This window comes from Convolutriloba macropyga, chromosome 1 (genome assembly GCF_964194025.1).
Source record: "Convolutriloba macropyga chromosome 1, txConMacr16.3, whole genome shotgun sequence".
Taxonomy (NCBI): Eukaryota; Metazoa; Xenacoelomorpha; order Acoela; family Convolutidae; genus Convolutriloba; species Convolutriloba macropyga.
The window spans coordinates 14,743,901-14,815,989 of NC_134468.1; the positions used below are offsets into that span (position 1 = coordinate 14,743,901).

At 34.4% G+C, this 72,089-nt stretch overlaps 1 protein-coding gene across 3 annotated transcripts; it reads left to right on the plus strand.

Moving 5' to 3' along the window:
• Window positions 1-5,211: 5,211 nt before the first annotated feature.
• On the plus strand, window positions 5,212-40,153 carry LOC142335348 (paladin-like). Of its 3 annotated transcripts, none has more exons than XM_075383823.1 (9): window positions 5,212-5,844; window positions 13,735-13,878; window positions 18,658-18,852; window positions 19,524-19,645; window positions 24,179-24,342; window positions 27,427-27,578; window positions 27,862-28,049; window positions 38,358-38,452; window positions 39,851-40,153. In XM_075383823.1, the coding sequence occupies exons 1-9, from the start codon at window positions 5,826-5,828 to the stop codon at window positions 40,005-40,007; spliced, it is 1,236 nt and encodes a 411-aa protein (XP_075239938.1). In that variant the 5' UTR covers window positions 5,212-5,825; the 3' UTR covers window positions 40,008-40,153. The 3 variants fall into 3 exon arrangements, with proteins under 3 accessions (XP_075239938.1, XP_075239929.1, XP_075239923.1); XM_075383814.1 differs by lacking the exon at window positions 5,212-5,844 and adding an exon at window positions 13,179-13,259 and having other exon boundaries at window positions 13,621-13,878; XM_075383808.1 differs by lacking the exon at window positions 5,212-5,844 and adding an exon at window positions 13,246-13,395.
• The last annotated feature ends 31,936 nt before the right edge of the window (window positions 40,154-72,089 follow it).

Below are 72,089 nucleotides of genomic sequence, written 5' to 3' on the forward strand. Positions count from 1 at the left end.
TCCTCGATTTCTTTGAATACCTTAACCAAAATTTGTTATATCGCATGAAGATGAAAAATGCACAGAAAAATTGTGTGAGCAGCATAATTGCTTCGGACTAACTGCATGTTTTATGTCATCAAAATCTTTAAGAAATGCGGCCCGATTTTTTTTGTATTATGCGGGCTATCCCATGAAATGGTAAAGTGTTGAAAGTTGAAAAATTTATGGTGTGTACGATTGTATGACATTAGAGGTGCAAATGATTTCAAAACGTTTACAAAAGCAGGATTTGTGGATAATAACCGGTGTGTGATATCTCCTTGTTAAATATTAGAGTGTTGGATGCAGGGACTCTGAGGACTGGATTCATTCCCGCAATCGCGTTAAGACAACAACAATGACCTCCCCGAAGAGTGGGTCCTTTTAACAGTGTGCGCAGAATAAAACGTCATTGACAAGAAGCTGACCATTGTGTTGATTTTGTCTGATGACCAGAAACCAATATATACAAGCTGATTAAACAAAATCATAAAACTCAACGAGGCTTTATCTCACAATCTCTACTTTTTTCAGTTTTTTTAAAGAGTTAAGAATCAGCGCACAGGAACAAAAACTGATCTTCAGTTTTGTTATTCAAAACACATTTTCTTAACGTTGTACTTTGGGATTTGTTTTTTGTTTAAAACTAAAATAGCTAAAATTAAGTTGAAATTTCATGAGCTAATTCTTCATTAAAAACACAATGGCGAAGAGAAATTACAATACAATACATTTGGTCAAAGTTGAAGCTGTTTGATACCACATCTTAAGTTAACCAAGATTTGGAAAGTAGAGTTCTACCATTAGGATGGTTAGTACATATTGATAAAATTTTAAATAAGTGCTAGTAGCCAAATTGCACAACACCCATAAACATGATTTCTCAAGTGAGAAAGAACTTGTTTAGCATATATTTAATCGATGCAAGTTATTCTGGTTATGACCAAACTGTCATTTTATTGTTCTTTTAATTGCGCTCACAAACCTGATGCCAATTTTAGGTGTGAAATTATGTGACGGCTAATTTTCTCCCATAAGTACAAAGGCTATAAGTACATCAACAAAAGATTTTCCGAATGTTCAAACCAGCATAGCAGGCTGAACTTGATCCGTGTTTTTATCTATGAAGACCCCTTTTTCACTTGTCTTTTTTATGAACGCTTTATTCAGATGACAAAGTTCCCAGAGCACACACACTGCAATTTGAAAAAAAATGTAGTCGACACAATTTAGAACAAACGCGCGAAGTTGATAAAAGCACTCTTGAAATTGCACAAAACATTGTTTTCTCCTTAGGCAAGCAATTACATTACAGTTAGTTTGAAACAGTGTTGACGCCAACTTTACTCAATCTACTCCAAGATGCAAATCGAAAAATGTTCAAATTATAAAACAAGAATGCATTTGCGCATGTGTATTATGTGAATAATCTTATGACTAGTGTACGTCCAGTCCATTTAAAAAATGAAGGAACGTCGACACAATTCAAAATATTAACAACTAGAAGCTTACTCGTCCAACTATTTTTGACTTTCGAAGACCTCAGTTTTTCTAAAAATTTTTCTTTGAAATAAATGTTGAGCTATCAACTGGTTCTCATATTGAACTATTGTTTACTTTTATTGTTTAATTCTAAGGACTGGAGAAAAACTTTTTAATTTCTTTGTTTAATTTTAGTTATGCAGAAGTTAACCAATTAATTTTTCTTCTGTTTTTTAATTCAATGTTCTTGGTTGGAAAGTGTAATTTAAAAACTCTTGCATTTTCCCACAAAACATGCTTGTAAGATAATAAAATGATCTCTGTATAATTTTTTGTTCATTAAGTTTTTTCATGTAAACACTCCCGGATATTTGCTTTTCGTTGTTTAACACAACGCGAAATTTTTCAATTGAATTAGTCCATTAACCAAAATTTCAAAGTCGTTATATTGGAGGAAGAACAAAAATCAAAGTAAAATAGAGTGAGCAGCATAATTGCTTGGGTTTAACTGCATATATATGTCACGAAAATTGAAAAAAGTGACCCGAGTTTTTTGTAGTTTGTGGGATGTCCCTTGAATTGTTACAGTGATGAAAGGTGACAATTTTGTGTTGTATACGATTGTTAAAGTTCTAATGATTTCAAACGTTTACTAACGTTTACAGAAATAAGAATTTTGGATAATAACCGTGTTTGATGTCTCCTGGTTAAGGACTAGAGTGGTGGATACAGGGAATCTGAAGACTGGAATGGTTCTTCAAATCGTGTTTACATAACAACTATGACCACCGCCAAGAATGGGTCTTTTTTTATCAGTGTGTTAGGAAGAAAAGGTTATTGATAGGAAGCTAACCGTAGAGTTGATATCGTCTCATTACCAGAAACCAAACTATGAAACCTGTCGAACCAAATCATAAAACCCAACGAGGCTTTACTGAAAAATTCAAAATTTTTCTGTTTTTTTTTAAAAATGCTAGGAATCAGCGCTCAGAAACGCGAACTGACCTTCAGTTTTCTTATTCAGAGCAAATTTTGTCAAAGTATTAGTCAGAATTTTGTTTTTTTTTTCCTTTAGAAACTAAAACAGCTAGAAATTCGTTGAAATTTCATAAGCTATCTCGTTTGTGTTGACCTGAATGTTGTCCATAAATTGATGTGTTCCCACGGAGAGTTTTACAATTCAGTTAGTTACCTTTAAGCATTCTATAATTTAAGGTTGTTTTGCTCATCGGCTCAAATTGGACTACTTTTCCCTTTTTGTGCTTGAATCTCAATCTCAGAACTTAGCAATATTGTGCCTGTCGCAAGAACAAACTTAACATTCAATTCTACATCTAATAAAGTCCAATAAATTTTAGTCTCCAATTCCCTTGGATATTTACTATGTTTGTTCCTGCAATAGCGTGAACGGAAAGCGGGAAAAAAAGCCAATTGGTATTATTAGTAGTAAGGAGGGTCTACATTTCCTGTTTGGGAATAAAAAGACAATTCCAATTAGACAAGTTGAACTGAATTGGAGAGATTCGCCTCTAGTCCTTTCTATTATTCCACACCACAGTTTCTATTGCACAAAGTACGGAACTCAATTTATCTTGAAAGATTTATTTTATTACGTAGCTTCACTTCTTGCTCTAATTGGGTAAACAAATTTTAAGAAACGACTTTCAGTTTGTACTTTTTTACTAATGATTTCATACGAGCATACAAGCGAGTGATGCGTTTTTTTTGCGCAAGTTCTACCACAGTAGTTGGAAGATATCACAGGTTTTCTTCACTAGCTCAACAAATTATCAGACCTTCCAAATGCGTTTTGATATGAAATAACCGATCAAGACTAAAAACCATCTGTTAAAGCAACTATCTTAAGTGAAAACGAACAAAAACTTTTACAGTTGTATGGTTTCCCGATAAGTTCGATGGTAATTGAAGGAAAAACTTAATTCTCAAAAATGCTGCTTCTCAAAAAACTTGCAAACAAATGTTGTCTGGGTTCTCTAGACGATTGTTGACCGATTATGAATCGATTTTGACGTCAATAACATCAAACAAAAACCGCTAAAAGAGCATAGAAAAAACCTTGCCGTCTAAGTTTCACTGGTTACTTTGGACGTTAATGCTTACGTGGCTTAGATACTATGCTTATTCGTTTGATAACATTTTGTTTTAATTGGAATACAAAAATATAGCTTTACGAACTTCTGTTTTACCAGAATTTTTAATTGCCTAGTGTAGACGCAGTTTTTCTAAAACGTTTTTAAACTCGACACATATTCCTTAACTTTGAACCTGGTAGGAGATATTTTAGTAGCATATGCATGCATGAAGATAACCTTGCAGGATTTTATTGACCTCTTTTATTTACGTGTACCAGTTTTTATAATGATACCTCACTCCCCAGGTTGAGGTTCAGACCGAAATCTTCTCTGATCAGACCGTCCCAGGCAATAGTGATCTGATCCGAAAGTCCCAGGCCGAATTCCGCCCGAGGCCATCTTTGATCATTGAAGTTGCAGACCGAAGTTACCTCTGATCACACAGCTATCATACCATTGTCCAGAATAAAATGCGCCCGAAGCTTTTTCCAGACCATGTAATTCCAGTGCACCGTACACATGTGTGCGCTCGTAGATGGTCTGATTAGAGTTTGTGGACTATTTTAGGTTGCAAAATATTTAATTTGAAAGAGTTTTGCAGTTTAGAAATTTTTGAAATTTGCGCATGTTAAAAAATTGCCTCAAAGCATGTAAATACAGTGCAAGTATGTCTGATCCAGGGACGCGCAAAAGTTTTTTTAATCAATGAAAAAATATTTGGCAGAACATGTTTTGGCGTATAATAGTCTAATCAAAGCTACTAGATTATTGTACTTTAAAAGGCTGGACAATGATTTTTTTCCGCCTGAAGTTTTATAGATATATCATCTTTTGAGCTGGGTTTGGAGGCTGCGTCAGTTATAAACTAATAAGAGAGTTTTGAAAGAATTTAGATCTGACCATAAGTAATTTTTTGCTTGGAGTTGTGTGGACGAAAACTTTTTGATCAGGCAAATTGACCTTTCTGTGTCATTTTTGTTGAGCTTCTGCTTCAAAACACAGAAAGAAACAATAAATATTTCAATTACAATATATCAACTGAAAAAAAAGATCATGCAAAGATATCAACTTGTAATCGAAGGCGTTGTCATTTTCCTTCCTCAATTCAGATCGGACCATTTGCTTGAGAACAAATAGCCATTGTTGATACACAGCATAAACTGAATGCAAATGGAAATTTCAAACCATTCGACCAGCCTTCCAATAAAAATTGTAATATATATGAAAGCCTCCTGGACTTCATAGACCTCAAGCTGTCTTTCGTCTTAACTATGAAGTAAATCTAAATAATAACAGTTTACTGCTCGAACGGTTTACAAAACGAAAATAGTTCTACAGCCTTGCGGTCAATTAAAACGACCTATACACACAAGAAATTTCAGATTTATTTATTGGAAAACATATTGTTTTTCGTAGCTTTCAAAACAGAAATTACCCGAAGAAATATGCAATTTCATGCGGAAGTGTTTCAAGGGAATTATTACTGCGTTAACCCATTTTCACTCTCCCCTTAACGAAAGACTAAATGCTGCCTTTCGAATCAAACGGGTTACTCAAAATTGAAGTTTCTACGAAATTTGCAAGGTTCACTCGTACTTTACAACAGTAAGTTTAGTTGCACAAAATTACAACACAATTCGACTTCAAGTGCGTTTTATATACTTATACAAAACGCTATTTGATAGGTGAAGTTTGAAGCGATATAACTGAACTTCAAATTTATAGTCCAGCTATCAAACCCTGACCTTATTTCTTCGAGCTACTTACTTGATTACTGTTTAATTTGCAAAGTTCTCAACAGCATTTTGCAACAGCGACCACTTTCTATATTTTACTATTTTGTACTTTTTGATTTAGCTCTATAATAAAGCTCCAAAAAGCTACAATACAACATCACAATAGAAAATTAACATTTTAACAAAAACCATTTTTGATTTTTGTGTGAACTGCAGTTCATTTGAAAATCTAAAACGCAAATACAAAATACTCTTCAAATTTTTAATACGTGCTTTTATTGTTTTCTCTTTTAACCATTCAAAAACATCGCTAGCTTAGGTAGATTAAATTGCGTGTAAAACACATACATGTGATTTACCGAGTGTATTAAAAAATTGTTTATCCTCTCAGCATTTTTTTTTACCGTTTTGCGCGTTTTTACCTTTCGTTCATTGCTTGATTGAATTTTGAACGTATTTAGAACACAAATTCTTCCTACTTTATTGCTTTATTATGGCAGATGACATTAAAAGTAAGTAATGTAATATTTCCTGTTCTACCTGTGAATCGATTCACATTAAGGTCTCTTACGTCAGAATGGGGTGGGTGGAACTTTGGGAATGTTCATTACTGGGTGGGGGGGGGGGGGGGGGGAGTGGAAATTTTGGGTTAAATGGCTGACCATAATTTTGATGCACAATCATCACCCGAGTCCAGTCTCAGTGAGTTATCAGCGCATGATTGTATGAAATGGACTGATTGAGCTAAATTTTCCAAAATTTCAGCGCTCTCCAGCTCGTTACATTCAATAAATTTCAGCTCGTTATCGGCGCGGTTATTGATTGCTCTTCTGCGTATTTTAGCGCAACTAGTTAACCTAAAAGTTATGCTGGTTAAATCACTTTTCAAAAAAAGAAAAATTATTGTCGACGGTTGTAAACCAACCAATTGGTATTTTGTAAAGTTGCGATTCAATTTCTTAATAAATGGCAAAGCGCTATGTAATTAACCCATATACCTAAATTGGCCAAGTAAATGAAAAAAAAATAAGAACAATGATAAGCTAAAATTCGCCACAAATTATTATTCTGCACAAAATTTACACTGATGATTTCTTGAATTAATTTTTAGGCTTAGCTCAATTGCAAAGAATTGTCCCATCTATATAAATGCTCCACAAACCGCTATAAGAGCAAAGTTGTGCATTTTTGTTCACACATGCTACTGAAAGCAAAAACTTTTTTCCAGTGAGAACAGAGTTCCACATTTTCAGGTCTATTCAAACGTGCATAGAGTTGCATTATATGACGGAGGGAAATGGTAGAAGACGGTAAAATTACTTTTTAGATATAGTTGGATTTTAAAAACATTTTTGTGAAGCTCTGATGAAGTTGGAGAATTTGAAACACGTTTTTTGGAGCAGTAAAACAGAGAGGTAAAAATTGGCGAAAATTGCATAAAATTAACAATGTTTGCATGTACTCTAGAGACTAGTTAAAATCATTTCCTGAGAGTGAGAAAGAGGCCACTTAAATTTCCCCGGGGAAGACTGAAATTCCTTTTCTCTGAGAGATCAATCTAACCACACCAGCAAGCAGTTGGAATTATTCGCCCCCCCCCCCCCAATAAATCGCACTTTTTTAGTTTTTTTCACTTTTCCGCAATAAATTTTAAAAATTCACAGAATTTGCTCATTTTTCTGTCGACATTTTGTTTCCGGATGAAAATTTAAATGAATAATTCAAAAAAGAAAAAATTATCGAAGCAATTTAAATTTTGAAACAATTAAAACTGAACTTTTTCTACGAAAGATACAGAAAATTTGTTTTTTTTTTCCGAATATGCACATTTTTTATAGTGCTTTCAGTGCATTCCGTTGTTTTGTTGGGCTCCCTAGTCGAGAATGAATGGTTATCTTGTAGGAATCTGGCAGATTCTGGCAGATCCCTACAAGACGATGCATCTTCTGCCAGAAATTTCTGGCAGATTCCTACAACATAACCACTTTTCTGCCAGATTCCTACAAGATAACCATTTTCTGCCAGATTCCTACAAGATAACCATTTTTCTGCCCAATTCCTACAAGATACCCATTTTTTTCTACCAGACTCCTACAAGATAACACTTTTTCTGCCAGATTCCTACAAGATACACATTTTTTTCTGCCAGATTCCTACAAGATACCCATTTTTTTCTGCCAGATTCCTACAAGATAACCATTTTTCTGCCAGATTTCTACAGGATAAACCTTCTTTTGCAATTAATTTCAGGGCCAAAAATGCGCGCTAAACGTTATTATTTCGTGCTAACTAAAGAAAACAAGCCGAGACGGTTCGAAAATATAAATATACACATATTCTGCGCATCGACAAAAGGAAAGCAGAAAACATCAGTAAATTATTAATATAAGGCATCAGAAAGTTCTTCATCGTCGATCTTCTTTCTTGTTTTTCATTTCGAAAACTATTCAACTTTTTTCTTGATTTTTTCCTGATAGGGTAGCAGATGGGTTGAAGCTGGGTTGAATCGTTGCTGCATCAGAGGGAAACATAGGATCTCAGCTATAACAGAAGGAAAACTCAATATTCAACAATTATAAAAAGAAACGAGCACGGCGAGCTCAAAACAGCAAAAGACAGGGAAAACGTAGTGCCATAAAAGCAGGACACGAAGTGCCAAAAAACAATAACAATGAAAAAACAAAAACAAAGAAAAACAAAATTAAAACAAAACTGAAAAAAAGCAGAACAGAAGCAGCAGAGATGCGGGAAAAGAACACGTAAAAAAGTCAAAAGTACGGTGTGCTCAAATACTGAAAAAAGAAAACAACGAACGCAAAAATCAGCAGAACAGTAGCAGAAAAAAGCGAAAAAATGTGAAAAACGTCAAAAAATACATTAAATAAGTTGAAAATAACCTTAAAATACGTCAAAAATACGCTCAAAAAAGCTCAGAAAAACAACGGAAAAATATCAGAAGCACAATCAGTTGAAAACATCAAAAAATGAGCACACGGAAAGCCAAAAAACAAGAAAGAAAAATCAAGAAAACTGAAAAAACAAGGAAACCAGTGACAAACAGAGAACAAAAATGAAAAAACAAAACGATGAAGAAATAAGGAAAAACATGGAAAAATAAAATCAGCAGAAACTCTGACGCAAAAAAAACGGGAAATAACAAGTGAAACACCGCTTCTACCTCCATTATCATGCCACATCAAGGCCTCCTGCTGCTCCCCACTTCATGCAACTGCTAGATTCTCGAAAATTTTTGCTAAAAATTTTGACCAATTTTTAAGTGAGAAGCTACACGAAATTTGTTTTACAGGGTGGGATGGATAACAAAATCTTTCAGCTGACCTTGCCAGTGCAGCCGACTAGATTTACAAAATTTTCATAACATTCAGGCAAAAAGCTTTGAAAGGGTTGGTTTTTAGAAAGAAAAAATGTTTTTTTTCCTTTTCCATTTTTACCTCAGGTTCTGAACAAATAGGCCCAAGCTCTCAAGTTTTTTGAAACTCGGATTAATTACTTTGAAAAATTTAACTTCACGAAAACTAAATTGCAAAAATTTTACTTTCCATCACTCAAAATCAAGGCTTTACAAGTTGACCCTGTCAGTGCAACTTGCAATAATGCAATGAAACATCAAAGGGAATTAATCAGACATATGAACGCGTACAGTTTAATACAAGCTTAATATAAGAAACACAAGAAACACGTTCAACAATTTCAACGAATCATTGACTTAAATGAAAAGCGCAATATAACAAGAAAAAGTTAAAATCGGTTGCTGAGTGGTTTCCAAAGTTTCCTCCACTCCTGTTTGAAGCCTTTAATTTACTTTTTCATCGATGGTATTGTAATACAAGACTACAAGCATAGCGCTCTTTCGGAACAAAAATATTCTGCAGTAGAAACCATTTCCTTAGACAAAGTGAGTCCTAGAAAACGACCGGAAATCACTTTTGTTTTTTCTAAAGGCTTGGTTTCCAGTTAGTAGGGAAAACAGTGACAATGACTCATTCTGGCTGAATTGCAAAATGACAGGAAAAATTGCTATTCGTCGCAATTTTGGTGAAGTTTACATCCAATTCAAAACTTCACCAAAAAATCACACAAGCTGTTCGCTTTCTTGAGATAAAGTTACTGATTGAATAGTTGCTGACGTTTAACTGGTAGCAAAGATGCTTGTTAATGCCAATTTTCGGCACCTCGCAGAGGGGACAGAAGAAAAATGTTCTTTTAAAAAAAATCTTCTGGTAATTTTTTGTTCGAACAAGATCGTCTTAGAAGAAAAACAGAGTATTGAAATGCTCCGTCGAGCTTTACATTTGCCAATTTGAGATAAAGAAAGGATGCATAGAGTATGTTTGCTCATAAGACTTCCAAAAGCTTCTGTTTTTGTGGACGTAGTGAAAACCAGCCTGAATTTACTTTCTTTGAGTTTGCGATAGAAAGAAAAGTACTCGACAAAAGGTAGGACGTAGTGTGTTGCACAGCTTCGAGATGCTCCGGAGAATTTCTGCTGAGTTTACTAACAGTTGTCAGTATTGAATTGGCTGGAAAACGTAAGGAATTCAAAATAATGTGTTTTAAAGTTGACAAGCACACCTCAGTTACAAAAATGAACTACTACAATCAAATATTGTTTTTTAAGATTAAATCTTTCCTGCAACGTTCTGATTATAATAGGATGGTGAGAAACTGAATTAAAAATTCGTTTTGATTGAGATGTTTTTTTCTTTCATTGGACAAAGGTGCTAACAAATCGAAATTTGCAAGCAAGAGGACTTTTCTGACTGTTTTGTTTTGAAAATTCTTTTGTACAAATGTAAAAGCAACCACGATAAAGTACACATTGTATTGACCATAGAAATAAAATAATAGCAAATTAGTGGTTCTGGTTTGTCTCATTAGTGCCAGCCAAAACTATCTTTTTTGCACTTTTTATCCAAAGATATCCAAAATTTCTATTTGCTTATTCGAGAATTGAGTCCAAATGACCCAGAGAAAAAGTTGAAATCGGTTGTTGATTTGCTTTGAAAGGTTTCGCAACGCTTGTATAAAGCAAATGAGGCTAGTAGCTAAGCAGTTAAAAACCCCAGAGAAATTTTTATTTTCCAATTTCTTGAAAACAATTTCTTTCTATGTTTTTTTCAAAACTTTTGCAAGATAAACCACCTTGCAAAATTATTTAACTATCTTGATGTCGCACGATTAATGCTCATGATCTCCACATTTGCGTGTGAAGATTCTTGCTCCTAAAAGTACGCCAGATACTCCTTCTTCGGTGAAAACAGCACTATTTTATTTGTCATCTTGAGAAAAAAACTTTGCGTTTTCTTGGAAAAACTTTGTAGTGAACTAAAACAAATTTTCAGATTTGATTTGCTCGTAATCCAGCAATTTTGAACATTTTTTGTCATCAATCGGTTTTTCTTATTCTGTCAGATAAACCACTGTTCTGACAGATTCTGCCAGATAATCAGCTTTCTGGCAGAATCTTACAAGATTACCAACTTTCTGCCAGAACTTGGAAGATAACCAGTTTTATGCCAGATTCTGCCAGATTCCTACAAGATAACCATCCATTCTCGACTAGGGCTTACACGTCTCCAAAACTTTGCCACTAATTTGTGCCGCCTCCGTGTTTACTCAGCTTTATTTTTCATATATCAATGCAACATGTAACACAAGGTAACCTCCTGAGAAATTGTTTTTTTTTGCAGCATAAGTATTTATCTCTATGGTATCGTGGGTTTCGAAATTAAAGAAGAATTTAGTATTACCTATTTAATTATTATTGCCAAATTCGTTAATACTGTTAAATTGAGAATTGACTACTAAATGATTAATTTGTGAACAAGTGAAATGCATCAATTGTTTTTAGAGAATTGAGATTGAAAAATAGTCGAGCAATAAAGGCAGCCCAATTTATTAAAAAGATTAAGTCTTAAAAACCCACGTGACAGAAATATGTTTATAGCTTAAATTTGTTTTAATGTTTATTGCACATTTATTTGTTTTCTTCTTTGGTCGCCCTATTTATTTGCCCTACTTGGTCGCCCTCTCACATTAACAAAACCTCATTTTTGATTTTTTTTCAAGTGTTGATAAAAACGCTTTTTATTCTTCAAATACTCTAGAATATAAATGTTGGTCCCCTCTTGCCTTGTAACCAGCACTCCTGCCCAAGCGCCCTCGTGCCAGGGTACTATGTCAAAAAGGCTCCAGATTTGTGTTCTAAGTATTTTGCATGAAAAAATTGACTGTTGTACCGCGCAGAATTAAGACGAGGAGGAGCCGACCAGAAAAGAAGCCGGTTAATAATCGATAACGCTTCAAAAGCAGTTTTCCGATTGTTTTAGTCCTCCTATCCAGATAGGCAAAACAAAGTAACTTCTGAAAAGTTCTTTATTTTTCTGTTAACTTCAGAGGAAAATAGTTCAAAAAACGTGCTTTGATAAGCCAAGAATGAATTTTTCACAACCAAAAAATCAATAGAGCAGTTGAAATCAGTTGATTTTTAAAACATTTTTTAATCAAAGGAGTGGAAATTAAAAAATGAAAAAAAAAACATTTATCATATAAAAAGATAGGGAAGAGACAAACATTTTTATATGTAGAGAATTGTCTCAATTCTGCTTTCGAAAGTTCTATAACTTCATTTGTTTCCAAAAAATCTGGCTCCCAAAACGCAGAAATTGGCTGCCTGATTTGAATGTCGTCACATCTATACTAACCACTAAAATCATGGCCACTGAAGACTGGAATATACATTTTTGTTGCTTTTATTTTTTTAGCAAGCCATTTACTCCGTCAAAAAATACTAAATTCAATGAAGTGTTTCCTGCTTGCTAAACTGACCTAAATTTTAATTTCAGGTTCTGTTAACTCAATCTGCTTTGATATACAAATTGTATATTAAAAAAAATTTCAATCGTCCTTCAGCTATACAGCTCTAAACCATTATTAATTTTCACTGGAAGAAAAGATTGGGAGCTCAAAACCCAAGAAAAGGCAATATAAACTGCGTATGTTAACGATATCAATCAACAATGTCAAAGTTGACACAGTCAAGAAATTCTTTCTAACTAAAGTAAACAAGTGTCTATGCAAAAGTTTTCTATCTTATTTGTACTTTTCTTAGAGTACTCGTCTTAGACGACGGAAAAACCCTTTGAGTATCGTTTGAGCTATGAACTGTTTTGTTTAAGTACTAATAAATTTTGTCTAAAATATAATTAGAGAACCATTAAAAGATATTTTATCATGGTATTGATTGATTATTCGAAGTGCCAGAGAACTAAAATAGAGCGTTCAAATGTGAGAAATTAGCATATACTGAACGTCAAATGAATGTCCGCACCCCCTAGATTCACAAAGAAATTTGATTGCACTATTGATCTCCAAATTGAGAAAGTAATAAACTGTGATAACTTAAAAGATGCCCCTATGTAGAGTTGTTGAACTCCATCTTGGTTTCACAATAAAAAATTTGTCTCAAAATGTGATAGATCTTCACGTTTGTTCAACTATGATTGAATATAGCGGAATATGTGTACGGAATCGATGGTATAAAAATTCTTTTCGAAATTGTAACAAATCAGTGTGTTAAAAATTTGAATTTTTATTTTGTAAGACTTCGGGGTGCTATATTAATTCTTCCGTTGAGTATAGAAACAGAAATTTAAAGTCCCATCAAATTCGTTGGGTCTTTCCCATTTTAGCCCCCCATGAAATTATAGCCCCCCATTATGGCATAATTACCACGATTGGGGGCTATACGTTATCTGACCACTAAGTTGGGGGGGGGGGGGGGTTAATGGGAAAGACCCAATTCGTTTATTACAGCCTGAAAATGAAACGGAATGGTCTCTAAAACTGGTGATTTTTGACTCTTAAAAGAAAAATGCAATTATTAAAAACACAGCTGACCACACAAGTAAAAACTCCTCTGATAATGATCCCCTAACTATAGAGATAGTTTACGTTTTCTAAACAAGCCATGGAAACTGGCAAGAACAATACTCATGCAGATGCATCTAAGTTAGACTCTGCTTTTGAGGTCAAAATCGAAGGTAAAAAAACTAATCTGGATATTATCAGTTTAAGAACCCCCCCCCCCCCACCCGCCCATGAAATTATAGCCCCCCCCCGTATGGCAATTCGTTATATGATCATGATCACTAAGGGGGGGGGGAGGGGGAGGTCGAAAAGCACAATTGCATTTTTCGATTCGAAAAAACCAAACATCATACTCTATTAATGTTATATACTTTTACTTGTGTGCAATTTCCGAGTAGCAGCTCAACTGTGTGGTACTAAATTTGTATTAACCTGACAATCATAACAAACAATATCTATCAGCGAGTAGTAATCCATGTCGAGTAAGCTGTTGATGTGGATGCGCTGTTCAGAATACACCCCGGATGGGCCAGTCTGGGTTTTCGAGGAGGCTTCTAACCTCATTGGGGAGGGAGTAGTCAAGGTGGATCACTTTGAGAACATCTACCGACTGCCCAAAAAATTCGAGGGAAGTCCAAACTGGCGACAGGCTAGGGGTGAGTTGCTCTTCATGTACATATTGACTACATGAAATGAAGCAGCTGAAGTCTGGCTAATATCCCATTTGGTCTGGATTAGTTTTTTCCTACTGATTTTTGAACCAGATAATGAAAGCACCAAACTTTTGAAGGAGCTGCCCGGGTCGAGGAGAAATCAGAAAAAATATGTAAGATAAGCGGTGAAAAGTTGTTTTTTTTTCGCCGCAAGTTTCGTACATAATTTTGCGGTGAATGGCGGTGAATGCGGTGAAAATCTGTAAGTTCACCGCTAGAGGAAGCGGTGAACTTACAAAACTTCACCACATTTCAGCCATTACTACAGATTACCGTCCTTACACGGGTTCGAACCTCTCGCCCCCTGCATGGCATCCACGTCTTCTTCCAGTTCGCGAACTCTTAATAAGTTCCGGGATATTTGTTATGAATTTAAATCAGTTTCACTCTACTTTCTGTAAAACATGTGTATTGAATTTTTGTAAGATTTGCAATTTTATCGGTAAAATGTGGTGATTTTTTGTAAGTTCAGCGCTTACTCTAGTTGTGAAATTACATAAATTCACCACTTAAAAAAAGTGTCAAAAACATGTTAGATTAAGGGGTAGTTTTAGGTGGGGTAAAATCTAACAATTTTTCCCTTACTCCCCATTATCCCCCTATCTTCCATCGTTTTACCCCCCTAAAGTTACCCCCTAATCTTACACCTTTTTGAAACTTTTCTCTGAGCAGTGAATTTATGTAAGTTCGCCACTAAGTTAAGCGGTGAATATATGTAATTTCACCGCATTCACCGCTTATCTCACATAAATTGGAAACTTTTTTTCAGAGCGGTGAATTTATGTAACTTCACCGAGGAGCCTACAATAACAGAAAGATATAAAGCGAGAAAACAATATAAACTGAAGGCCAAATTTTTATAAAGGTGTAGGAAAAAAATCTCTTCGTTTTCTAAGTACCGTCAATAATTTCCCTCTATTTTGAATTCATTGTCCAGTTCGCCTATTAATGATTTGTCTATAATTGAACTCTTGGTTATTGGAAACCAGAACAACAGAAATAAAACAAGACGAAAAATAACTGATACAAAACAGGATAAAACTATTTACTATTTCTTTCATCTTGTGATACTTGAATATCAATTAACTCTCTTGATACTTGAACTGACTTCAAAACCAACGCTTTGGAATTGCATTCCCATTGATAAGTAGTTGGAATTAACAGAAATCCGATCGAAGCTTCTCGATTTTGTAGCCTTAAGAAATGAAAAGATTTCGATTTTTTTCTGAATAATTTTTGTACTTTTTTTTTTCAAAAACTTCTGAATTAAACAAGGCGAATCGTGATAATGTGCACAGCACATTATGTTCCGACCCCCCCAACCACTTCGAACGCCCTCCACGCATACATGATTGTGTGTGTGTGTGTGTTTGGGTATGTGTGTGTTTTTGTGTATGTATGTTTTTTTTGGGGGGGGGATGATATTTAGTACTTTGGGGACACCGACTTTTTTCCCAACAATATAACTTCTGTTGACTTCTATAGATTGAGATGAGCAAAAAATTCTTTGTCGCTGCAATTTTTGACTTGGCGCGAAATCATCAGCAGCAAAACAACTCTGCCAAAAATCACAACTTTTTTGATGATTTGAACGCACGTTTGATTTCTGCAAACACAATACAATTTACTCCCATTTTAATTATCACCATCAGAATGAGGTCAAAGCTATTATTGCAACCATCAGTTTTGGAACCAATCTATCCCCCCCCAGCAAAGTGGGTATGTAACTTTGGGTCTTTCCCAATATAGCCCCCACCAGCTTAGTTGTCAGATAACCTATAGCCCCCATCATGGTAATTATACCATAATGGGGGCTAAAATTTCATGGGGGGTCTATAATGGGAACGACCCGTAACTTTTACGCCACCCCACGCCTACATGCTAATGTTTTCCACAGTAATACTCTGCATCACAACACATGAATTGTAAAACGTAGTAATAAGAAACAAGGTACGGAGGGCGGGGGAAATAGATCCCATAATTCTCCCCCCATATCTAAAAGATAGACCGACACATTTTTTTTATAAATTTTTAGTTGAAACAGGCTCAATAATGGGGTCTTACCCATTATAACCCCCCCCCCCAGTTTAGTGGTTATATAACTTATAACCCCCAGTCATGGTAAACATACCATAATGGGGAGCTATAATTGCAGGGGGTTATAATGTGAAAGACCATTTATTGAATAGGTTTCAACTACATATGAACTAAAGTTGTGCAGATCTATATTTCGGTCTTTCCCATTATATCCCCCATGAAATTTTAGCCCCCATTATTGTATAATTACTATGACTGGGGGGGGGCTATAGGTTATCTGACCACTAAGTTGAGGTGGGGGGGGGTCCTATAATTGGAAGACCCCTGTTTTTTAGACAAGGGGAAAAAATTATGGGATCTGTTCTGCTCCGCCGCCCCCTATCTTTTTTTCATTACTACCATTTACAATTCAAGAGTCCTGATGCAGCGTATCACTGTGCAAAACAACAGCACGTAGGCGTGGGGCGGCGTAAAAATAGATACCCACTTTGGTGGGGGATAGACTAGATCCAAATCTGCTAGTTCTTGAAATTTAAATTTAGAAAGGTTTTGTCAATCTGATTTGGTGTTTTCGAACTTTATTGTTCAAAAACCCCAAATCAGGGTGACATAATTTTTTTAAATTTAACTTTCTAAAGCCTTTTAATAATTTTTTAATAACCTTAACTGGCAAAAACCAAAAATTTTGTTTTTGCCTTTTCCAGACAGAAATTAGAAATTTTTGAATCTATTCTGTTTCGAAGGTTTTACGAAATTGGTATCATTCTACCCTAGGCGCAGTGGATATTTTTACACGGTAATTTGCTATCCAAAAACCGAAAATCTAAAACGGCAAGGCATATAAGCGTTGAGTTGTGCGAATGCCAAACAGAATAGATTCAAAAAGTTTCCTTTAAAACTGTTCTCCAAAATTGGACAAATTTAGCTGAAAGACGCTGGATTCCAAACGGCTCGACTCGCAAATGATTGCCTCAAAAATGCTAAACTCAAAAACGCTCGACTTGCAACTTCTCGACTCAAAAACACTCAAAGAAAAAAGGTTGGACTCAAAAAAGCTCGACTCAAAAATGCTTGAATTAAAAACGGTAGAAACACACAAATGCTCGACTCAGAAACACTCGATTGAAGTAGGCTAGACTCAAAACGCTCGACTCAAATGTCCTTCCCAATTGGAATATTAACAATAAAAGCTTTCAGACAAATTAAAAAAATTCTTTCTTAAGTGGTCACTTTGACACCACGAAAATGTCAATATGATAACTAAAAAAATATATTACCTGATCAGGGATTTTTCAAAAAAAACTTATATAATCTATTTCAAAGGGCTTTTCAATGATATGACACATGCTTTTATCGGAAAAGTGAAAAAAAACTGTAAAAGTGAACAAAAACGCCAGAATGATCACAAAATTTTGGAGCTCGATAACTCCCTGTAAAAAATGAATTTCGAAAAAATCTTTTTAATTCTATAATCTACGCTGGACGGGCTTTTTAATGATACCACTCATAAGTTTCTACGATGTATATATCGATCGGCGAAAATTCACTGAACAAAAAAAAAACCCATTTGAGTATATAGTTCCTCCCCCCCATATGATGGGGTCGGAACAATTACACTTTAGCTAACAATTCACCTGCGGTTAATTGGAGATGACTAAAATGGCTAAATATGAACTGGATGGATCATTCAATCATATTTTTAACAACCAGAGCAAAACGTCATTTTGAGAGAAAGACCGGAGGCATGTAATGTTTCTTTGCTCCAGCTGGCCTTTTTTCTTGATTCTTGTTTGACTCATAAAATTTTTACAATTGATTTTTAATACGCTCACTGCATATCAAACAGAACTCAACAGAATTCATAAATAAATGAATTGATTTACAGAAATCATACATTTGGTGTTTGTACCAATCAGAACAAAAAAGTTATTTTGAGACTAAGCATGTTATGTTGTTTCGACTCTAGTTGGACTTTTTTCTTGATTCTTCTTTGACTCCAAAACTTACCTTTTATAATTAATTCTAAATATTTTTACTGCGTAACATACAACACAAAAGAATAATAAGAGATTGGTTAGAAAAATTTGAAACCAAATTTTTGAGTTTTTCGCTTAAACTCGGAAAAGAATATCGCAAAAGTTCGTCGATATCTGTTTCGAGTGAAACCTAATCAATTGATTGAAGTTCGTATACAACAAATGAAGCCCATTTTTTGAAATAAAATTTTTTTGGAAAAAAGTTATAACTTTAACTGTTCCTTCATATGATTTCTCTTTGTTCTTTAATTTTTTATTCAGGAAATTTAATCTCAGTAGCTGCTAATTTGATTCTTAATAAATTCACAGTTTTTGTCAGTGAAAAAGTTCCTCCTCCTACGACGACATCTTCTGGGGATTCAAGTAATCTTGCGACGTATGTTGTGGAACATTCGGTGCTATGCACAGATTCGCATGAGCCGCCGTTTTGAGAAAATGCACAAGAATTACACTCCCGTTATGAAATTTTCCGCAGTGACGTATGCTACGGTCATCACTAATGTCAATAAAACTACTTAAGAAACGTTTATTTCAGGTCAAATAATTCGAAATAGAGTTTGGCCCCATCGAAAAAGTCCTCATATGTTTTAGCCAAAAAACTTTAAATTTAATTAGCTTGTAAAACTAGCTAGTTGACTTAATGTTGCAGGCGGATACAAAGTGGTGGGTTCTGGCCAGTCCACATTGGCGGGTCTGAGATCAATTCTAAAGTATTACGTTGAAGAGATGGGACTGAAGAAGGTAATCTTCATCAACATGAGGAGTGAGCCAGTGGTGTATGCAAACAACTTCTCATACGGACCCAGGAATCCACACAATCTCAACGAGAACATAGAAATAAACGGTCAGTATGAAGTACCACGAAGTACTATGAACAACTTTTATGGACACTATTATATAAATGATTACTCTAGTAATCGAAGATTTCAAAACCTTGCTTCAATTTTGCAAAAGATTTGGCAAGAATAATTTATACCTAGTCGACCTTACACGCCTATCTTGTAAGATCTTGTAATACTCTTGTACCAAATTGTATAATCTTACAAGAGTCTTGCAAGATTCGTACAAGATCTTACAAGATAGGCGTGTAAATGCAAGATTCACTTATAGTTAACTATAGTCTTAACTATAGTTCTTCCATATTTCTTTCAAATTTTTTTGCAAGAGGTGAATTCTTATCGCGAGATTGTGGTTTCTAGCAATATGTGACTTTAGATATGTACATGAACGTGTAATTTTGGGTTGATATCTTGACTAGGGCTTGCAATATTTTGAGTTCTTTTCACATGACAGGATGAGGATGCCAGTCGTGCTCAAAACGCTATCAATGGTAAAGAAAAAATAGCCAATAGTCTGTCGCAAAATTTTCTCAAAGCATCTTGAAAACAGATTTTTTGAACTATTTGCAATATGATATTAGTTGTTTTACCTCCTTTTCGTGGAAAACACTATATTTCATAGATTTCGAGACATGACTTTAAAATGCCTAAGAAGAGGGTTTGTAAAATGTTTTAGGTCTTAGCACTACAGACGTTGAGTGTCTGCAGCATCGGTTAGTTGATGTACTGCGCAAACACACAAGAGAGTCCTCCAATGGATTCACATACCACAAGGACACCTACGCTCTAGTCCCAGAGGTGATAACACCTTTCTATATCACAGATCCAATAGGCCAGATTCAACCCTGCTCACAAATTATTTCCCTCTTATGTTAATCAGTAATCGGGATCTATCCTGTCCCCCCTCCAGCTTAGTGGGCATATTACTTTCAACCCCCCCCCCCCGGTGAACGTGCAATTTTTGTACAGAATAACGTGTCATATAACAACACAGAAATTGTGAGTGGTGGAGATAAAAACACTGGGGGGGGGGGGGGGTGAATAGGTCTTTTATGCGTCAAATGTCTGGAACCCAGGACCACAGTATCTTCAACGCTTGGAAAGACTGCAGAGATCATGTTTAAAATGGATAACTTGCCGTTCTGTTCTGGGTGACAAAGAATACGCTGAGAGCCTAATTCGAAATCGCCTATTGCCAGTCAGTTATTTTCTAGTTCTTAACGACCTAATTCTGCTTAACAAGATTTTAGTGGGCTTAACTTCTATGAATGCGTCAGACCACTGGTCAATAACTTTTGGTTGTCCAAAGACCAGATCAAGTGAAGAGTTTTTCATTGAAGCGAGAAAAACATTTCGGAAACATTCTGAAGATAATTAATTTAATAGAGTAGCCCCATTCAAGAATTCTTCGTCTCAACTTAACAGTTTTGCTAAATATTCACCACACAAAAATCCATGTCAGTTTCGAAGAGAAGTGAAGAATTTTTTGGAAGGGGAGGCATTGAAAAGATTCAAATATAAAAGTTACCCTTCAGGATGGAAAGTTTTCGGGAAATTTTAATTATTGAAACTTGATTTCTCCTCTAATCTGGGGACTATCAAGCTGGTTGTAACCATGTTTGGATGAATCCAATATTATTATTATTATTATTTTTATTATTATTACTATTATTATTATTATTATTATTATTATTATTATTATTATTATTATTTTTATTATTATTATTATTATTACTATTATTATTATTAATATTATTATTATTATTATTATTATTATTTTTATTATTATTATTATTACTATTATTATTATTATTATTATTATTATTATTATTATTATTATTATTATTATTATTATTATTATTATTATTATTATTATTATTATCACTATTATTATTATTATTACTATTATTATTATTATTATTATTATTATTATTATTATTATTAATATTATAGATTCAGAAATTGTGCAAAATGTGCGACACTTTAAATTCTGTTTTATTAGGCATTATCGAGGGCCATCGGGCCGTCGATTGTATTTCATCAAGCAGTTTAAAACAATTTTGAGTTGAGATCTGAACACATTTTAGACACATTATCAATGTCCATTAACTTGACCGAAAGGTAGTAGTTTGGCCTGACTTGCCGTTCTGTTCTGGGTGACAAAGAATACGCTGAGAGCCTAATTCGAAATCGCCTATTGCCAGTCAGTTATTTTCTAGTTCTTAACGACCTAATTCTGCTTAACAAGATTTTAGTGGGCTTAACTTCTATGAATGCGTCAGACCACTGGTCAATAACTTTTGGTTGTCCAAAGACCAGATCAAGTGAAAAGTTTTTCATTGAAGCGAGAAAAACATTTCGGAAACATTCTGAAGATAATTAATTTAATAGAGTAGCCCCATTCAAGAATTCTTCGTCTCAACTTAACAGTTTTGCTAAATATTCACCACACAAAAATCCATGTCAGTTTCGAAGAGAAGTGAAGAATTTTTTGGAAGGGGAGGCATTGAAAAGATTCAAATATAAAAGTTACCCTTCAGGATGGAAAGTTTTCGGGAAATTTTAATTATTGAAACTTGATTTCTCCTCTAATCTGGGGACTATCAAGCTGGTTGTAACCATGTTTGGATGAATTCAATATTATTATTATTATTATTTTTATTATTATTACTATTATTATTATTATTATTATTATTATTATTATTATTTTTATTATTATTATTATTATTACTATTATTATTATTAATATTATTATTATTATTATTATTATTATTTTTATTATTATTATTATTACTATTATTATTATTATTATTATTATTATTATTATTATTATTATTATTATTATTATTATTATTATTATTATTATTATTATTATTATTATTATTATTATTATTATTATTATTATTATTATTATTATTATCACTATTATTATTATTATTATTATTATTATTATTATTATTATTATTATTATTATTATTATTATTATTATTATTATTATTTTTATTATTATTATTATTATTATTATTATTATTATTATTATTATTATTATTAATATTATAGATTCAGAAATTGTGCAAAATGTGCGACACTTTAAATTCTGTTTTATTAGGCATTATCGAGGGCCATCGGGCCGTCGATTGTATTTCATCAAGCAGTTTAAAACAATTTTGAGTTGAGATCTGAACACATTTTAGACACATTATCAATGTCCATTAACTTGACCGAAAGGTAGTAGTTTGGCCTGACTCTTAAGCATTTATTAGCGCTGGTACTAAAGCAGAGTCAAATCGTTTTGGCGTACAGCATCCGACAAAATATCTTTGATTTTCTTCTGCATTAAGCTGAATAATGAAAGCTGAATTTCTTGCTTTAACAATGCATGAGACTTCTGAACATATTAACTCCTTCAACTGGAGCCATGTCTCCATTGAGTTGAATTGCCATTGAGTAGATTGTATCATTAATGAGATGGAGAGCGATAGTTGAACATAGTTTACTGCTCTCAACAATTTTAGTTTTCATTATCCACCAACTGTTCAATCTGATGGGTTATATACTGAAACAACATCATTATCTCAATCTTCACGGAACTGTAGAATATATTCTGAAGGTCATAAGTAAGTTAGCAGCCCTACTTTTACAAAGCAAAAATACATTTTTTGACGAAATAGTACCATCTTGCAATCAAAAATCGTACAAAATTTTTTAAACCATTGATGGCTAGTGGTATTGCATACTTATGAAAATCAGGTAATATGTAACGGTTATTTAGTAGATACCCCAATGTAAAGATGATGAACAAAAGTGGTATTTGCTTAAATTTCATCGATAATTTGTCATCTTTTCAAATTCTGATATTGAAATTTCGGATTTTTTTAAAATCACCACAAAAATAAGCCTAATTAGCCCTATAGCCTAAATAGAAAAATTTATGTCTTTCTAGCCTCAAAAAAGAGCAAAACGAAGTATCTGTGGTAAAAATCGGACAAAAAGGAATATAAAATATAATTGCTTATGTAGAAATTACATAGCTTTCTAAGACGCCCTGCACAGATAGTGATCAATTGAGAAATTGATACCAATTTTCGAACCACTTTTTTCAAACCATTGAACCAAAAACCATTTTTTCCCAAAAAAATAGTGATTGGAAAGCGCTTTTAACGTAATTGCGGTGTTGAAGCACAAAAATAGAGAAAGTTCAATGTATAATTATGCAGCCACTGAAGACAAAGAATTGCCAACTAAACATCTCATCTGCATTTCTTTTTAATAATATTGTATTCTCCGAATTCAATGAGTTCAGCTTGTGAATATTCAGTTTTTAATTGCTCTCAATCGAAATTTGCAGCAATTATATTAGTCCTGTGTTCTTCCTAATAAATTTTTTTGCCTGACCGATTTTTTGTCTGACCCTTTAAAGTTTTCGTTCTCCAAAACGGTAAGCACAGATAAAACCCATAGGGTACTAATTGGCTTAGCAGCTGTCTTAGAGCCTTCCTTCAACCATCCTCCACATTGTTGCTGGGATCACTCTCTCGTCCAGCCCTCCCAACCCTAACTACTACTCTCCCAAAGCTTGACTCCCCCACTCCGTTCAGCCTCCCTCCCCTCTAACTCCAGCATCCCTGAGCCCCAGCTGGTTATTCCCGAAGCAAACCTCTCGCCGGTTGTTTGAGAGCAATTTGCCCGACGTTAATTGATTATGTTAATATTTTGTGAGAAAAATTTAAATGCTGGAACTAAGGTAAAACTATAGTTGTAGCGTTTTAGTCACAAGTATGTGTAATAGAACTAGCCATCTTTTATGTATGTCTCAATGTGGTCAAATAACTGGGTTAACTTTTTACTCTTGAAGCAAAAGAGCCAATTATTGGCCTTCCCGTTGAACGCAGCTAGCTGGAACCGTGCCTCTGCTGCTGGGCTTGAAATGTCATCGAGTATATTGTATTTTATAGAGAGATGGAGATTGATAGTAGAACTCAGTTTACTGCTCTCCCTAATTTTAGTTTTTGATTATCCACCACTTGAGTCAATCTGATGGCTTAGATACTGAAGCAAAGCACAAAAACATTGCCTTAACCATCCTTAAACTGTCGAATATATAGAGGCGCGTTCACAACTATGCCCTTTTCTTATCATTCACCACATTGAAACTGATTTTTTTCATGAGCTTCATTGCTGTTTTTTTGTGAACAGGGTCCCTTGTTTTGCGTTTGAAGCTTTCACGTTAACCATCATTCCAATCAGTGTTGGGTATTGGGATGTACTAAAAAAATTGGCATTATAATTAAATCCATTTTGAATTATTCCTAACATATAAAATGCTAACAGGACCGAGAGGACTACGTGTGCTCAGAGCCATGTGATTCAAAGAACATCCTAAGTGTGAACGAAGCATACGACAAGGTGAAGTCAGAGTTCTCAACTCTAGAGGTTAAGTTCTTCCGGCTGCCAGTGAACGACGAGAGAGTCCCCAATCTAGAGGACTTTGACAGGTATTAACTCGATAGTCTCTCTTGCTGTTTTTCCACTCTTCTTGTATTTTTCCTCCTTTCAAGCAAAAAAAAATGGAACAAACTCAGTGAAACAAAGCATGGTACTTCTAAAAAACCGTCCGATGTTATAAAAGATTGTGTTTGGTTTGATTATTTTTCTAGAAAATAAATTTAAGAAAACATTTTTGCCAAGCCTGAATAAAAGAATTGTAAAAGACCTAATTTTTTGCTAAACTGAAGGCTTTCCACATAAAAGTACTCCGCTTCCACAGTGATGTTTAATGTCACATGCATGCCAAACACCATCTCGGTATCATTATAAAAAATACTGTATAAGGATATCAAAAATCAGGAGGACGCCGGTAGCGCGAAACGGACGTAGAGCAGAATGCCATTAAATGAGATTTGAAGCCGAAAATTTGCCATGCTGGTTGGTCTTAAACGCATTACTTTAAAAGAATTGTTTGTGAAAATTTCTTACAAAATAAGGAAGGTCTATTCGTGCTTGCAACCTCACCCATCAAGGGGGATGCGGCAAAGGAGAGGAAGAGTGGAGCGCAACGCGATTGCACTCCATAGATAATCAAGAGACAACAACTGAATAACTTACCATTTCTGATTTTTGTTGCACATTAATTGAAAGCAACCAGTTTATTGCCAATAAAGTTTAAGCATTCGGCTCTTATTCTATTTTTTTCTGATTTGGCTCTGCAACCGTTCAGTTGTAATTTTTAGCTCCCAAAACTATGTCTCCGTTGCAGTTGGACTGCTCCATTCAGCAAATCGTTCTAAAACGTGAACAAAGCAACTTTCTGGATTTTTTCGTTACAAAAATTTCAGTCATTCTGCACCCTCATTTTTGACCTTTTTCCCCATTTTCTGAAGTTTTTTTTAAACAAGATTGGTATCATTCTCTATGCTTGGCTATAAGAAATGACACAAGAATTTTTAAAGCGAGGATTTTTAAGGGCAACTAAATCCCCAAGAATAGTAAATAAATTGTAAAACATTCGTCCAAATCTTCAGAATTTGAATTGCTCCCTAAATGACACATTTTACCATGCACACTTTAATAATGAAATTGGACTAAAAAAATCATTTTCAAAAACTCTTTCAAAAAGATTTCCAACTCTTCCAAAATTCGCAAAAGCTTGAGCAGTGAGCGGATTGCTCTTTATATCAATGATGTCAGTGAATGCAAAAAAACTTTTTTGAGTGATTGCCAAACATTTCATCAAACTTTGTGGCAATTAAATTAACTTTTTTGTTTTCATACTAAAGCGTCTTCTTGTTTGATCCATTCAACGCTTTTAACTTTTCCACCTCAAAAACAATATAAACAGGTAACTAAAATTTACCCAACTTGTTTGAAAGTAATTTCGCCGCCTTTAGTCGGTTATGTTTCAAATGGTCGCCTTCAGTTTGAGATCTTTCTTTTTGGTCTAATTGATTGATTGAAGAAATCATTTTTTAACACAGGTAAATTCAGAAAATAACCAAATAGGTTAAAAGTTGTAACGAAAGAAAGTAGATCAGACTTTTCCGACATAAATTTGTCACATAAATATAACTGAATTCTGATTCTGATGTATATTGGAATTAAACGTGTTTGAAGCATCATTTTTTACGTTTTTGAATTAAAAATTTCATTTATCATCCTTTTTGTTTGTTAGAGCTCTAGAGAATTTTGGATGTTTTATATTAATGGAAAAATTGAGATAGAACATAAAAAATAGTTTTAATGACAAACGGGAAGCAGTTAACGTCATATAAATTTTAATCGCCGCCGTCAGCTACTTCAACGGCTATAATCTCAGCTATAAATTATGTTTCAGCGCTCTTTTTTCTTTTTTCAATTGTTTTACCATTTGTTCACGTTTTCGTTTCCCAAAAATTCGAATTCAAGGTTTCCCCGCTCGACTTCTCACTTACATCTTCTACTAATTGAAAGAAACTGATTCGGTCTCTAAGTTGCATTAGGTTTCAAATTCCATAAGAGCGGCTTCCAATCAATATTATTATTGAGCTGTTTAGCCTTCAATTTAGAGGCAGAGTTCAGGAGAATGATCTGATCTTATTACAACTGAACACCCAATCAGGAAAAAGGCTGTCAATGTGTATCTTTTTGTCTTTGTGTTATCGGTTTCAATCCATATGGGTTTCACATGCCTTCTCCTTTTTTCCGACGAACAGCTGACTTTTTACTAAAAGGATTTGCATGTGTCCATATCTCATTGCCAGAGATCCTAAGTTGTTATTGATCTGAGTGAGCCATGAAATCCGAAATCTCCAAATTCCACGCTTCAATTGAACTAAGTTTTTTTTCGCCAATTCATTATTGCTTTTCTGCTTTAACGTCAGTTCAATGTGCTAGTTTTTGTTTCAGTGCCAAAATTTTTTCTTGCATGAATTCAATGCAAGAAATTTCTTGCATGAAATCACTTCTATGAATTCAAAGAAAGTATTGAATTCTCTTATAACTGAGAGTTGAAAAATATTAAGCATATTAATAAAACAATTTAGAAATGCACAATTTAGAAAATGCTCAGTTTTTTCTTTGGTTGTGAGTTATATTTACAATCTGTTGTCATGCAAAATTTAATTTTTATAGAAAATTCGAAAGTTCTGGCAAACAATATTGAGGCACCCGATTTATTCTGAATACGAATACATTGTGAACATTAATTTGCCTATTTTTGCGTACGTTTAAGATAACGTAACTCTGCTGGACGTCACTGAGAATTTTTAGAGTTTACCATGAACAGCAAACTGGTTCGATATTCTAAGTCATAATTTCGAAGTAGCTTGCTTCTACGAGTCACGTAACCTTGCTTAAAACACGAAACGTGCACGTTTTAAAACGATGAAAGTTTGTGGAATTCAAATTTCCGGCTAACTATATAGGAACATATGGCATCTTAACTTCTGACACTGCAGACTTTCGGCATTTCAAATTGTGCACGTGTGTGTTTAGCTCGTCGAGTCATTTTGAATAGCGTGTTAAAACACTCATGTGTTTATTTTAAAATGCCGAAAGTCTGCAGTGCCAGTTAACAAGCTATCAATTTTTCTTTTTAACTGCAGGTTAGTTCAGTATCTGAAAGCGGAGCTAGACAACAGCACAGGTGTGCACTTCAACTGCCAGATGGGAAAGGGGAGGACCACAACTGGCATGGTGCTGGCCTGTCTCATTACTGCCAAACTCATGCAACAGCCTATTGGCCTCGAAAGCAGCGGTAAATCAAATTGATCATTCGAACCACTCAAGTTATGATGTGAATGTTTGTCCGAATCAAACTTCTTAAAAGTCCAATTTTGGCGATCGGAGTCGCCTCGCAGAAAGCGCAAGAGGTCTGTGATCAGATGATCATAAAATAATATAATTTCCGGATTATTGAAAGAGTTCTGTACATGTTGAATTCTATAGACAACAAGGAACCTATGAAGATCGTGAATGGTTTTGCACAAATTTGTTAAGATACGAAAGACATAGATGAGATAAGCTTCATTTACATGTAGGAAGCAATGGCGACTCGTCTACGGAGTCCTCTGCAAACAAACCAGGCACCTTGGAGAACGGAGAATTCCAGATCATAAACAACTTATGCTCTGCCCTCTCTTCTAAAACCATGAAGGCAGAAATGGACTTTGTCTTAGATGCGTGTGACCATATGCAGAACCTCAGGAAATGTATTTGGGAGACAAAGGTTCATTTCATCAAATCTGAATTTAGCTGTCTTGAAAAATAAAGTTGGCTCTTGCTATCTTTAATCACTGAGGTTTCATTTAGAATTGGTTAGCCGAATCAATTACTTTTGCGCTGTGGGTCGATTTCATTCGAGTTTTATTCTGACCCAATTCAAAAATAATTTTTCACAATTGAGATCTCTCATTCAGATTTTTAAGTGATTCAACTCAATTGGCGTCTTCTAGTATACTAATAGTCAATCTGAAAGTGCAGAAATAATTGGTTTTACATTTTCGAATTACACCACTTCAGCGGTTTTCGTATAACAGTTGTTCCCACCCCATTATGTGGGAGGAGGTTACATCATTGAGTGGTATTATGAGTGGTTGTGAGTGGTATTATTAGAAAGCCCGTCAAGCGTAGAATATTCATTTATAGAGTTTTTCGAATTTGATTTTTTTTAAAGATTTATCGGGTTTTAAAATTTAGGTGAATATTGCCTTTTGTTCAACCTTTAATTTACTTTGCTGAATGATGATTTTGTTTGTTGGATTTTTGCCAAGTCTTTCCGATTAACTGCTCTCGGACGAAAGTCGAAGCAATTATTGTAAAAGTGTGTGTCTTTCATTTTATTTAAAGTTTTGCCTCACCATTTTTCTGAGTTTGTACGAAAACATTTTGTGAGTTCTAAAGTGACATTTTCACGTTTCCCTTCTTCATGCTTGAGCGATCTCAAATGCTCCTACATCGTAGTAAAGTTGGTTGCTAAAATGAAATCGATTGTAACATAGGAAATCACAAGTGCCCAATAGCCGTAGTTTACAAATAAAAGCGAGCAGCAAATCTGATGTTTTACCTAGAACTGCTCACAAATCTCAAAAGGACTGCAATAAATCTGCCCAGAGAACCCCCATAAAAAATGAGGGCTAGTTGTAACTCTATTATCTAACAAAACTATTTGAAACAAAACTTTTGAGTTTTTTGTTAATAAAACTCGATTTAAATCAAATTTGTTCCTTTTCGGCGTCAATTTCGATCTTTGTAGATTTTTAAATGATCTGGAGCGAAATTTGGTATTATATTTTTAGGAATATATTTCTTTTATTGCAAAGTTTTCGTTTTCCAATTTGAATTTTAAAGAGGCTTTTATGCCCTTGAAATTTTCGTTTTGCGTCGTCTAAATTTTTCTATAATTAATCAGTTTAAACAGTTGAATTCAAGTGCTGGCAGTTTCAAGCCAAAAATTAGGTGGAAGTTGCTGTAAATTGTAATTTTGCTTTGAAATTTATTAGTTGTTATAGTTTGGTATGTAATTATCTGTCTTGACGTCATTTGAAGCCACTTTAGTGAATAAAGTTAATCCCAATCCCGGAAGCAGGCTGCAATAAGTTTGAGCTCCTAATATTGTTTCGAGGGTAATTCTTCCCACAAAAGCAAGTTATTTTAATAGCCGCGATACGATAGCAGCTATTATTGGGGAAATCGTGGTGAGTTCTGCTTTGCAGTTAAAGTTTGTGTGCGTGTCGTCGTTTGTTCTACTTTTAGGTCAATTGCGTGGATTAATTACCTCACTCAAAAAACTGACTTCTGAACTCACTTAATGAATTTTAAATTTTATGAAATTTTTTACTTCACTAGATCAATAGTGTGCATCTAAGTAGTGCCAAACGTATAAGCCCTAATTCTTGAGTTTTAAAGTCTTGAGTTTTTGTTTTTGAATATTAAACTTGAAAAAGCTCTGTTAGGACTTTTTCCTTATAGAGCGTATCTGTCTCATCAAATTGACAGTCTGATCTAACCTAAAAAGTCTAGTGGTCTTTTAATGGAGTAGTGGTCAATCTGTCTATTTAGGTTGGATAACATTGTTTCGAACTCTCTCTAGCAAAAATTTTTAGGTTTTTTGCGTGATTAGATTTCGATAGTACGTGACTTAACTCAATCAACAAATGATCTTTTCACTTTAAAAATTACGTTTGGTTGCTCTGAAACGAAGTTTGTATCAATTATATTAATACTGTTGGTCTTTTTTCTATGCAAATTTTCCGGTTTTCTCCATTCGAATTTTCCGATTTGACCGATTTTTTGTCTGACCCATTTGACTTTTCGTCCTTAAAACGGAATAAACAGGTAGCGCCCAGCAGGCATTAAGTTTCATTAGAGGCACTCAGCTGCGTATAGTAGTCCTTTAAGTGCTTAGTGTGATAAAGCTACCGGGAGGGCCGTAGATCAAGGTTAAAAGGTAATTTTTAGGAGTTTTTTTGAGCCCAAAATGTTGCAGTTGCAGTTCTTCCTGTTTTTTTGTCAATTTTCGACATTTTTGTTGAAACAGTCTAAAAATGAGGCTAGTTAAAATTAATAAAGGCCTTTTTTAAGAAATGATAACTTTTTATGGCCCTTTTAAGAGCTATATCTTTTGGTAATCCAAACAAAAACACACAAATTTATAGTAATATACACAATTTTTTTTCAATTTTTATAATTAATTTTTGTGGTTTTTTGTGTTTTCTCAGCCCTAGTTATCAATAGAAATCCTCAGTTTTAATAATAGGTTGCAGCACAGTTTTGTATGGTAATCGAATGGTTTTCAACTTCTTAAAATCAAAACTTAAACAAGTTTTTGGTAAAAAAGTTTCATGAAAAATTTTTTGGTCATTTTTTAGGTTTCTCCAGCCTCCAGAGCCAAGGAACCTCCTCTAGAGTTTGTTATTAGGTTACTCCATTGTTTGTAGATGATGTAATGGGAGGTTTTTCAAGATATTAAAATCAAGCAATTAAGCAATTTCCAAAAAATGCGATTCAAGTTTTTGAATATTTTTGAATTTTAATTTTTTTTCCGCATCAGAAGCCCCAGGAACTCATGCGAGGCTTGATCATAAGCTGTTGCATAGTTTTTGGAATTAGTGGAATGGTTATAGTTTTAATGACAGTAGTTTTAGCACTTTGTTGATAAAATGTAACTTTTTTTTTCAATTTTCAAAAAGTTATCATCATGCTCCAATTAATATAGGGATACTGGATAGTCACTTGAGACAATGAAATTGTTCTGAAGATATTATTATCACGAATTTGAGCAAGATTTTATTAAAATTTGCATTGGTGTTTAAAGTTTTTGAATAGTTTTGTCCTTTGTGAGTTTACAAATCATTACTGGCCAACGAAACTTTTCAGGTCTTGCAGATAGGTTAGATCTCAGAGATTGGTTACAGATCTCCAGAGATAAAAAATTGTTTTGAAAATTTTTTTCACTGCGAAATCAAGAAACATTTTTTTTGAATTTTTCACTTTAGTTTTTTCTTTATGATTTAATTACTAATAGGGCTAGAAAACTAGAAGTTGCAGAATTAAATCTTATCAGGGAAAACACTCCTAGCTCTCTCTTTCTCTCTCTGTTGGTTTTCTTTCCTCCTTTCCGTTCCTGTCCTTCTCTTTCGCGTTCTCGTTTTATCTCTCGCACACTCTATTTCTCCCTCTCTCTCTCTCTCTCTCTCTCTCTCTCTCTCTCTCTCTCTCTCTTTCTCTGTCCTTAATTTATTTGTTGATGCTACACTTCATCAGCTGCTGTATGACGTCATGTCGTCATCTATCACCCTCACCTCAACTCCATTCAATTAGGCTGAAGCTAGCCTCACTAAGCCGTGGCTAGCTACTGACGAAGTCAACCGCTCGCCGGATGTTTGAGCAATTCGTTCGACCTTAGTCGGTTATGTTTATTATATTAGGTCAAAGGAGGGAATTTTCCCAATACTGAAAGTAAAGTCAAGGAAAATCCCTAATAAAATGAGTTGTATGGAGCGAATTTTAACATCCCTTTCTAATTTACCGCTGAATGTTTTTTTACATATTTTTTTGAGAGGCCTCGATAAATTTTTCAACGTACATCTGCATATTTTTATCTGTATTTTACTGGATACAAATCTATTTCTCAGTTAATATGGCAATCTGCTGGTTATTTTTATTTTGGGAGAGTTATTTAGGGAGTTTGTAGTAGCCAACGAGCAATATTGAGCGTGTAATTGTTTTCATTGAGTGTGTCAACAGTCCGAACAAAATTGTGGTAAATGAGGAATAAAAATCGATCAGGGTCCTTCGTTAACACTACAGCAAGCAATGGAGCATCAAGTTAGTAGTTCTGAAAAAGAGGTTTTTCAAACTCCTTCTGCGGTGAAGCGACAAATTAGTGTTGGAAATTTTTTGTTTTTTTATTTAACGTTTTCAATTTAACTTCTCTTTTTGCCTATTGGTCGTTTGATTTGCTCACGAATGTTACTAAATATTTTCTATGTGTTCTAATGGTGAATAAAGGCTATTACTTGATTCTGTCAAGGGACGCTATTTATATAAGACTTTTACACAGTGTTTTCTATTTAAAAAAAGCAAAATCTGCATGTTTTTTGTTGTAGCATATGTTCGTATATTTGACAGGACATTATGACGTTGCATTTTTTTACAACAGCTTAGAGAAAATTTTTAATTTTGCTAAATGTTTAAACTTTTTTGTTCTTGTTGCTTCTTGTTTCAAAGAGACTCCGGTAAACTGGTATGTGACATGTTTTGTGAACTTTGACAATATTTGAGTTCTCCTTTTCTTCCTGCTTTTTACTTTTTGCTTATGTAGGATCGTATGTTTAGTTGAACCAAGGGCTATTGTTGAAACAAGCGCTATCGTTGCCATCAAATCTTGCTATTCAATTGACTAGTTTTTCGAAAGTTTTAGTTAATTATGGGGCTGTCAAGCTATTTTGTTTTGTTTTCATTAGATGTCGTTTTTTAGATTGCATCCGAAAGCTACTATCGAAGTCAAACACTCGATCCTCGTTTCAGGACAATTCGCGCGACGTTAGTCATTTATGTTTAATTTATCTTGACAGCTAATGGTAGGTACGCAAAGAGCCTTTGTTTTCATACGTCTTTGTGATTTGATCAAAATGTTCCTTTTGTTTTTAATAGCCGCCCTTATCTTCTCAGCCAGCTATTATAGCTCCTACTTTTTTTACAATTCAAAGAATTTGAATTGTATTGGGGCGCTGTCTTTTTTTTTAAGATCTGTTCACACATTTTCATGATTTTTGAAGTCAAATTGGAGTAGTGATTTTGGTCACGCCGAAACAGGAAAGGGAGCAAAAAATCGAGTGGTTTTGCGGCGTGAATTTTTTTCGCTCTAATTTTAAAGTAGAGTGAGAAAACGGTGTTTGAACGAAAATTCGGTTTCTCGGTAGTGGTTTTTTGTTCACATGCGGTAATTTCACTTTGATTTTTACTGTTTTTTTCGATTTTTTGGATCAGATTTGTTTTTCTAAATATTTTTTGCCAATCCATTCACAGCTCATTCTGGACCTAGTAGTTTGTTAGAATCAAAATTAGATATCTCACTAGTGGTTTTTTGTTCTCCCTAGCAGCATTTTGACATTGATTTTCTGTTTTTTTTTTGTTTTTTTTTTCATCTGATTTTTTTTGGAATGGTTTTTCCAATCCACTCATTGTCCGTTCTAGGTCTAGTTGTTTGTTAAGTAATTGAAAGTTCTTTGAATTGTACGCCAGGAATTGTCCTGCTATGTTTTTTTTTACTTCGTCTAACAGATTTTTGTTTCCTCTTACCCTGACTTCTTGGAATTGAATTTTTCCATGACTTACCTCACTCAAAAAAATGACTTCTGAACTCACTTATGGAACTTTAAATTTTATGAACACTTGTTAAAGATCAATAGTGTGCCTCTACGCCTCTTTTGCATCTTTTTTGGTCTTTATAATTTGGTTCGTATCGATTTTTTGCGATGAATTATTAATTGCTCTCGAACGAAGATTAAAGCAATTATTGTAAACGTGTATTTTTATGCAATTTTTTGATGAGTAGCTAATGCTTCAGTCTAGTACGCCGTAGATCGGTGATGTGAACCCTCCGGTTGTCGGAATTTTTCGCACTAGAAGACATTTTCTGGGCTAAATTCTAGCTGAATTATACTGCCCCACCTGTCGCTCGAGAGCAATTTGTTCGACGTTGGTTTGTTTAATAGCCGCCCTCATCTTCTCAGCCGGCTATTATAGCGCTCCTATTTTTTTTTACTTCGTCGAATAAAAAAATGTTTCGCTTTACCTCATTTTGCCGCCTTTTCAACATTATGCGTGAAATCTTTTTGACTTCTCTAGGCTAGTTTCTCTCTTCTTTCATTCTGCTAAAAGTGATTTTGAACATCAGTTGCTCAGCAAAGCAATTCAAAATGAACAGAGTTGGTACAAAAACGGATGTCAGAAATAGAAACGGGATAAACCCATAAAGCCCAATTTTAGATGCCCGCTATTTGAACGTCGTTCCTATAAGTCTTAGTTACCATCTCTAATGCTTATTGGTATTGATAGTAGCCCCCGAAGCTTCTCTCTAGGAAACAGAAGTACGTTATGTTCAACTACGATATGCCACCAAAATAAATCGGACTTAAAAAATGTTTCTGTACAAAAATCTTTTTTTTTCAATATCTTCTATTCTTTCAATCCCACTCAATTTTATTGGATCAACGGCGGCTATTTACCGGCAATCTGCCGGGTATGTTTTTTTAGGTTGTTTATCGTCGTTTTGTTGGTTATTAGAATTAAATAACGATGTTAGCAACTTTTTAACATTGAATGATTTGAACTAGTCAAATATTTTGATACATGGATACGTGTTCTTTAATGGTTAATGCCTTCGAATTTGAGAAGTTCTGGATTTTGCAGATGTGCATTTTTGTCGTTTGTGCGTTTTTCTCATTATCTCTCTCAAACTAACTTGGTGTTTGCATTCTCAAAAGGGCTTTCTTTTTTTCATTAACATCTTTAATTTGTTTCCGATAGTTTTAACACCACTGTTTATTTCATAGGAAAGAGCCTTTTCTTCAGGTATATTTTTTGATCAATTTTTAGCTCATATTGGGTCAGATTGATACATATTTTTCAGGAAAATTGCAGTCTGGGATCTTTTTCTGATCTCTTCTTTTCCCGATATTTTTGAAAGACGTTTTTATTGGATTTTGCATTGATTTCTATGTAATGCTTTATTAAATAAAAAAACTTGAGAAACCTTCTTAATGAAAAGTTGTGCAGGTAAGATTTTATCTCTTATCTATTAGAGGTTCTCTTGCGCTATCAAATTTCTTAATCGAATGGCAAAATTTAAAACCCCAATTTTTTTTTTCTAATTATTCTCTGGAGATATGAAGCAGACAAAGATTGGAGAAAAATTGCGCTGAACTTGAAATGTGACAGAACTAGTGCTCTAAAAACAATAATTCTGATTCTTAGCGGTTTTAGATGTCTTTCTAAGTAGATTTGTCTAATAGCAGTTGCCATTTTTGCTAACATTTTTGAGCTCGATTTCTTCTTTAACCATTTGTTGCCGAGTTAAAATTTCGTACATGCTAGTGAAATGAAAAAATTAACGTCACTTGTACAAATATCTGTTCATTTTGAGGATTGATCACTCCGTTTTATTATTTTAAAGGTTTCCGACAGATAATCAATTTGGAGAAAATTAAGCCAAAAATGAAGATAAGCCGTGTCCGAATATTATTTGAGAAAGCACATTACCAATCCTCCTTGTAACCTAACAAGAAGTCTCGATAATGTGCGTTTGCACATAAAGTTCCGACCCCTCTAATCCAAATTTTTGGCGTAAATGTCTACCAAATGAACAACCGATATTACTTCAGTTTTTTTTTCAAGTAAATTTCAAACACAATTTACGAAAAAAAAGATCGCCTCCAAAGCAAACGACTCAGTGGAGTTAAACAGGTTGCATTATATTGATGAGATCAGCCATTATTAGGAAGGCAAGTCAAGACGAACAACAAAATCAAACAAAACAACAAACATTAATCACATCCAAAATTTATGTCGGCGTTTTTTTTTTAAAAAAAAATATCAACAAGGAAATCCCTAATGAAGAGAGTCCTATAGAGCAAATTTTAACAACCCTTTTTTATTTGCCGCTGAATGTTTTACATAATTTTTTGAGAGGTGTCGATAAATTTTTCAACGTACATCTGCATATTCTTTATCTGTATTTCACTGGACATAAATCTATTTCTCAGGTAATATGGCAATACGCTGGTTTTGTTGGGAGTTTGTAGTAGCCAACGAGCAACATTGAGCGTGTATTGGGAGTTTGTAGTAGCCAAATGATTGGGAGTTTGTAGTAGCCAACGAGCAACATTGAGCGTGTAATTGTTTTCATTGAGGGTGTCTACAATCCGAACAAATTTTGTGGTCAATGAGGAATAAAATTGGATCAGGGTCTTTAGTAAATGCTACAGCAAGCAATGAAGTTTCAAGTTAGTAGTTCTGAAAAATGACGATTTTCAAACTCCTTTTGTGGTGAAGCGACAAATTAGTGTTGGATTTTTTTTTTGTGTTTTTTCTTAAATATTGTCAGTTTAACTTCTCTTTTTGCCTATATGTCGTTTGATTTTCGCACGAAAGTTACTACAAAATATTCGTGTTTTCTAATGGTTAACAAAGGCTATTACTTGATTCTCTCAAGGGGCCGCAATTTGTATAAGAATTTTAAACAGTGTTTTCTATTTAAAAAAAGCAAAATCTGCATGTTTTTCGTTGCAGCATAATATGTCCATATATTTGACAGGACATTTTGACGTTGTATTTTATTCCAGCAGCTTAAAGAACATTTTAAATTTTGCTAAATTTTAAATTTTGTTGTTTCTGTTGCTTTTTTTCTCAAAGAGATTTCGATGATCCGATATGTGTCATGTATTGTGAACTTTGACATTTGAGTTTTCCTTTTCTTCCTGCTTTTTACTTTTTGCGTAGTTAAGATCGTATGCTTTGTTGAACCAAGGGATTTTGTTGAAACAAACGCTATTGTTGCCATTAAATCTCGATATTCAATTGCCTAGTTTTTCCAAATTTCTAGTTAATTAAGGGGCTGTTAAGCTATTTTACTTTGTTTTCATTTTAAGTCGTTTTTTTAGATTGCATCCGTAAGCCCCAGCTAGCTGCTATGGAAGTCAAACGCTTGATCCTCGTTTGAAGACAGTTCGCCCAACGTTGGTCGGTTATGTTTAATTTATCTTGATAGCTATTGGTATTTACGCAGAGAGACTTTGTTTGCATACGTTTTTGTGATTTGATTAACCTGTATATTTGCTTTTTTGTTGTTTATTGTCATTTTGTTGGTCATTAGAATTAAATAACGATGATAGCAACTTTTTAACTATGCATGTTTTGAATTAGTCATATGTTTTGATATATGGTTACGTGTTCTTTGATGGTTGATGCCATCAAGTTTGAAAAGTTTTGAATTTTGCAGTTGTGCATTTTTGTCGTTTCTGCGATTTTTTTCTTGCAAAATTACTTGGTTTTTGCATTCTGAAAGGGGGCATTCTTCTTTTCATTAACATTTTTATTTTGTTTCCGATAATTTTAACACCACTGTTTTTCAAAGAAAGTCTTTTCTTGAGGTTTATTTTTTGGTCATTTTTTGCTCATGTTGGGTCAGATTGACACATATTTTTCAGGAAAATTGGTCAGTCTGGGATTTTTCTCTCATCTCTTATTTTCCCAATATATTTGAAACACCTTTTATTGGATATTTCACTGTTTTCTGTGTAATGCTTTATTAAATAAAAAAACTCGAGAAGTCTTCTTAATGAAAAGTTGTGCAGGTAAGATTTTATCTCTTATCTATTAGAAGTTCTCTTGCGCTATCAAATTTCTTACTCGAATGGCAAAATTTAAAACCCCAACTTTTTTTTTCTAATTATTCTGTGGAGATATGAAGCAGGGAAAGATTGGAGAAAAATTGCGCTGAACTTGAAATGTGACAGAACTAGTGCTCTAAAAAGAACAATTCTCGCTCTTAGCGGTTTTAGATGTCTTACTAAGTAGATTGGTCTAATAGCAGTTGCCATTTTTGTTCAAAATTTTTGGGCTCGATTTTTTGTTTAATCATTTTTTGCCCAGTTCAGTTTTTGTACATGTTAGTGAAATGAAAAAATTAACATCACTGGTACACATATCTGTTCATTTTGAGAGTTGATCACTTCGTTTTTTTTATTTTCAAGGTTTCAGACTTCTAATTGATTTGCAGACATTTAAACCAAGAATGATGAGGAGCGGTGTCCGAATATTATTTGAGAAAGCACATTATCAATCCTCCTTGTAACCTAATAACATAACAGGAATTAATGAGTGAAGAAAATGGAGTGTCCGCAATTTCTAACTGCGTAATGACAATTTGCTGATTGATTATATAATCAATGCACATTCTAACAATTTATATATCAGATGCCATTTGAAATCTTAAGCTTTCAATCATGATAGGTTTAAAATTTTATTGTAGGTCCAATACGACAAGGAAATGTCCAACCCAGACAAAGAAGCCGGAGAGAGAAGGGCGACTTTCTGGAAGAAGCTGGGCGTCAATTTCATTGAGAGGTACGATGGTCATCTACTGTCCTAAATAACTTCCTTCACATCAGTATGGATAACTCAGTTGCATCCACTGACTTTTGAATTTAAATTGGTTCAAGTATTTGAAGGGACCGTGTACAAGGTCCCGTGTCGAAATTACCCCCCCCCCCCCTGCTTACCCCCCCCCCCCCAAACTGATGTAAAAGTGGGGGGGGGGGGGGGTTAATTTTCTATGGGGGGGGTAGAACTATGTAAGATCAGGGGGTAATGGGGGGAATTTTTAGTTTTTACCCCCCAAAAATACCCCCCAAAAAGATGTAAGATTAGAGTGTAATTTTAAGGGGGTAAAAGGATGTAAAAAAAGAGCGCGTGCGCCGGGGGTGTTAAGATATAGAGACTAAGTTGGGGGCAAAACAAGATAGATCCGAATTAATACCCATTACCCCAAAAATGATGTAAGAGTTTTGAGGGGAATTGGCTAAAAATTCCCCCGATTGCCCCCCTAATCTTACATCTTTTTTGAGGTAAAAAATCGACACGGGGTACAGCTCCTACCCATACACATACTAAATAGGGTACATATTTGCGTGGTCTAGAGGGACAGACGGCAATGTTTGTTTGTAACTACGCATTGCTTGATACTGGGTTTTTGTTTTCCTTTGGTTGTCATAAAGTATACCACAGCTCGCGGAATACAATCACGTTTGATTTGCATTGTCCCATAAGCAAAACCGCCAATTTGAAAATGTGAATTCGGAACTGTCTATTACATCTACACCTATGTGCAAGATTATCAGCGCCTTTCTCTTATTGTTCGCTAAAAAATATTTGTTTCCTGTAACCCACCAAGCTTCCCCTTCAATTAAGCTAAAGCTAGCGTCTCTAAACAGTAGCTAGCTACTGACGAACGCAACTGCCAGTCGTTTGAGAGCAATTCGCCCGACGTTAGTCAATTATTTATTAGATACTACCAAGAAAACAATATTTTACAAATGAAAACATTATTTAATAATAACTATTTTTGCCAGAAAGACTAATTTTACCTAAAATTTCCAACATTTTCCCAAAATCTAAATTTTAAAAATCCTTCAGGATGAACTGTTATCTTGTTTTCTTGTGAAAATTCTAACGGCTGTTAAAACTTAAGTAACCTTTGCCAGAGCTTGTAGAGGTCCATTTTCTGACAGTTTAGTCCTAATAAGTTAATACGAGTAACTTTTTGTGGCAAAAAAATAGAATTTGATACCTGTTTTGCTCATATACCCGAGCAAGTTTTTTTCGATTCATCTAGTTCCAATTCGCCGTAAATAGAGTAGTTTAGTTCCAATTCGCCGCAATTAGAGTAGTTTAGTGACATAAAAAAGAATATTTGATTTTTGCTTTTCATAAACCATAAAATTGTTTTATGTGATGTCTGTTTAGATATTTCTATCTGATCCTGTTTAACGTCTACTGCACGGAGCAGGTGCCACAGAGCTTCAAAGTCTCATTTGTGGACTGGTGTGGGGAGAAACAGGACTTGATTGAAATTCTTGGCACAAGAGAAAAAGGGCCCCTGAGCACCTTTGACTGGGTTTAAACCCCCGCCCCCTTAGTGGAAAATGCCTCCAAAAACTGACAACAAGAGAAAGCACTTTAAATTTTACTTACAAGTTATAAATTTGCAACGTAAACTTGCCAGACGTGTCAATGTGCTAATATTTTTTAATTCACTATGCAATAATATATTTTTCTCATTTTGTCATGAGAATTCAAGATCATTGCACCGCAAATGCAGGCCACAGATTTTGTGAAATTCAGTTGCGTCCTTAGAGCCTAAAAATTGATTTTGCTAATTAATTACTTTTGAAGTTCATAGCAATGATTGTAAAAGTGTGTCTTTTTTATGCAAATTTTTTGCTTGACAATTTTGACTTTTCGAGTGATTTTTACGCCCTTGACTTTTGCATTTCGCGTGATCTAAAACTCTCTCCCAATCACAGTTTCAAGCAGTTGAACTCAATTGGCGGCAATTTAATACTTAAAGTCAACTGAAAAGTGCGCCGAAATTGGTGTCATTTTTTACTTTAAATCTTAATAGTGGTATATGTTAACCTCTAATGTGGTTATTTGAAGCCCACTATTGAACTTCTTAGTCCCATTTAGGCTTCCCCCGCCCTCCCGAGTGAAGCAGGCTGCAATTGATTAGAGCTCTCACTAGTCGTTCGAAAGCAATTTTTCCGATGTTTAGTCGGTTATGTTTATAGCTCTGCAGGCTGGATTCCACGATTTTCAAATTATCTAATTTCATGAAATTCGGTAACTAATTTCACTTCGAAATAGCCCATTTTTTAAAATGTAATCTAATTCCAAAATGTACATTTAAATCCTATCTATTATTATATCAAAACGAAATAAAGTTACAATCTCAGTCAAACTTCTTTTAGGTAATTCGGGTCTACAGTTGCGGTGTAATGATGGCGCAAATATTTGAATTGCAAAGATAGCCGGATTAATTGCAAGAATTTGCAGAGAGTACCAGATTGATACAAAAACCAGTAAATTAGCGGTGGTATAAAATATCATCCTACTAATTCGCGCAACGAGCTTTTTGTGCTCTCAGATTGATATCTCGGGTTACATTGACTCTTATTGAGACCATCTCGTATTGAAGTGACCTCTAATCAGACAAAATCTAGAGCATTGAACAGAATATCGAGAATAGAAGGCAGGAAAACTAGAAAACAAAAACCCACAAATTTCTAAAAAAAAAATTCAACTAAACACATCTGCGTTTGAAGTCAATTCTGATCACAAGTTTTAATTTCAAAATTGTCTCTGATCAGATTTTGGTGCGTTCGAAACTACCCCTCATCAGAATTGTGTGCGCCTGGAACCAACTCAGGTCAGAATTTTGCGCGTTCAATAATATTCACTGATCAGACTTCTATGCGACCGAAAATACTTTTGATCGGACTTTTATGCAATCGAGACCGACTCCGAGCAGACTATCTTGAGCAGAAATTGAACTATAACCTCAACGGGCCAGTCCGAACAGACCATTTATTAGACAAACTCTAAACCATTGTCCAGACTTTGTATCATGAAGATTTTTTAAACTGTGTAATTTGAGCGGACTATGCGCAAGTGGTCGCCGGAATCTGGTACGATTACGCGTTGTTGTGGTCTGGTATTTCAAGATGGACTCTTAATTTCATTAACTAAGAGAGACATGACTCACAGCTGTACTACACTGCCGATGTGACATTGAGGTTACCGGTTAAATTATATTGAAGAAAATAACCTAATACAAGCCCGCCAAACTAATTGACCTCCAAAAAAATTTTTTACAACTTCAAAAGTTTTTAATTTTTTTTTTCATGTGTTATGTTTGTAGTTTTGATCTCAATTCGGCCTTTTGGGAGTTGATGTTTTCACAGTTTCAAGTGTCTTGCATCTCCCTCAAATTTTTGTTTGCTACCGCATTTAACCGTTGTTAATGTTTTCAGCTGTGTTGTTCAAATTTGCCTGGATAAAAGGGAAGCCTGTCAGTTATTTCAAAAAGCTAGCTAAATAAAGAAAAACAGCTTATCATATTTCTCATAATAATTTTTTGGTTCGACGAAAATCATCTGATTGAATTAAAAACAAGTACAAAAAACAAAGAAAAAAATAATTTAAGTGCATATTTGATCGGAATATTTAAATGTAAAAAACAAAGTTATTTGGGTGAAATTTTAAGGGTTGCATTTATATTTATAAAAACTACCACTGAATTGATTACTGCATTCTCTAAACACTAATCAGGTCAAGCCAGATAGTTAATTTCATTGAATATGAAAACTCATTTAAACTGATCTGTTAACAAATAAATAAGGAAAATATTGGTGGGTGCGTTCTCAAACAAATGTTTACTCCCGATTTTTGAAGTCAGCAATGAAATCGAGTGAATATAGGGTTTCCCAGAGCAGAAGAGAAGAAAAAAATATATTAGGTTCAATTGAGCTATTTAATTACTGAAAATTTGAAAAACTTTTTATTTCAAGTAACAGAACATAATGACAAAAGTATTGACCGCCAGTAAAGACCAATTAACATTTTAGAACTAACTTTGACTCCGAAAGCCTTTTGTTTTCTTTAATTTCCCTTCAATTTCACTGTTTCAATTTGATTTGTCAACGCTTTTCTCTTTCAATATGAAGTCATTGCGTATATAAAAGTTGATTTGAAACAACAATTCGAAATTTCCTGCGCCTGATTGGATCTGTGAAAAGCTCTATCTTGAGATCGAAACAAAATTGTGATACCTCTGTCTGTGGAGGTACGTATATGAGCCACAAATCCGCTTAGAAATTGTAGAGTGGGATTCGAGGTGCGAATCCAAGCTGTTACAAATTTGTGGGATTACCACTTTTAGTTTTGCTTAGCAATTGAGCTACGATTCAAGCCGTATTTTATCTGACGTGGAAGTCCTCCTCAAATCCAATAGGATTCTTCTTATTGGAAAACAGAGTAGATTAAGAGCAACTGAATTAAGTGATGAAACTTATGAGAATGAAATACAATTAGAAGTGGGTGATTTGAAAAAAACTGAAAAGTTGACTTATTAGTCGGCGGCAAACTTAACATATGTAAACTATGACTTTTAGTCAGACAACAACAAACTTAAAGTGATACTACACTTGAACAACAGAATATGAACTTAATATGGTACAACCGTACCACATATCCTCGGCTCTAAGTAAATTTTAAACTGCAACAGTGTAAAATTTATGATATTAATAACATATGTACTGGTTAGTATAATTAGTAAATTAATGTGAGCAGCAACAGCCAACAGAAAATTACAGTGTATTTGGGGGACTTATGCTTAAATTACGTGTAAATCCTTTACGTTTACGTTTAATCGTAAATACAAAGCACAAATTATTGCACAATTGTGATGCGAATCCCTAACAGATTGAATGGTTACTATTTACTGCTAAGAAATCAAATTTAATTTAACAATTGTAATCTAAACACGTTCACAAGTAAATAATGTTCTTGAACAAAAAATCTGCACAATGATACTGTGAATCCTCGTTTACATTAAATAACTGCTAATTGAATGAAATAAAATTGAAATTCAATGAAGGAATTAGTTTTGAACAATAGTTTACTCAGTTTTCAAATTTGGTTTTTGGCATCAAAGACGCTCATGCTAATCTCTCTAGCATAATCGTCGTATTCGTAACTCTCCAGAGACCATGTTCCGACAGGAAGAGGTGCAGGAGGACTCACTCCCGGTAGCTCAAAATCTGTCTCTGTTGCAGGGGGCTGTGACGCCTCTTCCTGGATTATTGTTTCAATAACAGGATTTACTGTCTTTTGTCTTTTGGGTGCAGGGGCAGAGTCATTGCTAATGGAACAGACTGAGTTCTCGAAACCAAAATAATCTGGGGCTCTTCGATGTCTTTTGGTTTTCGATGTAGACGGCGAAGCGGTTGACGAGGTGACCGATGACGCAGCAACAGAGGATGCATTGGATGTATTTAAAGTGGTGGACAATTTTCTTGAGCGACAACTTCCCGGTTGTGGCTTCTTTGCTTTGCGCGAAGACATGGCCTTCGATATATTGCTATTGGCCGATGAAACTCCTGAGGCCGCATCAGTCTGGGTAGGTCTATGGCGAATTTTGATCTCCCACGATACTTCTTTTTGAGATCCTTCGTGTGTTGGGCAATTTTTTCTTCCGTGTCTTCTCATAGGGAAGAGGACGTCTTTGAGCGTATTGCCATAGCTCTGTATTACGTTCAGCGCGAGTGCCGAATTTGGCAATATCGCTGTTCCTCACACGTACCTCAGGGACTCCGGGTTCCTTAATGACTGTTGTCGTGTCAGAAGTTCTGACAACCGTACTGCCAGGGGCCAATGTTTCCCATAGGCCACGAAGATCTCTCTTGGACCTCTTGGACACTTTGCTTGCCAGTTTGATTTCCAGCTACTTTTCCGACCGCGGAATCGGGTTATTGAGTTTTGGATGCATGATGAATCGGGATACCGATTTGTTCGTTTCTCCATTATATCTACGCCCACTATCCACTTGAGCCTTCTGCATTGCCTCTTCGATTAGTATGTCGCTGCGGTCACCGGTCACTCATCCGTTTTCATCAAGGTAGCCCTCCACAGGGAAAGTATCAGCGTCTAAGTAGTGGTGAAGAATGTTTTCATATGATAAAGTTGATGGTTTTGGTATTGTGCTAATATTACTAAGTGGTGTATTTGGCTTCCGTCCGAAATGTGCTTGGAAAGGTGGTACTTTTGTTGTCTTTTGTTTGCATATACGAAATTGATAGACAATTGACTTCATTGCTTCTTTAATTGTGAATGTGTTATTTCTACTATCTAATTTCATGCAGCTTAAGCGTCGTTTAATAGTTTGTATCAAACGCTCTACTAATCCAGTAGCTCTATGGTTTTTAGCAGGAGCCGTGATTATGTTAATACTATTTTGTTTGCAAAAATTCTTAACTTCATATCCAAATAAAACATCGTGCTTGATCTAACCTAATATTTTTTGATATTCTTACCAATATCAGTACAAGGCTTGCACTGGAAAGCCTTGTTGAGAATTTCACGGTGCATATACGGCCAGAACGCATAGTGTCCAAGGGTTATCATACCCCAACTGCCAAGGTGCGTTAGATGTAGACTTTCGAGCACGGCATCTTGGATGGAGTGTGGAATTGCCACAATTTCGTCCACACATACACAACCTGACCGTACATGCAAGTCCCTGCAGTAGGAAAACAAGTAGGGGTTCACCTCCCTACACCGTTGTGGGTCATTCTGTAAGATGCAGTCTCGCACTTCTTTAAGGACCGCGTCCTTACTGGTGAGGACGGCCAAGAATCCTTTAGTATATAACTGCGTGAGGTTATTTTCAAACACTTTCTCCTTCGACAGTTCCAGTTTGGGGGAGTTTTGGCCGTCATTTGAAGAGTGAATGGAGTTTACGGCGGAGTTTGGTGTCGACTGGAACGTGACACTGCTGTGGGTAGGGGGGTTTGTGAGTTTGACTTCGGGCTGGTCATATTGAATTGAGAGATTAAATGAATGTGCGTTAACTTTATTTAAAGAGCGGCTGGATTTGACTTGAGTGTGAATTTAATATTGAATTGGAATGGATTTGAGCTTTGTTTGCAGATTTCTCGAGAAGCAACTGTCTGGTATTACGATTAAGGGCAGAAAGCAAATTGGAATAGTTTGTTGGGTGAGGATGTAAGGCACTTGTGGAATGTGTGTGATTGAAGCTGCAAAAGTGCTGTGATTGACAGTTTTGCTGTGTGGTATTTACATAAATTGCTGCAATAGCTTCACAAGTGCGGGTAATTGTTGCTACCGCAAATTCCTCATCGTATTTGTTTGTAACTTTTGCTTCTTTATTTGGTTGGCGGGAAATATAATCTACCAGCCCCATTTTTGCGCCTGGTATGTGTTCAATGTTAAAATCAAAGGGTAAAAGACGATCTACCCAACGGGTTAAACGACTATCATATGATTTGTTAGACCGGTCTTCTTTCATAATTGAAAGTAGTGCTCGATGATCTGTGATGATTGTGAATTTTTCGCCAAATAAGTAATATTTGAAGTTTTCTACGGACCACACAACCCCTAATAATTCTAGTTCGCTTACACTATAACGTTCCTCGTTTGAGTCGAGGAAACGAGACGCGAATGCTACTGTATGCCAGCCTGTCGGTGGACGTTGTTCTAATGCTGCTCCTAATCCCGCTCTAGATGCGTCGCATTTGATCCGCAATTCCAGGTGTGGATTATAATGTGTACTTTCTGTTGCATTTGCTACTTTATTTTTAATTGATTGGAAGTGATTTTCATGTTCATCATTCCAGACAAATTTTGTGTTCTTTTTAAGTAATGGCCGAAGTGGGTGACATAATTGTGATAAATTAGGAATGAATATTCCTAGATAATGGACGGAACCTAGAAATGAGCGTAATTGTTTTAGATTTTCAGGTGCTGATAAATTTAAAATAACTGCTGTTTTTGATTCAAGTGGTGCAATTCCTGACTGAGTAAATTTGTGTCCTAACCTTTCAATTTCGATTTTAGCGAAATGACATTTAGGTAAATTTATTCTTAAATTGTCATCGTTCAATTTTTTTAAACAGTTGTAGACTAGCTTTAAGTGGTCTTCTTTAGAACGACGACTACCTATTATAATATCGTCTAAGAAACAATGGGTATTCTTAAGTCCAACTAATGTATAATCCGTTACTTTTTGGAATGCTGCTGGAATGTAGTTAGTCCGCAGAAACCGGTAATGAAACGATATGTACACGTTCCCTCACCACTAATAATATTAAAGTTGCAATGTCGGGCCGTTTTCGGGTCTAAATAAAGTTGACTGTATGCGCACTTCAAATCCAATGGAGAAAATTATGCTGTCTCCCGTGATGCAGTTGTATTTAAATTTCGTTGAATCACGTCAAATAAATTATCTATATTCGGCATTTGATATTTGTTTTCATGGATGGATTTACTCAAAATTTTGGAATCTAAAGCCAGTTTAACTGTTTTATCTCTTTCAACCGTGACAACTATAGGTGAAATGAAATTTTCATCTGAACAACTGTTTAATTTTATGATGTGTTTTTCGTCAAGTAATTTTTTAAGTTCTGCATTAACTAGTGGTTGTAAATTAATTGGGACTCTCCGTCCTTTTTGATGTGTAGGTGTAAAATGTTTATGAAATGTGGATTTAACTGAATGTTTCAAAGGTTTACCGGTTCTTGTGATAAGACCGGGAAAATCAAATGCAATCTGTTTCTTAATTAAGCATTGGTTTTGATCAACATTTGTGATTTGTTTCAACTGGGTAAGAGAGAAGCCTGGCTTTGGGAATAGGTCTCGTCCGATGATGGGTCTATGACCATCTTCCACCACTGTCACATCAACGCCCGTAGCCACCCAATCATTACACTTGATTGATGTATTAATCACTCCAATGATCTTGATTATATCCTTAGAGAAGTTTTTTAGGTCATGCATCTCCGGTGACTGTACCTAATAGCTTTCCTTACACCCCGACACCACAGTGTTTGCGAGACTTTTATTGATCATAGTGCACACTTTCCCCGAATCCACCAAAGCCTTTGTCTAGGTATTCCCGACACAAATGTCTAAATTCACCGGTTCCACCTCTCGAGTGTCGTTTTTAATTGAAATCGTAGCAATACAATTATCATCATAGTCGTCGTAGTCCGAATCGTAGTTTGCGCCGTAAATACCTTGTAAGTGGAGTAATCTATCTATATGGTTGACTTGTTCTGCCGCTGTTGCTGAAGTACCCACTGTGGCCACCTGGGAGATAGAATCATCTACATTGTTTACTCGGGGTTTCGGTTTGTATGGATGTTCAGGTTTTCGACAAACTTTCGCGAAATGATTAGCAATAACACAATTTTTACAATTCTTCCCACAGGCAGGGCAATTTTGACGATGTGTAGTTGACCATCCATAACCACAGTTTGGACAAATTATAGGCTTTGCGAATTGACTAGTTGATGGACGTGATCTATTCCAAGATCCTTGTACGTTGTTCACTGATGCACTTGTAATCTCGTTCGTAGTTAACTGAGCAGAGGTCCCAGATATTTTTGACTGGTTTTGAATGCCCATTTCAATGTTCATGGTAACTTCTAGTGCCTTTTTTTGCTGTTCTCGTTTCCTTTAGCAATTCCCTTTGGGTTTCGCCATCATCTTGCTTGCTATGAAAACGTCACGAATTATTGATTCTTCATGGCTTCCTAAATCGCAATTCAAAGACAGTTCCCGAAGGCAACCGTAGAACTTTTCCACAGGTTCTCCCTTCAATTGTTTCCTGGTGAGGAAGGTATAACGGTCAAAGATGATTTTTCGCTGTTTGGTAAACACCTGCTCAAGACTTTCCCACAGGTCCTTTGTTGTTTCACGAACGATCTGGATAGTCGGCTCTTGAGAACCAAATATTCGTCTACCCTCCATACCAAGACTGAGGTGTGTCAGAGAAACAGCTTTGTTGTCGCAATACTTCCAGGGTTTGTCACCACATAGTATACCTACGAGTTCTATCTTTTGACAACGATTTTGCCATGCGTTCTTAAGTTGCTCGTTTCGAGTTTTTCGATCTCTTTCACTCTGGGATCTGCTATTTTCGACATTATCTTCGGATATAGGTTCAGGAGGTAGTGTGACCTTGTCCCTGGGGTCCTTGCGTAGGGTATCGATCGAGATGCCTTCTTTCGCTAGGACAGCCAACTTCAACCTTATCTGCCATCGCTCCCACCTCAAAGGTGGTTCTAGTGTCGGTTTCCCCGGTTCGATTCCAAGAAGTGCACGTCCTTTGACTGCTGACTGCGCCATATGATACCTCTGTCTGTGGAGGTACGTATAGGAGCCACAAATCCGCTTAGAAATTGTAGAGTGGGATTCGAGTTGCGAATCCAAGTTGTTACAAATTTGTGGGATCACCACTTTTAGTTTTGCTTAGCAATTGGGCTACGATTGCAACCGTATTTTATCTGACGTGGAAAATCTCCTCAAATCCGGTAGGATTCTTCTTATTGGAAAACAGAGTAGATTAAGAGCAACTGAATTAATTGATGAAACTGAAAATTTGACTTATTAGTCGGCGGCAAACTTAACATATGTGAACTATGACTTTAAGTCAGACAAGGACAAACTTAAAGTGATACTATACTTGAAAAACAGAATATGAACTTAATATGGTACAACCGTACCACAAAAATGTTCTGTGATCTGACTATCCTGCGCTCGAAAGGGTAACTGGTTAGCATCCACTTGTGCTCGGATTGGTCTGATCAGAAAAACGCCAACCAGGGATGAGTCTTTTTTTTTCCAGTTAATGTATTTATTATTTAAAAAAACCGATAATAAACGTTTTTGCCGAAAAATATGCGGAAAAACATTGGTAAATGATTTGGAACAGCTTTTACTAAAAAAACTCCAAACTTTAAAACTTTGCACTTTTTAATTGTCGTTTTTGTGAGACTCTTTCACAAGTGCTGCCAGTTGGAAGAAATTCATAAACATTCCTTTTTCAAGAATTGTTTATACCTAATTTTAAAGAGGACTGGCTCTTTTAGCTGCCCAGCCTCTTGGTTTCTTTCGGAGCCTAGACTCTAATGGAGTGTCTGATCAGACCAAATCTGTTCTGTTTGGTTTTTGACTCTTAACAAAAAGCGGGACAAAACTTTTTTCCATTGAAAATAATTTTAGTTTGATCTCTGATCAGACCCACGTGGGCTCAAAAACATCTTTCAATTTAATCTTTCAGTTGATCAGATTCCAGTCAAAGGTAAGCCGTCTATGAGAAGACTCAAGTGCACTCCAAATACCTCCCTGGTTATAACAAAATAAACTCGAATCTGCCTCTAATCAGACTCAATTGGGCTCGAATTCAGCCTTTGATCAGACTATCTTGCGTTCCTACGAGCGCTCAAAACCATGCATCTTTGATCACAGAATGAACAGGTGTTCGCTCACTTGATCCTGATCGGAGGTAATTTTGGTTTGGTACCTCAGCTTGGTGTGCACTTTGAGCACCGTTGCGCCCGATTATTATCCTGCCAATTTATACAAGCTTGCTAACAACCAGCTCAAATTTGGTCGTCACTTTTTTTCCTAGAAATTTAAATGTTATCGCGCGTTTTGGTGGAAAAGAAGGTGGTACCTGAATCAAATTGTGGATAAGAGTTCATATGACGATAATTATAGATTTTTGGGCCTTTGGTGTATTACTTCACAACAGTGAAGATTTTTTTCTAACCTTGAAAAAAAGGGGTTATCACCGCTGCCAAGCTAAGAAAAATCTAAGGACCAAGTTTTTCCAAAACTGTTCTAAGAACTCTTGTGTACATTAAATTTAACAAAAAATATCAAAATTTCCAGTAATGGCTATCAGAGTCATCTGGTAGTTTCTCCTAACTATCATTTTCGAAGTCTTTACGAATGAAAGCAAAAAATGCACAATAAACGCAGATCTTCTCAAAATCGAATTTGTAGAAGCTAACAGTTAAAAAAATGAATATAATTTTTTTTAAATTTTCCCGTTGAGTGTCAAAAATTTTTGTTTTTGTTCAATCTGCCCGCATTACAAAAACTTTTCTGCAGCCCGTTCTAGATACATGCAGTTTTGTTTCTCATCTTTTGTGAACTTGGAATCAATTAGTCTAACAAAATGTTTTTAAGTTTCCATTTTTTCCAACTCTTGGTTTTTCGTCATTTTACCTCAAAGTATAATCATTACCAGCTAATACACCTCCCACACACTAGACAAATTTAATCTTTATTTTTTCTGTTGATTTCATTTTCGAACAACGCTTGCAGAATTTTGAAAAAAAAGAAAACAAATATAGCCTGATTATGATCTGAAATATTCCAAAATCTACTAATTAAATGGAAACAGCAACTTTATTTGCATTATAGGAACCTTTTAACATCCATTGGTGGTTTAAGAAAAAATAGGTAGTTTTTAGTTGAATTTCAGTTTAGTATATTGATTTGTTGTCTAACTGACTACCCGGTGTTATGCGTGATAAAAAATCTGAACTTAAACATCCAGGAGTTCAAGTTCAGATTTTTAAGTTTAAGTTCAGATTTTTAAGTTCCTGGATGTTTAAGTTCAGATTTTTTATCACGCATAACACCAGGTAGTCAGTTAGACAACAAATCAATATACTCAACTGAAACTCAACTAAAAACTACCTATTTTTTCTTAAACCACTAATGGATGTTAAGAGGTTCCTATAATGCAAATAAAGTTGCTGTTTCCATTTAATTGGTAGATTTTGGAATATTTCAAAATATTTCAAATATTTCAAATTTTGAAAAAAAATAGAAAACAAATACAGCCTGATTATGATCTGAAATATTCCAAAATCTACCAATTAAATGGAAACAGCAACTTTATTTGCATTATAAGAACCTTTTAACATCCATTAGTGGTTTAAGAAAAAATAGGTAGTTTTCAGTTGAATTTCAGTTTAGTATATTGATTTGTTGTCTAACTGACTACCCGGTGTTATGCGTGATAAGAAATCTGAACTTAAACATCCAGGAACTTAAAAATCTGAACTTAAACTTAAAAATCTGAACTTGAACTCCTGGATGTTTAAGTTCAGATTTTTTATCACGCATAACACCAGGTAGTCAGTTAGACAACAAATCAATATACTCAACTGAAACTCAACTAAAAACTACCTATTTTTTCTTAAACCACTAATGGATGTTAAGAGGTTCTTATAATGCAAATAAAGTTGCTGTTTCCATTTAATTGGTAGATTTTGGAATATTTCAAAATATTTCAAATATTTCAAGTTTTGAAAAAAAATAGAAAACAAATACAGCCTGATTATGATCTGAAATATTCCAAAATCTACCAATTAAATGGAAACAGCAACTTTATTTGCATTATAAGAACCTTTTAACATCCATTAGTGGTTTAAGAAAAAATAGGTAGTTTTTAGTTGAATTTCAGTTTAGTATATTGATTTGTTGTCTAACTGACTACCCGGTGTTATGCGTGATAAAAAATCTGAACTTAAACATCCAGGAGTTCAAGTTCAGATTTTTAAGTTTAAGTTCAGATTTTTAAGTTCAGATTTTTAAGTTCCTGGATGTTTAAGTTCAGATTTTTTATCAAGCATAACACCAGGTAGTCAGTTAGATAACAAATCAATATACTCAACTGAAACTCAACTAAAAACTACCTATTTTTTCTTAAACCACTAATGGATGTTAAGAGGTTCTTATAATGCAAATAAAATTGCTGTTTCCATTTAATTGGTAGATTTTGGAATATTTCAAAATATTTCAAATATTTCAAATTTTGAAAAAAATAGAAAACAAATACAGCCTGATTATGATCTGAAATATTCCAAAATCTACCAATTAAATGGAAACAGCAACTTTATTTGCATTATAAGAAACTTTTAACATCCATTAGTGGTTTAAGAAAAAATAGGTAGTTTTTAGTTGAATTTCAGTTTAGTATATTGATTTGTTTTCTAACTGACTACCCGGTGTTATGCGTGATAAAAAATCTGAACTTAAACATCCAGGAGTTCAAGTTCAGATTTTTAAGTTCCTGGATGTTTAAGTTCAGATTTTTTATCACGCATAACACCAGGTAGTCAGTTAGACAACAAATCAATATACTCAACTGAAACTCAACTAAAAACTACCTATTTTTTCTTAAACCACTAATGGATGTTAAGAGGTTCTTATAATGCAAATAAAATTGCTGTTTCCATTTAATTGGTAGATTTTGGAATATTTCAAAATATTTCAAATATTTCAAATTTTGAAAAAAATAGAAAACAAATACAGCATGATTATGATCTGAAATATTCCAAAATCTACCAATTAAATGGAAACAGCAACTTTATTTGCATTATAAGAAACTTTTAACATCCATTAGTGGTTTAAGAAAAAATAGGTAGTTTTTAGTTGAATTTCAGTTTAGTATATTGATTTGTTTTCTAACTGACTACCCGGTGTTATGCGTGATAAAAAATCTGAACTTAAACATCCAGGAGTTCAAGTTCAGATTTTTAAGTTCCTGGATGTTTAAGTTCAGATTTTTTATCACGCATAACACCAGGTAGTCAGTTAGACAACAAATCAATATACTCAACTGAAACTCAACTAAAAACTACCTATTTTTTCTTAAACCACTAATGGATGTTAAAAGTTTCTTATAATGCAAATAAAGTTGCTGTTTCCGTTTAATTGGTAGATTTTGGAATATTTCAAAATATTTCAGATATTTCAAATTTTGAAAAAAATAGAAAACAAATACAGCATGATTATGATCTGAAATATTCCAAAATATACCAATTAAATGGAAACAGCAACTTTATTTGCATTATAAGAACCTTTTAACATCCATTAGTGGTTTAAGAAAAAAAAGGGAGTTTTTAGTTGAATTTCAGTTTAGTATATTGATTTGTTGTCGAACTGACTACCCGGTGTTATGCGTGATAAAAAATCTGAACTTAAACATCCAGGAGTTCAAGTTCAGATTTTTAAGTTCCTGGATGTTTAAGTTCAAATTTTTTATCACGCATAACACCAGGTAGTCAGTTAGACAACAAATCAATATACTCAACTGAAACTCAACTAAAAACTACCTATTTTTTTTAAACCACTAATGGATGTTAAAAGGTTCTTATAATGCAAATAAAGTTGCTGTTTCCATTTAATTGGTAGATTTTGGAATATTTCAAAATATTTCAAATATTTCAAATTTTGAAAAAAATAGAAAACAAATACAGCATGATTATGATCTGAAATATTCTAAAATATACCAATTAAATGGAAACAGCAACTTTATTTGCATTATAAGAACCTTTTAACATCCATTAGTGGTTTAAGAAAAAGTAGGTAGTTTTTAGTTGAATTTCAGTTTAGTATATTGATTTGTTGTCTAACTGACTACTCGGTGTTATGCGTGATAAAAAATCTGAACTTAAACATCCAGGAGGTTGGTGGCAGAGCAAATCAACGCGGAATCAGTCTAGAGAAATTCTTTTTTTATGATGGCCAGTACTCTTTTCATGTCCCAATTTACACTGGATAGTATTCATTTTTTGTGTAAAAATTACCGCATAAAATTAAATATGCTCAGCTTAATTCCGGCCAACAAGGTTTGCGTTATATGCGATTCGAACTTCCGCTTGGGTACTTGTAATATTAATTTGCGTAGCAAGTCGTGACCACTAAGCTAAATCGCCTTTGTGGTAATTGCTTAAAAACTATCTTATTCATAAATACTGTATATAGTACTATAGTAATTAACATTTATAAACTACAAATGTGTGACATTATTCTGCTGACGTAATTGTGGTTTATGAGTTAGTCTGGACTATACAGGATAGATTTAGTCTGTATGAACTCTATGACCTCAATATAATCATAATGAAGAAAACTGCACATAAAGAAGCGTAAAATATTCTGGCTATGCAATGTTTCAGACCTGAATAATTTTCTTACTCTTGAAATGAGTTGGTTCTGCGCTTAAATGCTCTAAGACTCAAGTCCGGGGTAGTATCCAAGGAGCAAAAAATTCTGAACCATTAGTGAATACTTTTGTATTATTATTTTATACTGCTCAGATTTCATATATTCTAGAATAGGCAATCAAATCAGTTTTAAAAATTTTCCGTACGCACTGTTTAAGCAATCTTTTTGTTTTCTACGAAACATATTCGGTATCGTTTTAATTGAAATTGCAGTAATCGAGCTCAGGGTACCCTTCCGCAGCTTGAGTTTCATTTTGCACAGCTTCCATGGATGATGGATAACATTTTTTTTAGTTTCCTACCTCAAGTTCGCTTGGTGACCAGTAGGAGCAACTATAAATGCCGCTAACCCCTTTTAATTTAACACAGAAAATGGTAAAATGCCCACTGATATTCTAATAACACAAGGGTCAACAAAATTGGTGTTACAAAAAGGTGGAGTCATTTAATTCATACGCCCTCCAGCTTAGTGGTCATATAACATATAGCCCCACCCCCAAACCATGGCCTTGCTACTATAATGAGGGACTATATTTTCGAGGGGGAGGGCGGCTATAATTGGACAGGACCCAAAATGGGATGGGGATGGCTGGGTTGGGGTTTCAAATTACGATAGGTTTTAAATGATAGGTATTAAATTTCGATAATTTTAATAGAAAATATTTATAAAGGGGACATTTTAAAGCCACATGTTTGACTATTTCAGAAAAATTGTCCTTTTTTGCAATTGTCACACGTGCAAATTCAAATGGCCATGTCAACACGCCAACCGCACAAAAGAGGGCTAAAAGTAGCCTTTTTAATGGTATAAAATACCTTACTCTTCAACCTGCCATGATAAAATCAATTGTTTTTTTTTCTGATTCAAAACAGAATTTGAAATTTAGTCAGGTCAGGGTAATTGAACGCGAAATTAATGAAAGCAACTCCAACTAAAATCTAAGTTTTGTTTGTGTGCAGTCTTTATCTCTAACGTTTACAAAATGGTCACTCCAGGAAAATAAATAGTTTGAAATGAGCAAAATCCACAATAAGGTAATTAACCACACATGTTTTAATATCTAAAATAAACTCCGCTTGACAAATCGAACAAAACTTCTCGAAATGGTTTTATTTTAAAGAGTTTCAGAAAAACATGAAATAGAAGACAGAGACAGAGTAGAGGCTTTTCCTAGATGTCACGTGGTCTTCGGCTTTGTTATATATTTAAAGCCGATATTTCGCAATTTTGTCGATGTTTCGCAACGTTTCTGTTTAATAATAACTTCTGTCTCTCCTCCTCTCTCTGACGTCCTTAATTAATTTTTACTTAAATACATTGATTATTTGCCGACGTTTTTGTTATTAATTAACCTCTTAAAACTCACGTACGGTTAAAAGAGAAAAGTCTGAACGCAAGGACTATTTTGTATTCCAGAATCTAATTCTGTCCCCAAGCTAAGATTTGTCCTTTTTTGAAAAAAATTATTTTTTGAACTGGAAAGATCGGAGATTGATTTTTCAAATTACATAACGAATCACTTTGTTGTATTGAAATAACGGACAATTGTTTTGTCTCGTTTTGGCTGTTATTCAAATGACAAGTTCGAAAACTCGTAAACTTTGCTATTCTAAAGTTTGCTAATTCGTCACTGTGAACATGTTTTTTAAAACACAAATACAATTTAGGTGAAAAGCCCTAGAAATCGATTTACGATTAACAGTTGTCAAATCAAAAAATGAGCAGCTGTATGAAGACTGTTGTTCTCTTTAATAACAAGTTAATTTCAGAAAAATTTTGAATTTTATACTTAAACAAAATAATGTTTAGGGACGGCTGTTAGTATATTTGAAAACAGAATTGTGTTTGAGTTGTTTGAATACGGGTCTGCAAATTGTCATTCGGTTTGAGTAAATCACTCTGATTACTTATAAACCCATTCTGAACAGGGAATCACTTCCAGAGCTCTGGGCAAATTTGAGAAATATGTCTGATTTGTGTTTGGATTGTTAAACGGAGCAAACAAGCTCCTAGCGTGAAGTCCGTTGCAAAAGTGAAAGAAATGTTGTTATTTACATTCGAAAAGTCAGAACCTCGTTCAGCTTTGATCGGGAGAGGGCGAGAAGAAAATTATTCCGGTAAAGTTATTTGACAACTATTAAATATCTTCCACTATTTCCCACTCCGCCTTTCTCTCTTTGTTATTCTCTAACCGCTTCCACTAATACTCGTGGCCCATAAAATTGTCTTTAAATTTAATACAATTCAATCTGTGAAGTGTTTTAATCAAGCGAAACTTTTCCATTTGTTCAATACCCGATTTTAAACGTCAGTTTTTACTCAAGGACAACTTTGTAAGCCGCCCCCTCACCTTTCGAATAATAACCCATTCCTTGTTTGATTAAAGCCATGAAAACCCAAAAGTCATTGGGGAGTTATCTAAGACAGCCGCCGGATAAAAACTGTATGTGGTATTTAAATTAAAATACCAACCAACCTCATAACCAAAGCTAGTCTTTTCACCTTTCACCGGAATACCCCTCCTCGCGTTTACCCGTTTTTACCCGTTTTTACTGTAAAAATACTCCCTAAGCGAAGGGAAAAATTACCCCTCATAGTCCGGAAAGACCACAGTAGCCAGCAGTGGAAAAATTTCCAGTGGTGGTGTAGTGAAAACACGCGGTGTGTGTAACTGTTGTTGACCTGTTATTTACAATAGATTTGGTGGCGTTGATTTGTTTCCTCTCCTTTGAAACAGCAGAATAGACATCCACTCATGCGATTACACTTCCAATTCCAGGCGGTCGGTTTTGAACTACAGATGCGCTTGTCAATATCACACAGGCTCTGATCGATTAGAGCGTCCAAAATCATACTTCCTTTTTATCTGTATGTGCTATTTCGAACAAAATATTTTGCCATTGTTACTGAATTTCTCGCCATTTTGGCTCAAAACTGTTGCAACTTTTTATCACGAACAGAATGTTTTTGTTACGCATAATTAGGTTTTGATTGCCGTTACAAAATTTATTCGACATAGATATCACTTTTAGTTTGTTCCAATTTGATAATGTTCACATTTTACGACTAGCATCTCATTTCAATGCTGGTTTCTTCGTAGATTATTCTTGGGATAAAATTAAGCTGCAAAAATGTTTTTGAAGTTTCCCATATGCAAAAAATCTTCCGATTGAGAAGGTTGTTCAATCATTATTTGATTCTTGTCGGTTGGTATAAGCTGCAATATATGTATACTTAGGGTATTGCGGGTATAACTAAATTAATTATATTTACCACCGTTTGACTTTAGATTAGTTGAAGTTACTTTCGGCGATAGTTTCTTCATTTCCTACCTAAATATCACCTCCTTGAAGTGTAGATTTGTTTTACAACCCAAAAGGTTTTGTTTTAATCTTTTCCTCAGTTTTACGAGTGCATAAGTATTCTGTCAAACACGGATCGCTTCGCATTTTTTCAAAAAGTCAAATAGAGCGTTAGCCAAACTTAACACAAATTGTTTATTTCATATCGTATTAGTATGGATTATAAAATAACCTATAAGGTAAAACCTAAACCATAATTGTAGAAGAAATGTAGCTATTATTTTCTTTTTTTCCCGAAAATGCTTCAAGCGATATAACCCGCGACCTTTATACTTATTAACTATTGTATCCGCAGTTACAAATAATGGTTAAATAGTTATAAATACTCCTCCTGAATCAGGTTGACCTGCAGACACGTAAGAGCTAATGGTGATTTATTAACTTGATAGAGATATTTAGTATTTGAGGAAACAACATTAATTAGCTTTACTTTATTTTTTTGCCTACTTTGTTTATATAAACTGCCTGCTACACAGTTTGCGATGGCACACGATGCGAAGACAGCAATGTGGGCCGCATTCCTGGCAGCTCTCATTTTCTACGCCATTCTTTCCGCATCAATAGGTGAGTGTGCTGACCTAAAAAGCTTGTATGAAACACATTACATTTGAAACATGTGAAAATAGGTTGTAGCAATCACGGCCAGTGAAAAAACAACCCCAGGTTGTTGTGGCAGAACGTAAATTGGTTTTCTCAGACTGAATATGAACAAATAAGGTGGGCTAAGTGCGTTCAAAATTACAGACTGGAACCGCAGGGTGCACGTGAATGCCCAAACGTTCGAATTTTAAGTCGCTCGAACTTAAATTGAAGCCCTCCCTCCACTAATATTATTATTAACTTCTTTCAAAACAATCAGTATTTGTACTATAAAACAATCTTTTGATCGGAATTAGGTTACTCTATAAGTTAAACAAAATTTGTGCCATCCAACCCTTAAAAGCAAGAACTGAAAGAACTGAACTTTTATTGTTAGGCTTTCGTACGGTTTTTTAAAGGAAGATCACATAAATAGTATCTAAATCAAAATTGGTTGAGAAATCCCCCCATATCAATCGTAATCAAAAATTGGCTTGATCGTTGAAGCAAGTGATCTTAGGTACAAGAATTTTTTGATTTTTATAGGAGGCAGACTTTGCTTTTTCAGTTTTTCAGTTATTCGTTATTCTCAATTAGGCGTTGTTTTCTTTGTTTCCCATTCTAAAGTCGCGCTATCAATGTAATAGTTTCTGCTTTTTCCAAAATCTAAGAAGTATTTGTTGAAGTTGTTTATGTGCTATTTTAACGCAAAGATATCATAATCAGTGTACACATGAAAATATTGATTTAAAACACAAGAAATCGGGAAAATAAAAGGGCATGTGGAAACTAGTAATTAAAGGTAATTAACCAAGATTTTTGAGAAACAACAATAAAAGAAACAAGGCGGCTCGTTAATGTGCGTTCGCACATGATGTTCCGACCCGAGCTCATCTACATTTTGGACTAAATTGTCAACCAAATGAGATAACAAAAATAGATGTTTGAGTTGAAAACAATCATTACACAACCTATCTACTAATTGAATTACATAATACCATGTCTCATTGCAGCGCCAACGTGATCTGACACTAAAGAGACTAATAGACAAAAAAGAAAAAACAACAAAATTAGCACATACAAAAAATTCACGGCAAAAACTAATTATCTAAATTTAAAAACACCTAGTAACAACGTCAAAATGCACTCAGATGAAACTTTTATGAGTCTTCCTATAAACCTTTAAAGTTTTTTTGTGAGACTAGGTAACAAGTCGACAAAAAGAACGAAGAGTGAGGCGAAAATTAAAAATTAATCGACATTTGGCTTTTAACTAAATAATCCATGATAAATTACTTAAACAGTTATTACAAAACCAAAAGGTTCTATCTTTGGTTATACTAAGCCATAGGAACGAACTAAAGAGAAACTCAAAAAATTAAAAACGATTTGCGAAAACACAAACTATAGCTACCATTAAAAAAATTAGCTATCATCTGAATATTTTGTATTTTTTAATTCAATTGTTACTTCTACTAATTTAGCTGAAGGGTTTATATTGAGAGAATAAACAAGTTTACTTGGGCCACATTTGAAAACCATTGGGATCTGTTATTACGCGATTGTTCTGAAAGAAGAGAAAAAGAGACACAAAAATTGGCCACTCAATAAACGTTCAGAAAAACAGATATTGTCCAATAACAAAACAAATAGATATGTTATCTCTCGAAACGCAAGAAATTGGGACTTCTCATTGATGAAAATAAGTTACAATTTGACGAAAAGAACAACAAAATTGAAAAGTTTGAAAAAAATTTCAAATTGTTTATCATAAATTTCAAGACTATTCACTCTAAACTGACTGCTTCGGGTAAAATGATGAAAACTCTTCTATTTCAAATTAATTTTTAAGAGCAATGGGATTGTTCTTTAATATCAATATAATTTCAAAAAATCACTAAACATGAACAGATACATTCGAACCACGAAATTTTCGAGAAAACACGTATTATCAACGCCATTAAAATTATTAGCTTTCAAGGGAAGCCAGTAATTACGCCTAATTATGCCTCAATGGGACCACAAGTTTGCTTGCCAATCATATTTCATTAATAAGACCTTACAACAGTTTTTTGACTATGAAAACAGCAACAGAGACATGCAAAAACCAAAAATTCAGTATAAAAGTGTCAGAAGAAATTGTCGAAGCAGTTCAAATCATAAGTTCTTCTCAGAAAACTTTACCTATGATCCGCTGAACTTCTTCCCTAAACTAAAGTAGACTATCAGCAGTAGGATGATGCGATAATTTTTCAAAAGGATCCAAAAATAAAAATCACCCAAAAATTTTAAAAAAATTATGAAATCTCGTGGCATTGAAGTATTAAAACTAGAAGGTGGAAAATTAAACCGCTTACCAGATTAAATTTGATTGCATTAGGGCGGAAGAGGTTGCTGTCATCCATGGACCGACTTACAGTTCACGATAATAAGTTTATGATTCTTTTTTGTTCAAAAAAAAATCGAAAAATTATTTTTTAAGTCTTAACAGCCATTAGCTGTCCCTCAAAGCACTAGATATGTTCTTTTAATGCTCATTATGGAACATATTGCACTGTTAGTCAGTGATTCCAAGCCATAGCACTCTAAAAAATTAGTAAAACCTCCAGAAGAAAATCAAATTTTCATTTAAAATTACAAAAACTCAGAAGCGAAGCCAAAAGAAAACATGAGCAATTCATTGAAAACGTTGTTTATTGCTCCTTGGGCTCCATTCAACTGTAAAGGAAGTTTGTCAATAATAGAACCTCAATGTAAAAAGTGACTTGTCTCGAGGTGAGTTAAAAAAGCAAAAAAGAGAGAAGTTTTATTTAAAAAAATCTCAAATAGCATTCGATTTTTTTTGATAGTGAGCTTCCCTTTGAGACCAGAACTAGTTTTTTTCGCCTTTAGTCTATTAGGAACACAAAATAGGTCCATTTTGTGGCGTGAAATTTAATTTTGAAGTGCTATTTTTATAGAAAATATTTTAATTTGGAGAAAAAATACACTAAAAGTGAACAAATATCCCGTGTTCACACAAAACTTCAATCCTCGATAACTCCTCGAAAATAACGGAAATCAAAAAAATCTTTATAATTTTGAATGCTACGTTGGACCATCTTTTTAATGATACTACTCAAGTTTCTCTACGACGATTATATCCATCGGTCAAAATTGACTGAACAAAAAATACCCATTTGAGCATATAGTTTGTCCCCCACCACAAGTGGGGTCGGAACAAAAAGGCAAAAAGGCGAGTCGACTCCTCCAACCGAGTACCCCGTCCCCCTTGAGGCATCAACATTTTCGGAACTATTTTTTGGTAAAACAGAGACTTGTCAATGACCATTTGATTGTTTTAAAATAGGGTTAGATTTCGCACATCAGAGCTACACATAAGCCATTTTTGTTGCGACCCACTTGTGGGGGGGGGGGGGGGGGGGTGGACTATAAACTCAAATGAGTTTTTTTGTTCAGTCAATTTTGGCCGATCAATATATTCATCGCAGAGAAACTTGAGTGGTATCATTAAAAGCTCTTCCAGCGTAGAATTCGATATTAAAAAGATTTGTTTGAATTTCGTATTATCAGATTTTTTTTGTAACTCTGCATCTTTTTGAAATCTAATCTCTTTATCCTAATATTGATAGTTCCCATTGGCTTAGAGAATGCGTCCAATGGAGCATATATAAAGTTTTCAGAGAAAATATTATGGTTTTGATGGCTTCCACGCTTTCCATTCGCATTTCTGCTGATTTTTTTTGGTTTTTGCCTGTATTTGTCGTTATTTTCAAAACCACAGGACTTATTGTGATGTCTTGTTGATAAAATGTTGATGACAAAATGTGTCTTCCCATCGAGGCATCACGTAGCGTAATTTTTGGATTACAATGAAAGCACTTGAATATAATGGCTGTTATCACTTTAAAAAAAATTTTTTTCGGAACTTTTTTGGACATTAACCAACATTAAACTTATTTTTGTGAACTCTAGGTCAGTCTCAGTAATGACAGGACCTCCATCTTTTCTACTGCAACTAAAATAATCTGGTAGGCGGTTTTATCTTCCAGCAACTGGTTTTATGACTTCAGTAACACGAGTTTTCATAATTTTTTATTAGTTTTTGGACATTCTTTTTTGTAATTTTGATTACATTTCAATTTTTATCAACATGATCAGAGTGTTTTAAAATATATTGTTTCCAGTTGCTTAGAGAAGATTTTGAATGGATCAAATATACAGTTGTCGGAGAAAAGATTTACTGCACTTTTCCTCTGAATTTTTGGTGTTTGCCTGTTTTTGTTGTTGTTCGCATAATCATAAGACTTATTGTGATATCTTATTGATGATTTCAGAATAACGAAGATCTTTTTATTCCTATTGAGGATTAGCTTTGCGTATTTGTTGACTTCAGCGGAGTGCTATTGAATTAAGTGGCTGTTAAGACTTTTAAAAAATTGATTTTTTTTTTAACAGCAACTTTTATTTAATCTGCCTCCGTGATAATGTTAAACCTACACCAAATTTTGTTAAACCTAATTCCATGATCTGTATTTCAATCTCAGTGAAAACAGACCCCCTCTACTTTGTATTGCGTACAAAATTTATCGGTAAGCGGTTTTAACTACTATGTATTGGTTTTATGACTGATGTCACGTGTTTTCATATTTTCAAAAAAAAAAATTCGGGTTTTTTTCTGTAAATTGGTTCCTTTTGAACTGTTATTTCGTTAACCCAACAAAAATAGTTCCTATTGGCTAAGAGAAGACGTCCAATGGTTCACAGATAAAGTTTTCAGAGAAACGCTTCTGGTTTCAATGGCTTCGACACTTGCTTCTCTCACGTTTTTACTGAATTTTTCGTTTTTGCATAATTTTGTTGTTGTTTTCATAATCATAAGACTTATTGTGATGTCTGGTTGATGATTTATGAGTGACAATTTTAATTTCTTCCTTTTTTAGGTTTAACTTAGGTTTATTCGTACATACTTTTAAAGTCATATTGTTAAAAAAAGAGCAACCCCATTGCTGTTAAAAAAGTATTCGAAATTAGAGAAAAATTATCCAAAAACTTCTTTTTTCTTCGGTTCGACACCTTTCTCGCTCAATTATTTCTCAGTTTGCTGTTTTTGCTTTTTTTTAAATTTTTCGCGTTTTCGTAGAATGCTGACTGCTGTCATAGGCTTCCTGTTAAGGATTGAAAAATTGATGTTACTCAATACAGTCAGTTTATAGCGAAAATTATTCAAGTTTTATGATATTGTTCGAATTCCGACTTTTTTTATATTTTTCAGTTTTTGTTCTTTTCGACAACTTGTAACTTACTCATCAATGAGAGTTTCCATTCCTTGTAATTCAAAAACCATTTTCCATTGATTTTCCATTGATACCATGTCATAACTGATGTTTTGTTTGTTGGGCAATGTGCGTTTTTATAAAAGTTTTGTGAGTGGTCAATGTTCGTGTTTCTTTTTCTCTTTTAGCACTTTCGCTAAAAAATTATGTTTTTGCTTTTTTTGTCGTTTGTTTTTTCCTCGTAGTGTTTCTAGTGGCAGATTTTGTGAGCGCTGCATCGGGGCGTGGTGTTTTGTAATTCAATTAGTAGTTCAGTTGTGTTACGATTTTTTAAACTCAATTATCTATTTTTAATTATCTCATCAGGTTGACAATAAGTCAAAAATGTCGATGAGCTCGGGTCGGAACATCATGTGCTAACGCAAATTAACGAGCATCCTTGTCAGTTTCTCAGTTTGTATGGATCCAACGGCATATTTTGATTTTCGTTGGTCAGTTTAAACTATATTCTAACAGCGTTATCTGTCTTGTCTACATTTCTGGCCTGATATTTCTTCAGTCACGAGTGTAGAAATTGATATTCTGTGAATACCGAGGGTCAATTTTATGTGAGAGTAGGCTACCGTTTATCACTCGCACTTTTCACTCTCCGCAGCTACTTGTTCTCCGTCTGCAGGCCTCATGGATAATAAATAATAATCATTATGGTTCCTGCGTAATCGCAGAGGAACAGCATTAGGCCTACAGTAGCCTGTTCTCAGTTGCCCTTTTTCTTATTATTCCCCACATTTCAGGCTGATATTTTTATGAGCAACATTGCTCTTTTATGGTGACTAAAGCCACTTTTTTGTGTCTGAAACTTTCACATGGTACCATCATTGCAACCAACATTGGTCAGGCTATGGTCAACATGAAGCTATGATTAAGTAAGAGCTAATCCTCACACAGTCAGGGGATTGAACTCTCAATAATTGGCGTGTGAATCACACACCTTACCTCTCGGCTATCACCCCACTTGCCTTCCTGCAGATGCTTCCTGTCCTCCTCTTATGTGTTCTCTAAGTATTTCTGCAGTGGTTAATACATCGTCCTATGAAGAAAACGATGTCTTGAGGACCGTTTTGCTGGTGGCCGCTCCTCTTAATTTTGTTCCGCCACCTTGGTCTGGTTCCAAAATGCATGCTCTGTGGACAGAATGCTTACAGCAGTGACCATGTACCAACCAGCTTTTTTCCATATAGTGTTTCCAGTAGCTCTTGCACTCTTCACTGTCTTTGGTGCCCAACACACCATCTTTGCTCTGCTTGTCTCCCTACAGTACAGCTTCAAAGGTATCCCTATTGCTCATTTTCGGTCTTTGTCTTCTGGTAAACGAGCAAACAAACTAAAACTACTTCTCTTCACTGGCGTGATGTCCTGCTAACTCTACTCTGCTCTTCCAGCTCACAACACATGCATACCTTGTTGATTAAAATAAAGCAAAATCAAAAAAATTAAGAGAGAAATTTGAACTCTAAAAGTTGATATCATTGATCGCTTCTTAGCTTGCTTGCTATAAAATACGATTTTGTAGTCATTCTCAGAACATTTAGTTGCGTGGAAGTATTGACCTATGAATGAAAAAAATCATTGCCTTCCCATCGAAAAAGAACTTGGTGTGTTTAGTTAATTCCATTCAAAGCTATTCAATTTAATGGCTTTCATACTAGTGGTTTTCTGCAAAAATTCGTGGTTTTAATTTAATTGTTTAAATTTGTTGGTTTTCATGCCCTTTTGTAACAACAAAAAATAAACTCCACTGCTTTTGAACAATTAGATGACAATAGAAAAGTTTTTACTGAAAATTTTATTTGCTAATGGCTTTGACACTTCTCGCTTGTTTTTTTTTGAATTTGCTGCTTTTGCCTTTTTATTCTTTAAGTAGCCATAAAAAACTGTTTATGTTCTTTTTGAAATCTTATCATATTATCCCGAAAAATGATAGCTCCAGTTGACTTCAAAAAGATGTTGAATGGATCATAGATAAAGTTTTCAGAGAACAGTTTATGGTTTAAACTGCTTCGACACTTTCTTCTCGCATTTTTCTACCGAACTTTTGGATTTTGCCTTTACTTGTTGTTGTTTTCACTGTTAATTGTAATATATTTTGATGACTTATGAACTACAATAATCCTTGTTGTCCCATCGAGGCAAAAATTAGCGTATATATTGGCTTCCATTTAAAGCTTTTGAATTGAATGGTGTTGATACTACGGGTTTTCTCATAAACGTCGTGGGTTTTAGTGTATTTGTTGACTGTGAAGTCATGCTGTTAAAAAGGAATCTTGTTAATGCTAAAAAATTAATTGACTATAGAAAATGTTTTATTCAAACGTTCTTTTTTGAATGGCTTTGATACTTTTCTTGCTCAATTTTTTTTAAATTTATGTTATCGCCTCTTTTTTTTCATATTTGTTGACTTTGAAGTCATGCTGTTAAAAAGGAATCTTGTTACTGCTAAAAAATTAATTGACTATAGAAAATGTTTTATTCAAACGTTCTTTTTTGAATGGCTTTGATACTTTTCTTGCTCAATTTTTTTTAAATTTATGTTATCGCCTCTTTTTTTAAATCTTTAGGTAGCCGTAAAATACTGACCGGCCTCATAAGCTTGTAATTGAGGATTGAATGAATGTTGTTTCTAAAGCAGTCAGTTTATAGCAAACAGTCTCAAAGTTTACGATATTACACATTATTAGAGATTTTTCAAACTTTTCCGTTTTTGTTGTTTTTTTTCGTCAACTTGTAACTTGTTCTCATCATTGAGAGTTCCCATCCAATTACTTGTACTTCAAAATTTAACATCTTTACTGACAATATTTCGTAACTAATGTATTGTTTGTTTAACGATATGCGTTTTCAAAAAAGATTTGTGAGTGGTGTATTTGTGTTTCTTTTTCTCTTCTTTTAGCACATACGCGTAATTACAGATCACAATGATTTTCAAATGTTGCCCAAATGAACTAACTCATTCTTCTAGTATAATTTTAGCTGAAGTATCTCAAACAAAAACTGAAATGAAAGTACATAATATTCAGATAATAGCTAACGATTATAATGGCTTCAATAATTTGTGTTTTTGCAGATTTTTCGAAAATTTTTGAGCTTTATGCGTCTTTAGTCCGTTCCTATGGCTTAGTCTAACCAATGTTTGGTCCCATTGGTTTGATAATGGCTTTTTAGTAAAATTGTCATGAATGATTTTGTTATAAACCAAAGTTTTTTTTAGATTTTTGAAATTATTTATTTTAAAAAATGTTGATTGATTTTTGATTTTAACCTCATTTTTTCCTCCTTTTGTCGAATTATTACCTAGTCTCATTAATTAAAACATCCATCTGCTGTATAGTTAGGAAAAACTAAATTTGTGTAGTTAGGGTTTTATCTGATTGCATTTTGAGGTTGTTACTAGGTGCTTTCAAATTTAGATATTCGGTTGCAGCCGCGAAAATTTCGTTTTTTTTTGCGTTTTTTGTTGTTTGTCGTACTCTTTTCAACGGCCGATCTTGTGTGCGCTGTAATGTGTCATGACATCAAATAATTCAATTAGTAGTTAGGTTTTGTAACAATTTTTTTAAAACTCAAACATATATTTTTGTTATCTCTTGATTTGGTTGACGAATAAGTCAAAAATGTGGATGAGCTCGGGTTGGAACATCATGTGCGACTGCACATTAACGAGCTTCCTTGTTTGTTCAATCTAACAATGGCACGTATTAGGCCGTATGAATCTTGGAAATTTTCATATGGAGGCTTGTTCAACTCTGATTCATGGAAACGTTGTTTTTGTTTTTTCATCATAAATGGTCATTTAAAAAAATTTGCGACAGAAAAGATATGGTGACAAGATTTGCCAAATTGGTGGGAAAAAACCCTGAAACAACAGGATTTTCCTGGTTTCAAATTGGGCAATAAGAAATGAGCAAAGATGTGCTTTTAATTAAACCAATTTTTAGCTGGTATAACTTTGCTCAGATGATAAGAGAAAAAGAATAGCAGAATAAAAATTAACAAAATTGAAAAAGTTGCTCCACCTTAATCAGCTTTGGAACCTTGATCAGTTAAAATTACATCTCATGTCAAATATCATTGGATTCCATCGCAGCAATTTTGGCAGAGCGACAACTCAACCAAGATTATTCTTGATGTTGGTCTTCACATTTCATTTTTAAAAAAAATTTTTGCAAGATTTTGAAAAGCAGCTTTTCAGCAACATCGCTTTGCTGTCTAAAAAATTTGAACATTCTAACTTTACGATTTTTAAATTCTTTCTCAAAAATTTCATAAGAACGGTTTTATTGATACCTACTGGGGTGTTTGGACTGACATCTCCTTTTTAACATATACAAATATTTTAGTACGCAAATAAACAAAAATAACATTGAAATGCTGAACAAGTTTTTGAAAACTTTTGATTTGGTAATTTCTCTGTGGTATTAGAAAGTCTCAGGTTGCGTAATTTTATAGTAATTTCAGCCTTTTTAAAGTTGCTTGATTTCATCACGTGGAACGGGACTACCAAGAATAAAGGATTTTGTCCAGTAAAGGATTTTCTCAAGATAATATTAGCAAACAAAGCTCAATAAACAATTTTGTCAATCCACAGTTTTGTAATGCTGAAGGGATAGTTTGAAGACTAACAGAGTTTTGCTAGAACGTAGTTTGAAGGTAATAGGTCAAGAGGACAGAAATGGGCAACGCCATGGGCAAAAGTTATCATGGGCGAAAGAAGTTTTCAGTCAATCATAATCTGTTTTGTTTGGAGATTAACGAAGATGAGTCTTGAGTTGTTAGGTTTGTTATGAAAACGGACCCGTTGTTTTGTATTAAATAAAAATTTAAGAGTTTTCCCTCACAACGAAAACCTCATTTTTGTTCCGACCCCACTTGTGGGGGAATGAACTATATACTCAAATAGTTTTTACGACTCGAAGAGGAGTATTGAGATTCTACAGGTTTTTACGACTCGAAGAGGAGTATTGAGATTCTACAGTTTCTTTTTTAGCAGAAACCAAGTTTGTTCATGACTTGAATTTTGACTTCTTTCTATTCGAGCTTTTACCTCCGTTTTTGATTGTTGACTTCTGTTTTCGAACATTTGACTTTAACAATAGCTTAGTTTGTAATGTATAGTAATTAGGAACTGCTGGTAATGTTTAAGGTCAAGAGGTCAATTTGAGAAAATTTGATCCCTTTTTACTACCTCCCCCCCCCAAAAAACTACCCCCCACGTACCTAACCCCCCCCCCCCTCCTCCACGTACCTACCTACCCCCCCTCCCCCCACGTACCTAACAACCCCCCTCCCCTCACGTACCTACCCCCCACCCCACCACCTACCTGCACCCCCACCACCACCTACCAACCCCCCCCCCCCCCTAGCACCTACTCACACCCCTGAACTGAAAAATTTTTAACGCTTTTTATGTGATATTGGTCTATGTGATATTGGTTTTGTTATTTCTAGTGTTTTTTCGATATTCTGATTATGTCCAAGTTAGGGTAGAGATTATTTTGCACGACGATTCGAGTCGTTTCCGGTATTCTACCGGTTATGTTTTTTTAGCAGAAAGCAAGTTTGTTCATGACTTCAATTTTGACTTCTTTCTGTTCGAACATTTACCTCCGTTTTTGTTTGTTGACTTCTGTTTTCGGACATAGCATAGACTTTAACAATAGCTTAGTTTGTAATTTATAGCAATTAGTGACAGTCTGTAATTCAAGGCGAAGAGGTCAATTTGAGAAAATTTGATCCCATTTAACTACCTACCCCGCCCCCCAAAAAACTACCTCCCCCACGTATACGTATCTAACCGCCCCCCCCCCCAACGTACCTACCTCCCCCCCCCCCCACGTACCTACCTACCCCCCCCCCCCCCCCCACCAGCACCTACACACACCCCCTGAACTGAAAGAATATTAACGCTTTTCATGTTAAATTGGTCGACTATTTTTTGTTATTTCTTGTGTTTTTTCGATATTCTGTTTATGTCGAAAATGGGGTAGAGATTATTTTGCACGACGTTTCGAGTCCTTTCCGGTATTCTACCGGTTATGTTTTTTGTTCAGTCAATTTTGGCCGATCGATATATCCATCGTAGAGAAATGTGAGTGGTATCATTAAGAAGGTCGTCCAGCCTAGAATTTGAAAATATTTTTTTTATAAGTTTCGTACTTTTTGAGGAGTTATCGAAGATTGAAGTTTTGTGTGAACACGTAATAATTGGTATGGTTTCGTTCATTTTTAGTGTAACTTTTCTTCAAATTACGATCTTTTTTTTAGAAATTTTTCATTCAAAACTACATTTAAGGCCTCAAGGGGACTCAATTTGGAATTCCTTATACACAAAAGGTAATGAAAAAGACTAGTTCTGGTCTCATAAGGAAGTTTTACTATAAAGAAAATTCGAATTCTGTTTGAGAGATTATTTTTAGAAAACTTCATATTTTTCAGGTCACCTAGAGACTGGTCACTTTTCATATCGATGTTTGGTTAATGATGAAACTGATTTACAGTAAAATCACGCCTAATGAACAAAAAACACGTTTTCAAGGAATCACACATATTTTTTATGGCTTAGACTCTGAGCTTTTGTAACTTTTAATGAAATTTTGAATTTCTTTTTGAGTTTTTACTGTGTTTTTAGAGCCCTATGGCATAGAATTGTGAACTAAAAGTGCGATGAATTTTGTAATGAGCATTAGTGAAGCTATTCAGTGCTTTAATTGGACAGCTAATGACTGTTAAGTCTTTATAAAAATTTCAAAAATTATTTTTTTAAATTTTAACCGATCACAAAAACTTGTTTTTGTAAACTGTACGTCGGCCTCAGTAATGACTTGATCCCCTTTTCTTTTACTGCAACCAAAACTAATCTGTTTAGCGGTTTTATCTTCTTACTATTGGTTTTGTGACTTCGATTCCAAAAGATTTCAAAAACAATTTTGAAATTTTCGAATATTTTCGTATTATTGAATCTTTTCAAAATTTTATCAAATCATTCTAGATTGGATAGCTCCCATTGTTTTAGGGAAGACGTTCAATGGACCATAGAAAAAGTTTTCAGTGAAAAAATTATGGTTTAAATGGCTTCGACACTTTCTTCTCGCAATTTTCTACTGATTTTTTGGTTGTTGCCTGTATTTGTTGCTGTTTTCATAGTCATAAGGTTTATTGTGATATTTTATTGATTACACATCCTTAAAAGACATTTTGGTATTGCTATGGACTCATGACTTAGCGTATTTGTTGACTTCTGTCGAAAGCTATTGAATATTATGGCTGTTAAACCTTCAAAAGTAATTTTTCGAATAAACTTTTTGAACATTAATCAATCGTAATTTTATCGTCGTGAGCTATACGATTGCCTCAGTAATTGCCAGAACTACTTTTTCCTAGGTCAAAAAAAACAATCTAATTTGCGGCTTTTTCTTCTGACTAATGGTTTGATAAAATCGATGCGCGAGTTTTCAAAATTTTTTTGGATATTTGTAAAATTTTTGGATTTATTTGGGGTTCTTCTGAAATCTCATAAAATTATCTTATTGGTGTTAGTTCCAATTGAATTAGAAAGAAATTTCAATGGATCACAGATAAAGTTTCCAAAGAAAAGCTTATGGATTAAATGGCATCGACACTTTGTTCTCGCACTTTTCTACTGATTTTTTGTTTTTGTTGCTGTTTTCTTAGTCAATGACTTATTGCAATGTCTTCTCGTATCGATGACTTGTCAATGACAAACTTTTTCGTTGCTCTATCTAGGCATAACTCTTATGCTCCCATCGGGCCCTTTTATTGCCTTTCGCTGAAAGCAATTGAGTTTAATGGCGTTGATGCTACCGGTTTTCTCAGAAATTTTGTAGTTTTGATGTTTTTTTCTTATTTTTTGATATTTCAAAGTGCTATTAAAAAACAAAACTGATGTTGTTAAAAAATCAAACGATGATAGAAAAGTCATTACCGAAAACTTTTTTTTTAACAGGTTCGACACTTTTCTCGCTCATTTTTTTTTGAATTAACAATTTTTGCCTATTTTTTTAAAAACTTTAGGTAGGCGTAAATTTCTGACTGCTCTCAAAAATTCTTAAATCAGTATTCAAGGATTGATGTTACCCGAGGCAGTCAATTTATAGCGAATAGTCTCAAAGTTTATGATATACATTTTCAATGATTTTCTGAACTTGTCAGTTTTTGTTGTATTTTTTGTCAACTTGTAGCTTATTCTCATCATTGAGAGGTCTAATTCTATTTTTTTATTCGAAAATTTTAAATTTCTAAATTTATCATGTCGTAACTGATGTTTTGTTTGTGGACAATATGCGTTTGAACAAAAGTTTTAGC

Bases quoted from the DNA above. Each gene is read 5' to 3' on its own strand.
- LOC142335348 (XM_075383808.1), top strand. From the start codon at position 13,323: ATGGAAACTGGCAAGAACAATACTCATGCAGATGCATCTAAGTTAGAC. The intron at 19,646-24,178 runs GTGATAACACCT...AAATGCTAACAG, and splicing joins CCTACGCTCTAGTCCCAGAG to GACCGAGAGGACTACGTGTG. The intron at 28,050-38,357 runs GTTCATTTCATC...ATTTTATTGTAG, and splicing joins AATGTATTTGGGAGACAAAG to GTCCAATACGACAAGGAAAT.